Here is a 72,089-nt window from a genome sequence, read left to right on the forward strand (position 1 = left end):
CTTGAATAGGGAAGATTCACCGTATCCATTATCGTCATCGAAATCGTCATCAAAATCAAACCAAAATGACGAACCAAAGCTCCCAATGGCCAAACTACTCGATCGAGTAGAATCTTCATTCGATCGAGCAATTTCCTCTTAATTTCCACTCGATCGAGTAGAATGTTCACTCGATCGAGCACTTTCTCCTGGAACATCACTCGATCGAGTGATTCCTCCTGTACAGCGCTGAAATCCTCGTGTGGGGTAGTGAAATGTGATAGAAACTCATCGTCGGAGTCATAGAGGTGGTCCTCAGCATTGGGCAACGCGGTTTCCTCAAGGGAAAAACCGCTCTCAGCAAGGTATACCTCTTCTTCTTGCATCAAATTTTGTTAGAATGAGCGATGCGTGACTCCACTCGGGATTCGAGCGTCCATATATCTATCACTCTCTTGCATTTGGGATACAAGCGTCCCCATTAAACATGTCACTCGCGATTTCTTCGATCTCTATCTCGGTGCTAAGCGAGCAACTACAGACTCGAGCTTATCAACACGCGAGACATATTCTTGTGCTTGGAATGCAAGTGTTTCCATCAAGGATTTCAGCTCCGCAATCTCTTCTTCTTGTATATCAGGAGGATCTTGTTGCGGCGGCCATTGATGGGGTGGATGTGATGGCACAACAATGCCATTTGCATTGTGCTCGTGAGAACCACATCTCCGTAGTGAGATCACCCATTGTTCCATATAATGGGACATCGGTGATGGGTCAAAGGTACTCAAGCCTTCCCTTTGATTGTCTTTCACCTAGAACTGTCTAGGTAGTACCCGTAAGGCCTATCAAAACAGCACTCAAGGAAAAAAGATCAGAACTGCCTCAAGGGAAAAATCCCCTGAGGCTAAAAACAGATAAAATTAAACAAATAAATAAATAGATTGCCTCCCCGGCAACGGCGCCAAAATTTGATACTGTCGTTTTGTACCAAAAATAAATACCTAAGTACAACTAACAGAAGTCAGCGGTAAGTAGGGTCGATCTCCACAAGGAGGCGGTGTACTATCTATTTGTCTATTTATCTGTCTAAATGTCACAATTGGGGGTTTTGATTGATTTAACTAAACTAGAGATTAAGGCGAGGGAAATGAATAAGAGAATTAACAGTAAGAGAAAGGAAGTATGCTAGGAGTCGGTCTACCGTGGCAGCTATCAGATCTTATACTATCGGGAATACTAAAGCGATTAGACTATTGATAAGAAGAGATATGGTCGTCACCTTTCGGTCCTTAAACCGCCCTAGAGCGTAAACAGCTTAACTTTCGCCCTCACTGCAATACCCTATTGTAATTAAGCAAGCCTTCCCTTCCAATCTTTCGATCTAGGTCGGGGTTAACTAAATTTATGGTCTCCTGCATGCATTCATTCGACCGGATAACAATTAAATTGCCTAATACAATTCCTATCGCAAGACTAATCTATATAAGTCAATTAAAACATCGCTACCACGGCTTCCCTAATCCTAACATACTAGGGGAATTAGCTATGCATAATTAAGGGAGAACAAGAAATAAAGAAAAAACAAATAATAAACATTAAATTAAATTAAAGAGAGAAAAGGGAAGAGAGGATTACTGAAATAAATGATCCGGAAATGAAAGAACAAAAGTAACAGTAGCAATGACCAAAGAAAAAGTAATTAGAGAGGTGAAGAGGGAGTGCCCTCACGTCCTCCTCTTAGATTTTATTTTATAGCCTCAAAACATAAACCTAATCTAAGCTTAACGTAAATTGAGGCCCAATAGCTTGTAATTGCCCGATCGAACAGTTAAGTCACTCGATCTGACAGTTCCTGCGTCTGTTTACTCGATCGACCAAAAGATAAGGCTCGATCGAACAGTTGGCCACTCGATCGAACAGTTCCTTCGTCTGTTTACTCGATCGACCAAAAGAGACTGCTCGATCGAGTGGTCCCTGGTTCCAGCTCGTGTTGGTCTTGTAATTTGGTCTTTGACTTGGCCTTTTAGCTCCCGAAATAGCTTCACGCATCCCAAGACAGCAATATTTCCCGCTCCAAATTATCTCTTCCTCCAAATGCATGCAAAACGGACGGTAAAGGGCATGAATCTACTACTTTATGGTTCATTCCTGCAATTAAGACAAAATACACGAAAGTAGCATATCCGGGGCATTTCGTAGCATAAAACCACGATAAAAGCATAGAAATACGTGCATAAAATAGGCTAAAAAGACTATATAAAATGCACGTATCAATGGCGAGAAAAGAGCGATTTCGGAGCTCTGAAAACTCGAAAATCCCCTTAAGGCTTGTCGTCACTTGACGCGGCCTAAATTCACTTTAATTTTGCAGGTGACGAAACTTCTAAATCTGGGAGGGATCCCATGGACGTGGACACCGCTCTTAACCCTTCTAAGATGCTTGAGGAGGTGTTGGAGGAGGCCTTCACCGCTACGGTGACGGCTGCTGAGGTTGCTGAGGACGAGGTCCTCGAGGAGGAGGTTGCTGAGGAGGAGGAGGCCCCGAGACGGGCCAACGTTGGACAGAGTGGTGGCCAGCTGAGGGGAGCACCTGCGTGGGCTGAGACCTGGGACAGTAGGCACCTGCTTTGGGCTGCGGAGGGTCACCTGTCCTACAGGACGGTGAAGAGCTTGGTAACTCGAATTCATCACTCTTCACTCATCTTCTTTCATCTCCATTTGTCATTCCTTTTCATTCAAACTAAAGATAGCTTTTGTTTCAAACCAACATAGGAGGCCGGGAACATTAGATCGTTCTCGGGCTACACGACAGTGATGGGGTGCTACAAGAGGCTGTCGGCGGAGGAGCGAGCCATGATCGAGCGGGGAGCATTTGGCGCCCTGGTGCAGGCTTGGAGGGATATCACGAAGAGGAAGCTTCGGGCCAACCTTAGCCTGGTCCGAGCTTTCTTGGATCGAGTCTAGGATACGACGTCCACCTTTCACATGCCTTTTGGTGAGGTGGGGGTCACGTTGGAGGATTACGGCATGATTTCTGGTCTGCCGTGTGGGACTGAGGTGGTGCAGTGGCCGGAGACTGCCATGAGAGTAGACTCGGCCGAGGCGAGGAGGTTAATTAGCTGGAACTTGGCGCCGAAGGCTGCTGCGATACCTGGTTTGGTGCCTAGTTCTTACGTTAGGGACTACTCTGCGGGGAAGACCCCGACGTCCGTGGTGATCGAGGGGAGGGAGACGGCTCCTCCTCCCTGTATTGTAGAGCAGAGAGTCCGTTTGTGGCTCTGATGGTTTCTGTCTTCGAACTACCTCGGAGACAAGGGAGAGAGGCTTTCGACGAAGCTCCTTCCCTTTCTTTCTGACCTGAGCGACCTAGGCCGTTGGGACTGGGTCACTACTGGTTTTGCGGTCCTCATTCACTTTATGAGGGCCATGGTTCGTCCGGAGTTGATAGAGAAGGGGACTTCTCCTGCTGCTGTCGGCCCTGGGCTGTTGTTGGAGGTATGAACCTTCATTTCATTTTATGAAAGATCATTTCCTTTTCTTGTCAAATTACGAAAGATCGTTTTTGATTATCTTGCTTTACAGGCGTGGGTGTACTCCTACTTTCCGGGCCTCGCGCCCAAGAGGACGGAGCCGGTGGAGAAGGCATATCCCGTTGTGAGGGATTGGGTGATGTGTTGTATGAGGAGTCGGCGCTCCTTCCATAACTTCTGTCGATGGGAGGTGAACGCTCTTCAGTTGGACGGCGTGAGTACTTCACCTTTGTTCGTTTCTTCATTACCTTTTTCAGAACTGATCATAAGAATGACTTCTTGTTTGCTTTTCCTAGTGGTTGCCCAGGCCTTGGGTGGAGTACGCTCGCGCTCCTCCCTTTGTGGCTGAGGTCTATCGACCTAGGAGCTCGAGCCGGTTGCTGCTGAGGACGTCGATGGGTCCTGTGTGGTACTTGGGTGAGCGCTTGGCTCGTCAGTGCTCTCGGAATGTCTTGACGGTTCCGATTGATCCTCCGAGGACGATGTTCAGGGAGCCTTCCGAGGCTGAGAGGGAGGCTGACTTGGCAGGTGTTGGTGGTGACGCCCTCCTTCTTCCGGGTGAGGACTACTCGGCGTTCTTCTACGGGAGGTTGGCATACTGGCCGGTCGTGGTGAGTATTTACTCTCCTTTTGATTATTTTGAAAACACGATGAATGATCATCGGCTTAAATAGAAATCCTTTGACTTTTTAGGACGTCGAGGCGGCGGGCATCGAGCCCCCAGAGTACCCCGAGACCCTCGAGAACACTGACGCGACCTGGAGGGCGACGATCTCCGAGCTACGTGACTTTGACATGGCGGTGAGAGATGCTGGCTTGGACGAGTGGCAGCATCCGATTCAGAGGGTGAGTCTCCTAACTTGTATAATTTTGTGTAAGAACACATTTGCTTGAGTTTGTCCAATCGTTAAGAATCTCTTCTTTTGAAAAGTAGGTTGCGCCATCCCGGTTCGTGGCTTTGTGGAGGGTAGCCAAACGGCTGCGGGCTACTGCTGTCGAGGCACTTGCTGGCGGCCGAGGATGTCAGGTATGAACGTTCCGTTTACTTCACCAACTGGCTCTAACTAATATAGCTAGAGAAGTCGGGTCGATCTCCACAGGGAGGCAAAAATGAGATTTATCTGTTTTAAGTTAGTCTAAGAGTAACGGGGGTTTGAGTACGATTTCTAAACTAAGAGAGGAGACAAGAGAAATTGAGCGATAAAAATAAAGGGATTAACAATAGAGAGAGAACTAGGATTGTCGGGTCATCAATAAATGTCAGATAATTGTAGCTAAGGTCACAAATCGGTCGCTTTTATCGGTCTAAGGGGCAACGAATATCTCCTTCCGGTCTCAATTCGCCCTAAAAAACTATTAGCTTAGCTTCCTCCCTCACTAAAGCATCCTAATGTTTACTGTTGGTCTCACCCCTTCCAACCTTCCGGTCTAGGTCAAGGCTTACCAAGATTAATTGTCTAGTTGTGTCAACTCAAGTAGACAAGAACAATTATATGCAGTGATTAACAACAAAGACATGATTTAAGCAATAGATCTGCAAACCTAATTAGCAACTAACATCAATTCATTGAATCCCCTAAATCCTAGCAGAAGAATTAGCTAAACATAATAAAGCAAAAGAAAAGGAAGAAGGAAGAACAAACATAATGAAACAATAAGCAAAAGAGAATTAATATAAAAAAGAGAAGAAAGGTTACAGAAGTTTAGAATCCGGGAAAAGAACAAGGTAGCAGCAGTGATTAAGAGTAAAAACAGTGATTAAGAGTATATGAGATGTGATAAGTGCTGTTTATTAACCTAATGACGACTTCCTTATATAGGGAAGTGAAAATAAACAAAAGATAACCTAAACACGGATTTAAAATCCCGAGTATAATAGCTAAATACTCGATCGAGGACTTTTATATCACTCGATCGAGCAAATCCAAGGTAAAACCTCTCGATCGAGTACTTTAGGTACTCGATCGAACACTTATTAAATAGGCACTACTCGATCGAGTAGAAAAAGGAGTCGATCGAACACAATTGTACTCAATCGAGTACTTTCCAGCGCACAATTCCTGCTTCGCGCACTGAACTTCAAAAGGCTGCCATTTCTTCGTTACTTGGGCAAACAGGGTGTTTCCGGTGGTGTTAAAAAGCTAATAGGACAAGCTTTCATCTCCAATTGGAATAGTCTGAAAATCGGTTGTAGAACTCTATATATGGCTCCTCAAAATAGGCATTAGTAATTTGAAGTTCTTCCTTTGCTCGCCTAGCTATCTTACTTCTTTGCGCATCACAATTAGTAGTTTCCAAGCTCCGACTCAACTCATCTCCTAAATGCATGCATAGGGATGTGTTTTAGGCTTGATTATGGTCCTTTTCGGTTCATACCTGTAAATAATACAAGAGAAACCAAAGTAGACAATTCGGGGGACATTTGTAGGTAAACACTACACAAAATGCATAGAAATGCGTGCAAATGAAGTACAAAATACTTATATAAAATACACGCATCAAATCTCCCCAAACCAAACCTTTCCTTGTCCCCAAGCAAACTATATGCAAAACTAATGGAACAGAAAAGAAAACCCAGACCTAGCTACAAATTGTCCACTTAAACCAATTTAATGCAACAAACTAACACTTATAGAAAAATGTCCAATGCAAATGAGTTGTAGGATGTTTATAATAAAGCTGAACAATCGACCTTGCAAGACCATCAAAATCGGACTCTCGCGGGTCACTCTTCTCTCATGAAACAAAGGGTTAAAGTATATGTGTAAGAGAACAAGAGAAAAACAGTCACCCACCTAAACTGCGACCTACATAACATGCATGCAACAAAAATGATAGACGATTCAAGTACTATACATACATTCCAACCAACAATGTCTGTCACAGCTGAGGGCTTACAAATAATATGGGAAAGTGAGGTTACAGGTTAGAAAAGGCGAATCAAATTATGGATATGTGGAGGTAAAGCTTCAAGCTAGCACCTAAACAGGACCATATAAAACCATCCGAATCTCAACTGTCTAGAAAACAAAGCTCAAGTGCCCTTCATTGGCACTCATCTCAGTACCCAATACAAAAAGATATGAATAAAACAAAGGATTAAGACCGCCACAAGATAGAAATAAGCGCATACGATCTTCTATTTCTAAAACTAACTCAACATCTTTTTTTTCATTTTTTCATTTTTTTTCTTTTCTTTCCCCTGTTCACGTTTTCTTTTTTTTTTTCAATTTTTTTTCCTTTTTCACGTCTCTTCTTTTCCTCATTCTTTCTTTTTCTACCAACTCCGCACAATGAAAATGAGCCAAACTCACAACGATGAATAATATACCATATTAGTCACACTAAACTAGTTTGACTGGCAGGCTAAATTTTGGGTGTAGCAATGGGTCAAAAAGGCTATATTTGGCTAAAGTGGAGCTAAATGGGTGAAAATGAAAGAAAGGGAAATTGTAAGCACCTCCCTGCATGTGACACCGACCACAAACCCGAATGTATGCAATTGACAAGAAATCGAATTTCATAAATGTGCAAAAATGATAAACATGTTATGGAAAGAGTACTACTCTAAATTCCTATGTAATCTGGTCATGAATGTCACCAGTTTATACGGCTCTAAATCTTAGAAATTATAAGCAGCTTGCCAAAATTTTCAGGTCAAGTCTATTCGTTCAGCTTAATTTTAACATTAACTCGTAGATATGCAAAATGACAAAGCTAAAAAGATAATTAGTTTAATGCAAGGTTTAAGCAAAAAGACAATTGCAGTGCAATTTCATCATTGAAATCTACTGTTCCGACTCAACCTATATGCTAAAATAAACGTGAATTTTTTTTTATTTGTTTCGAATTTTTTTTTTTGTGAGATTTTTGAATTTTATGAAAATGAACAACAATGCATACAGAAATTAAACGTGATAACAGAAATGCAATAAAACCATAAATGCAGACACAGATATGGATGCATAACCTCCCCAAACCAAATCGTACAATGCCCTCATTGTACCCAAAAAAAAGGAAAGGAAATGCAAACTAAAAAGGTGAGAGTGGAGATGCGGAAAACTCACAAGAATACGCGAAGAAGGGACCTCCCCAAACCAGCCAGCAACATGGGAGGTCACAAACAGCTTCACAGTGGCGTCACATAAAGCGAATCAAAACGGAAGTACTCGATCGAAAGGGCACAATGATCGATCGAGTGAACTGGGCGTCTAAGCAGTTCGGTCGAGGAAATAGGGCTCTCGATCGAAAGACCTTCTTTTGCAGGCACTCGATCGAGGAGAAGGTATGTTCGATCGAGTGAAATCAGCAGCAAAAGGGTAGGATCGAGTATAAAAAACACTCGTTCGAGCCATCCACGTTAGATTCCTGCAAAGATGCAATAAACATCCGCGAAACTAACAAAACAAGCTAAATGTTCCAGTCTATGGTTTAAAAACCAATTATTACACACGCAATGTAAAACTTAAAAGCAAATCAACTAAAAATTAAACTCGGGTTGCCTCCGGACAGCGCTAGTTTAAGACAGTCCCAGCTCGACCTTCTTTTCTTTTCACTACTCCAATTGAGCCAGTCAAAAAACACTCAAAGCACGCAGAATCGATCAAATAGCTGCGCATGTGCTACACAAAAATGTAAGTAGCACCATAAAATAGCAATAGCATAGGAAATTAAAATGAAATAGCATTTAAGTCTAACAAATTTCCTATGACAGCTCCTAAAAACAACCACAAAATTATTCTTCCTTCCAGCTAAGGGCGGAATATAGAAGCTTAAATTAACCGCGAGTGGAAAATAAGAGAGCTCATGAGCATTTGACTCAAAAATAACGCGAGTATAATCCAGATGCACTGACGGGTTTATATTGTGAGGTGGAGGAATCTGGTCTTCTAAAGGAGAAGGTGGGTATTCATCCCAAATACAAGGGACAGTAAAGTCAATTGGGTCCTCAACAATAGGTTCATCTATAATATCGTCATAACTATCCCATTTAACCTCAAGATTGTCAAAAATTTTCTCCTCACTCTCCTTAGGGCCGGACTCGTCAGTAGGGAAGTTCTTAAAGAGACCTTCCCAGTCGTCTTCACTATCTGTGCAAGAATCATAGAGGGGTTCTAAATTATCCTTATAAAAGGGATTATCAACCACGCTAATGGTCTCCTCTATTTTTCCGTCAGTATTTCCTAAAACGGTTACTAAGGTCTCACCCCACCCCCTCATCAGACTCAACATGAAGAGAGAAATTGGGTTTAAGAGTTTCAGTAGCAAACTATTCAAAAAATTCTAATGCCTCTTTTACAGGGATTCCTTCAAAATCCCACTTACCATTAGCCTCGAGGTATGCTCGCGTAGGGGCATTAATTCCCCGGATAATAGACTGGCATATTTGGAGTCCCGAAAGCATTCCTCGTCTTGGTTCGAGCCACTCCTCCCACCTGTCTATATAAGAACCAAAACTTTCGTTCTCTCTCTGCGGAAAGTCAAGAACGAAAGACATGAGAACGGTATCAAGGAACCGATGTTCCTTGAGACAAGAAATAGACTAAATAAAAACAGATAAAACTACGCTGCCTCCCCCGCAACGGCGCCAAAATTTGACAGGGCAGTCGTATACCTATTAAAAATAACCAACTGGCTCTAACTAATATAGCTAGGGAAGTCGGGTCAATCTCCACAGGGAGGCAAAAATGAGATTTATCTGTTTTAAGTTAGTCTAAGAGTAACGGGGGTTTGAGTACGAATTCTAAACTAAGAGAGGAGACAAGAGAAATTAAGCGATAAAAATAAAGGGATTAACATTAGAGAGAGAGAACTAGGATTGTCGGGTCATCAATGAATGTCAGATAATTGCAGCTAAGGTCACAAATTCGGTCGCTTGTATCGGTCTAAGGGGCAACGAATATCTCCTTCCGGTCTCAATTCGCCCTAAAAAACTATTAGCTTAGCTTCCGCCCTCACTAAAGCATCCTAATGTTCACTGCTGGTCTCACCCCTTCCAACCTTCCGGTCTAGGTCAAGGCTTACCAAGATTAATTATCTAGTTGTGTCGACTCAAGTAGACAAGAACAATTATATGCAGTGATTAACAATAAAGACATGATTTAATCAACAGATCTGTAAACCTAATTAGCAACTAACATCAATTCATTGAATCCCCTAAATCCTAGCAGAAGAATTAGCAAAACATAATAATGAATAAAGCAAAAGAAAATGAAGAAGCAAGAACAAACATAATGAAGGTATAAGCAAAAGAGAATTAATATAAAAAAGAGGACAAAGGTTACAGAAGTTTAGAATCCGGCAAAAGAACAAGGTAGCAGCAGTGACTAAGAGTAAAAACAGTGATTTAGAGTATATGACATGTGATAAGTGATGTTTATTAACCTAATGACGACTTCCTTATATAGGGAAGTGAAAATAAACAAAAGATAACCTAAACACGGATAAAAAATCCCGAGTATAATAGCTAAATACTCGATCGAGAACTTTTATATCACTCGATCGAGCAAATCCAAGCTAAAACCTCTCGATCGAGTACTTTAGGTACTCGATTGAACACTTATTAAATAGGCAATACTCGATCGAGTAGAAAAAGGAGTCGATCGAACACAACTGTACTCGATCGAGTACTTTCCAGCGCACAATTCCTACTTCGCGCACTGACTTCAAACGGCTGCCATTTCTTCGTTACTTGGGCAAACAGGGCGTTTCCGGTGGCGTTGGAAAGCTAAGAGGACAAGATTTCATCTCCAATTGGAATCACCTGAAAATATGTTGTAAATAACGAGATATGGCTCTTTAAAATAGGCACTAGTAATTTGAAGTTCTTCCTTTGCTCGCCTAGCTATCTTATTTCTTTGCGCATCACAATTAGTAGTTTCCAAGCTCCGACTCAACTCATCTCCTAAATGCATGCATAGGGACGTGTTTTAGGCTTGATTATGGTCCTTTCCGGTCATACCTGTAAATAATACAAGAGAATCAAAAGTAGACAATTCGGGGGACATTTGTAGCTAAACACTACACAAAATATATAGAAATGCGTGCAAATGAAGTACAAAATACTTATATAAAATACACGCATCACATACATTTGTACACATGGCTTAAATTAGCGCAAAGCAAAAATTTGCTGGAAAAATGACCGGACGGTAGAGAGGGTTACCCCCTATAAAAGAAAAAAAAAGAAAAGAAACCTATAAGTTTGAAATGTAATGTGGAACGGGAGTGAAATGATTCCCCAAAAAAGAAAAATAAAATAAAATAAATAATAAAAAAAATAAATGTATAAGTTTGAAAATGAATAAATTAAATTGGTGAAATGATTCCCCAAAAGAAAAAAAAATAAAAAGAAATGTATAAGTGTGCTTAAATGACGAAAATGTCGATATCGCCTCGAAATGCGTGCCCACGAAATATGGCAACTTGACGTATTTACCAAAATAATAACCCGTATGAATAGGAAATTATTCGTTGAGGAATGTAGGAAAGATCCAACGCCGAAAATCACAGAAAGAAGGTTGAGGAAGAAGCGCAGCAAGAGCTGCGTCCCTTCGAAGAGGCGCAGCAGGTGCAGCGCCTGTTCCCCAGTGTATCCGTCCTGACGGATTTTAGGAAACAGCTTTTTAGTATAAATACAGACGTCGAGGGAGGTTTTATTCATATAATTCTTCCTTCTTTTCTTCGTCTTATTACATAAAGCTCTCAAAATAAGCATACATCATGAATACTCTCGAAATTGGTCTAAAAGAATGGACAAATGAGTTCTCTAATGTGGAGAAACACGACATGGGTGCCTATAACTTTGGATCACTTTTGAGTTTGAAGTTGATCAAGGTGGTCAAACCGTTCCTAGATGCTTGTCTTGATTACTGGGACCCGAATTATCACGTATTTGCCTTCCCCGGAGGTGACATTTGCCCATTTCCCGAGGAAATTGCTGCGATTGGTGGTTGGGACCCGGAACATTTGCCTGCTATTCCCATTACTTCTCAAGGGTATAATAACAAGTTTAGGGACTTGCTTGGGTTGGCAAGAGCTGATGTGGACCGTCTTCTGACTTCTAAAGGAGTGCGAATGTTGGATTTCATCGACGGATTCATCAATAGGGCAGATCCCAATATCTCTTATGTTGCGAGGCGAAGGGCATTCGGGTTTTGCCTATTACATGTATATGTCCTTCAAGGGCATGTTGATGAGGATTTGAGAGGCGACCCTCGTTATTTGAGCTTGATTGAGCAAATGGAACTGCGCAGGAGCCTAGCTTGCCTGTGCTTAGGAGAGATCTTGTTGGGGTTAGATAACAGAAAAGCCAACCGCGACCTTCCTTATTTGGGAAGTCCCATTATTTTGCAGGTAAAAAAACTCTTCTCTTTTTTTTTGTCTCTTTTTTTTTTCTTTTTTTTCTTTTCTTGCGTTTTTTTTTCGTTTTTTTTTTGTTTCTAATACCCGCTTTTGTTAGGTCTGGCTTATGGAGCTTCTTCGATTGATCGAGCCCCCAGTTAATGTTCCTGCTTATCATGTTCGCTCAATTGCAATGAGGACCAGGCTCTACATGGTGGACTTCACTCGAGTCTGCAACTACTGGGAAAACAAATTGAAGAGTGAAGATGGCCCTTTAAATAGATGGATCGTACCATGGTGGCATCTTAAATCTGTCACTGGAGTATCATCCTTGGATCCTACCCGGTCCGTTCGCATTCCCGGCTTGGAGTTTATGATATGCATCTTCCCGGAGAGGTTGATGAGGCAGGTTGGGTTCAAGCAGATGATTTCGAAGCTTGACACGATCCCGCAGACCGCTGTGGCGCTTACTACTGAGAGTCGAAGAGAATGGGCCATGAAATGGGCTCAAAGAAACGTGTGGTTCTTGAATTCTTCTGTTAGTGCTCTATGGGTGTCGGATTCCTATCTGTGGTGGAGGAAAGCTACTACTCCGGAGGAGCGCGAGAGATTGCAGAGCGCGAGCCTGTTGACTTCAAGGTTCGCGAGGTGGAAAAGAAGAAAGAGAAGCATCTGACAGAGGGAGAGGAAGAAGCCGGATTCCGAGTTGTTCATCCTTCGAAGAAACCGAAGACTTCTCCTACCGTCGAGAGGGTGGTTGACAAGAATGGCAAAGCAAGACCACGAGAGAGACCGTTGGTGATTAGGTCTGAATTGGCGCAAGAGCGTCTGGCTCGAGGTCGGGACAAGAAATTTGACAAAAATGACAAAGGCAAAGGGAAAATGGAAGAGTAGCCTAAGTCTTTATTATTATTTATTTTTATTTTTATTATTATTGTAAGAAGAAGTTGGGGTTTTTAGAATCCTAGCCTTTTTTTTAGCATTATTTTTATTATGTAACGTACTACTATTATTATTATTAGAAATGAAATAAAAAAGGTTAATTGGTTATGAAACCGTTATGATTTTCTATGATTATTCTTGTCGAATTCCAAATGCATTCGCAAATGTCCTTCTATTTACATTTAAAATAATTAATGGGTTGTATCCCGTGAAAGATTGCCTACGTATTCATTTAAAAAATGAAATCAAACCCTTGCACGTAGTTCGAGTAAATGTGAAAGAATAATTGTTCTAAGCAGGAGCTTGTAATGAACTTAGAAAATAAGCATGAGCTTTACATACTCCTAAAATGCATTTCAGTTTATTTGATGATATGAGGATGACAAATCGTCAAAATGCAAGAGCAAGATGACATTAGCTTAATTCAGCTTGGCCAGGGGCCGTTTATTTCGTGCCACAAGAGCGACACGTGAGGTTAAGCGAGGCGCATTTTTTTTTTGCTCCTACTCTAGGCATAGTAACGTTTCAGTTGGTCGAGGTTTGTCGGGTTGGAAAATTCGTTCCCATCTAGGTCTGTGACTCTAACCGTACCCCCTGGAAGTATGGACTTGACTAGAAATAGCCCGGCCCAATTGGATTTGAATTTTCCTCGTGGATCGACAGGTAAAAGAGCTCTAATTGATTTGAGGACCAAGTCTCCTTCTTTTATATTCCTTGGCTTAACCCTTTTGTTGAAGGCTCGTTTGATACGTGCTTGGTATGTTTGCACATTATGTAATGCACGTAACCTTCGTTCATCCAGGAGGATGAGTTTTTCATATCTATCCCTCTTCCACTCGGCTTCTGGGATTTGACTTTCGAGTAAAATACGCAAGGATGGTACTTCTAGCTCGACTGGTTGTACAGCTTCCATGCCGTAGGTCAAATAGAAAGGGGTGGCCCCAGCGGGCGTCCAAACAGATGTACGGTATCCCCATAAAGTAAAGGGTATCTCGCTTGACCAATCTCTATAGTTGTCAATCATTTTCTTGAGAATCGTGACAACGTTCTTGTTTGCCACCTCTACCGCACCATTGGTTTGTGGTCTATATGGCGAGGAGTGGTGATGCTTGATTTTGTACTTGGCTAGCAATTGCTCAGTCTCAGCTTGGAAATGTGATCCATTGTCACTGTTGATCTCATGTGGGCAACCATATCGACAGATAATGTTGGTTTGTATGAACTTTGCCACGTTCTTGGCTGTAAGACTGGTGTAGGAAGCCGCTTTTATCCACTGGGTAAAATAATCGATTGCTACTAAGATGAAACAGTGACCTCCTGTTCCGGCTGGAGTGATCTTGCCTATGATGTCAATTCCCCAAGCAGAAAATGGCCAGGGAGATGTCATGGTGTAAAGCAATGAAGGAGGGACATGTTGTACATTCCCGATGATTTGGCAATTATGGCAATGTCTTACATATTTGATGCAATCGGATTCCATCGTGGTCCAATAATACCCCGAACACGTGATTTTATTTGCCATCATGGGTCCACTCATGTGAGGGCCACATTCTCCATCATGGACTTGTTAGAAATATTAATCTCATTAATTTAACATATTCATATATGTGACATATTAATTTAGTCATAAAATTAAAACTAGATCTTATGCATGCAAACTTGAACAAGAGTAGAGAAGAAATCGTCACTTCCTACTATTGTAGTTTCGGATTTTGGGCACAAATGAGTTCTCCTTCTCACTTGTTGTTGAGCTTCCTTATAATGGATGAACAAAGGATCCAAAATAGAATCCCTCCCAAAAGTGAATACCCAAGGTAATCTCTTAAAAGGCTAATATTATTAGATCTAGAACAATATTAATCTTACTAAAAATGACCCAAAATATTTATTTTGGTCTCTTGTTTATTCGGCCAAGAGAAGGGAAGAAATGGAGTATTTTCTATCTCTAAGTTCTAGTAAATGTTAGAGAGTAGAATAATATGTATTACACACAAATTATGTAGTGTAAAAATAGAATAATTATAGAAGAAAAACCTCTTGCTTCTTCTAGGTGGAAACCGAATGGGGGAAAGAAAAGGAGCCAATGCATGGTCAAGATGCTCTTCACAAAAGCAATTAGGCATGCATGGCTAGAAGTAGTGTAATCATATGTGCTTTTCTTATTTAAATTTAAACCACAACAAAACCCTAAACACCCCCATAATTTCGGTACAATGTAAGATAAAATGGGTTCCATTTTATCTTTGTCAATTTTGCCACAATGTCACATGTAACATGTTACATGTTTATGTCTCATATTTATGTATTTTTAACTCATTAAAAATCAACATACTAATAAAAATATGTCATATACAAAATCGACTAGTAATTCGTAATTACTTGTACCAAAACTGTTTATTGAATTATAAATCACAACGTCTTGTATTTATAATAAATTATTCATTCAATTTCAATTGTTTCGTAAACAATAATTTAATCTCAGTAATAAAACAATTTTATTACTTAGACCGTATCTTATTTAATCGAATTACAATAAGACACGTCAATTATACTCACAAAATCATCCGTCAATTTTAAGCAATTTAATTAACCCGCATCGACATACGATCAATTAAATAATCAATTAAGTGTGTCACCCTTTAAGTATGACCTAAGGGGATCAACTGATCACCACCGTCGCACGACAGTAATGTCAAACTCTAGTTTGCCAATCATTACCGATATGTGTGGACCAGTTGACTGTAAAATATTACATGCCATATGTATTTTTAAAACGAGATTTAAACATGTGATCATCATGATCGACAGTTGTGATCGCATAATTGTCGGAGGACACTTATTCCAATAATCTCCCACTTGTCCTCGACAAGTGTGCGTCACCAATTCTCTTGTCCTATTAATATCTCCCACTCAATGCAAGGTGTCTCTCAGGTCGTACTTTCAAGTGATCATATCGAGAGTGGTTTCCTCGATCTGGAGAATAACTGATTGACCGGAGTTATCCACCATGGATAGCTTCCGAGCGTGGCCACGCATTTCCAGTTTATTACTCCTCGAGTGGCCCTGAGATATTGTTATAACCCTGACAAGGGGTGGAAAATTCCTATCGCACGTATTCCCTTCGACTAGCCACAACCATCATAACCCAAAATATGCCCATTTGACCCCATTTACGAAGGTCGTAGTAACATAAATCAAAGTTAATCTGAAACTGTGCCACCTAAGGCGAACAGTCTTGAGTCAAAAGAATCGACTCATTAGAATACTATAGTAGCTCTCGCCACGACCAGGCTATATAAATTTGCCAGAACTCTAAAAGCGGTCATTAGCCCGACAAAGTGTTCCTAACAATCTGCCTATGTGATTGACTAGTCATCTCACATGACTCCATGGCACTTGAACTTGCCATCAATCACATCACACTCTAGTCACTTCGAGACATCACCTCATTTAAGTGACTATGGGCAAATACAATGCTAATCCGTGTTCACTTTAACGGGGTTCAATTGTCTCTACAACTCGTTTGGATGTAACAAAGTATAAGGTGAGTTAATAGTAACTCAAACGACAAATGTCGACATCACATTCGGGTAGTCAATACCATATTACCACCTTGTGATGTATATTGTAAGTGTGTAAACACTAGTTTTTTGCAACATGAATTTAACAAACCATGTGTCCATGTGTTCAAACTCTTGAATTGCATTTTCCTTTATTTTCATGTTTGTCTCACATAGCATGAATCTTACAAAGTACATATCTATTTTCCCAAACTAGTTTTAGGTTCTTTACTTTGAAAGAACTTTCTTGTTGTTTATCGCATAACAACTTTATTATGGCGGACGACATAACTCACACTATTCAAGTGTTCTTCCAACTCATAATGTACTAGGTATATGTTTTGTAGGATCTTGCAACAATTGTCAAGACGATTAGCCTAGCACTTCTCATAAGTCCTAGCAAATTTTTTAAATATTAGTTTTGAGTAACTTCTTACTATAACCAAGTATCTTTCCAAACTTCTTATTTCTCCTTTTAGCTTAAATAGCTTAGGATTTTCATAAATCCTTACGCGTTTTCGAACTTCAATATGTGCAACTTCTTGTCACATAAGCGAGTGTTCTGTCAAACACTAGAATAGCTCATTAGTTCTTCTTGAGAATTCATGATGATTCTTCTATGGCTTACCAATGACTCATCATGCTCTTAAGCTCATGATTCATTATTGGGCATGTGCATGATTATTCTAATGGCGGAAACATTAGTAATTTTAATCATGTAATCAACCATTCTTAGGTTCAATGAATGACCATGACTGCTTATGGTAATTCCATTTTCATCGATATGAGTAACCTACGTTTCTTGTTGATTTGATGTGCATGTCTCAATGCCTATCCAACATCCCATGATGTGATTGGATTCATCTTAGTCCATTTTCATCCAGAATTGAAAACTCAAATACGTCTTTGTGAAAGAAAGTACTAGCTCGTCATTCTCAATGAGTAATGAGTTATAAATTTTTCAAGATGATAGCTCCCACTAAATTTCATGTCTTCACATGATAATTTCAAACTCCCACTCAATTCCACATGTTTCGTAATTGAGTACTCAATTGAAACATTTCAAGAATTGAAATACATTTTGCTTTGCCAAGTTATTAAGATAAAACCATATATGTTCCCAACATATCTTTTCAAAATACCTATTTTGAAAAGGTTTCAATCTTAAACTTATGGAAAAAGATTTTAATCTCTAACTCATTCATTTTTATAATGATGCGTAGCAATGTCATTATTTAAATGTGAAATTCCATTTAATATACGTCCTTCTCAAAATACCCTTTTCGAAAGGATGTTTAACCATTTCGATTCCATAATGAGGTTAAGTAATGACACTAGCGTGGTTAACAATTAACTTAGCTCTTGTAGACATCGGCATATCTTTCTTTGCAACTTTTAATCATAAATCTCATTTATTTTCAAGGATGCAACTTTGTTTCATTTAGGCTCTTAAGTAAATATCAATATAGAAACTCTATTTATATCTAGGTCATAAACTAGCAAAATCTCTTTTTGAGACTTTTCTTTAGTCATTTTCTTTCAAAACTTTCTTTTGGTCTCCTCGTGTAGTTATCTTAAGAACATATTCTTTTGATTACTTCCCTTGGTCTCTTTTGTCATGTAGATCTCATCTACTCAAGACCATAGATCTCATCTATTTATGTACACTATCTATTTTGGTATACAAATCATTCTTTCTTTTGTAGATCTTTGTGTCTTCATTTTTCTCCCACTCTATCTTTAGAATAAATATACTAGATATTTAAAGATAGCTTATGAGACACAAATAATGATTTTGAAGTGAAAGGAGGACTATCTCATAGATTGACTAATAGATTTTAGATTTAATGAGTGTATTTGGTAATTGACATTCCTTTTAGAAGAGTTCATCAACTCAACATCACTTTATAATTGATCATACACAAGCCTTAAGCTTGTCGACATATAATGAATCCCATCATTATAGTTGTCTATTGGATCACTTTAAGTAGATGATCATATGTTTCTATGTGCAAGCATATAAAGATGAATTTTTAGAACAAACAAATACGATAAAAGGGGTGACTTGGGTTGCAAGCCAAGTCACCATAATCCAAAATACAACCATTGTTTAGAAAGGATCAACTATTTCCATGTCGAACACGGAAATCAAAACAGTTCTAAAATTCATAACATTAAAATAAAGACAATAATAAAAGCCAAACTTCATTGGTAGCTACTCCTAGCTCCTTCATGATTTCTCAAGCTTGCTTCTCTTTTCCTTTGTCTTTGCTTGGAGGAGGCCCTATTTACAATAAAAAAGGGATACATTATCACAACTTTGTATCAAATACCATAGTTGAATTTGAAACATAAAAGAAAGGATAGACATTTACCTACTGGAGTGATCTTTTCAGCCTTGATGTCACCAAGATGCTTGGAACAATTCCTCTTCCAATGTCCAACACCATTACAATAATGACATTTATCAAGAGGACCCTTCTTGGTTTTGGAAGTGCTAGCTTCAAAAGTCTTAGCCTTGGTGGACATGGGAGCTTTCCTCTTACCCTTTTTCCCATTCTTCTTGAACTTCCCCTTGCTCTTAGTGCTTATATTAAGCACGTCCTTAGGTGGGTTAACATTTAGCCCCATGTCTCTTTCGGCTTGCACAAGTAACTTGTGCAACTCTTCAAGAGACACGGCCTTGTCTTGCATATTGAAATTCACCCAGAATTGTACATATGATTTGACTTTGTATAAGGAGTGAAGAATCCTATCAATAATGAGTTCCTTGGGGATTTCAACCTTTTGAAGTTTCAATGTCTCGACTAGCTCCAACAATTTGAGCACGTGAGGGCTAACCTTTTGGCCCTCCTTAAAATCGAGATCAAAGAATGCCGAGGCCGCCTCATATTGGACGATCCTCAGTGTTTGTGAGAACATAGTCACAAGTTTGGAATATATTTCATTAGCGGTGCCCATTTTAAAGGCTCTCCTTTGGAGATCCGCCTCCATAACAAAAACCAACAAATTTTTCATAGCGGCGGACTCTTTGTGGTAAGCCTCATATGCTTCCCTAGTGGCGGTACTCGACCTAGCATTAGGTTCGGGTGGAGAGGCCTCGGTGAGGTAACGAAGCTTGTCGTCACCTTGGGCGGCTAGTTTGAGTTGGGCATCCCAATCAGAGAAATTTGACCCATTGTTTTCAAGTTTACAACGATCCATGAAGGATCGGAGCCATGAAACATTAGTGAGAGGTGCGGCGTTGGTGTTTGGTGCGGCCATTTGTTATGAGAAATAAAAATGGTCTACAAAACAAAAATAGAAGGAATAAAACACTTGTCGTTTTCAAAATAATAATAATAAAACTCGTAAATTTTAATTTAAACAAGTTTTATTGCATTTATCTAGTGTCCTCTACCCAACTTGATAAATGATTCCAAGATCCAAATTCAGATTAACTTGGGCACGGTAGGGCCGATTCATCCCTTATCAATATAACTCGGTGGATTAACGCTTTAATCGATTCTACTTTTAGAACTCTTGGTCGATAAAATTACATTAATATTTATCTTTAGCCCAAAACACATCCGGCAAAGGTCGAGAATACTTTGTTGAGTTCAACCCAAATTTCGAATAAATGTGTCCATGATCCAAATCCACATCAACTTGGGCACGGTAGGGCCGATTCATCCCTTATCAATATGAATTCGATGGATAGATATTTATCACCCACTTCCCCTACGTAACAATGTTTGTACCCCGGTAGGGCCGAGTGCACTCCCTCATGAAATAGGTTTTCATTGTTTCCACTTTTTGGTAAGGCTAAGTCTCAATTGTTTATTTTAGCGAGAGTTCATATAAATTTATTATCTATCACGTTTTAAGTGAACTAAAGCGGTGAACTACGATAATTGTAATTGACACGGTCGATAAACTCGATTTAAAATGCATGTTTAGTTATGGCGATTTAGCGATGCATGCAACATATAAATAAAAATGCAAAGCATAAAAATAACATCGTAGTATGGCCTTCCTAAAATAGTAAATCTAATAAACTACTACAAATTCAGAAACCAACTCCTTTGGTCCCTTGAGATTCGGTCTTGGCACGCATTTCAAGGCAACACTTTCTTTGATGGATCGACTTCTCGAATGGTACCGTCTTCAAGGAACTCCGGAATAATTAAATTACATAATAAATTACATAATTTCCTATTATACATTTGTAATTAAAAATAAAAAAAATATATTAAATTACAAAACGGTGATACGAGATCACAATAATTACAACCGAATCGATATTTCCATACATTTCGGGTAATACCAATTAAAACTAAGGCCATACTAAGTAAAATTACATAATTCAAAAATTACATAAAATTAAGATATGACAATCATAAATAAAATGCAGCATTATAAAATGTATGAACATGCTCGATTTTATGCTAAATCGCCTTTAAAGAACCAATATCGTATATTAATCGGTTTTTACGGATTTGCGTGATTTAACTTATTAAAATCACAATAATTACATAAATTCATATTTATGTACAAGTTAATTACCCTAACCTTCTTAGCACTAATAATTAGTCTCCACTAACATTTTGACAATAATTAAACTTGTTTTCTTAATATTGTTCATAAATGGACCTAAAATACAAAATTATGCTATAAACTTCAAATTAAATTATAAAAATTTCAAATAAATTCGAAATTTGAAATTTAAATTCATGAACATTCTGGAAAAATACCATGACACTCATAATGTTCAAAACTTAGGTTAAAAATTTCGAAAATTTATCGTGAAAAACAATGTGGCGGTTTATCGATTTTAACAATTATGACCATAAAAATATGAGAAAAATTATTTTTATCAACTTTTCACTTTTAGATCTGAAATATAGATAAAATGCAATATGTGACATTTTTCCTTTAGTCATGAAGTATGTCTTAGCATTATTACTAATTATAGTCACTATTTATGTGATTTTTCATAAAAAATTCATAAATCATGCATAAAGACTTCATTATAGCCAAATATTTTACACACATCTTGTAAAGTTTCATGTGACAACATACTAAATTTCCATGACCAGATTCGAAATATAACTCATATTAACCTATTTACCCATTTAAATACGATTTTAACTTGAAAAATCCATATTTCGAGCAAAACAACTCATTTTAGCATGACAATTTACAGGCCATTATTAGATAATATATGTGAAAACATATCCAAAAACCACTGAAAAATTCGAAGTTTAGCTATTTTTCGTCCAAAAATGACATTTTTATCATAAAAATCACATTTTAATGCCAATAATCTATAAAATGAACAATAAAATCCATAAATAAACCAAAATGTCCTAAAAATCACTTAGGACCAGAAACTTTTAACATGCAAGGTTATTTTAAGGTTTATCTTCATAAATCTAAATTAATTAGTTTTGTATGTTAATCATATAACTCGGAAAAACTATAAACCGATTTGCATGCAAACAACCTAAGGCTCTGATACTACTTGTTAGAAATATTAATCTCATTAATTTAACATATTCATATCTGTGACATATTAATTTAGTCATAAAATTAAAACTAAATCTTATGCATGCAAACTTGAACAAGAGTAGAGAAGAAATCGTCACTTCTTACTATTGTAGTTTTGGATTTTGGGCACAAATGAGTTCTCCTTCTCACTTGTTCTTGAGCTTCCTTATAATGGATGAACAAAGGATCCAAAATAGAATCCCTCCCAAAAGTGAATACCCAAGGTAACCTCTTAAAAGACTAATATTATTAGATCTAGAACAATATTAATCTTACTAAAAATGACCCAAAATATTTATTTTGGTCTCTTGTTTATTCGGCCAAGAGAAGGGAAGAAATGGAGTATTTTTTATCTCTAAGTTCTAGTAAATGTTAGAGAGTAGAATAATATGTATTACACACAAATTATGTAGTGTAAAAATAGAATAATTATAGAAGAAAAAACTCTTGCTTCTTCTAGGTGGAAACCGAATGGGGGAAAGAAAAGGAGCCAATGTATGGCCAAGATGCTCTTCACAAAAGCAATTAGGCATGCATGGCTAGAAGTAGTGTAATCATATGTGCTTTTCTTATTTAAATTTAAAACACAACAAAACCCTAAACACCCCCATAATTTCGGTACAATGTAAGATAAAATGGGTTCCATTTTATCTTTGTCAATTTGTCAATTTTGTCACAATGTCACATGTAACATGTTACATGTTTATGTCTCATATTTATGTATTTTTAACTCATTAAAAATCAACATACTAATAAAAATATGTCATATACAAAATCGACTAGTAATTTGTAATTACTTGTACCAAAACGGTTTATTGAATTATAAATCACAACGTCTTGTATTTATAATAAATTATTCATTCAATTTCAATTGTTTCGTAAACAATAATTTAATCTCAGTAATAAAACAATTTTATTACTTAGACCGTATCTTATTTAATCGAATTACAATAAGACACATCAATTATACTCACAAAATCGTCCGTCAATTTTAAGCAATTTAATTAACCCGCATCGACATACGATCAATTAAATAATCAATTAAGAGTGTCACCCTTTAGGTATGACCTAAGGGGATCAACTGATCACCACCGTCGCACGACAGTAATGTCAAACTCTAGTCAGCCAATCATTACCGATATTTGTGGACCAGTTTACTGTAAAATATTACATCCCACATGTATTCTAAAAACGAGATTTAAACATGTGATCATCATGATCGACAGTTGTGATCGCATTATTGTTGGAGGACACTTATTCCAACAGGACTTCTTTCATCACTTTCCGTGCCTGTGAATGATCAAGACAACGTAGGATTACACCAAGAGGTGTTCTTTTGTATAATTCTCCTTGCATGAGAACGTATTAGGAAGCTAGTAAGCGGATAGCGCGTTGTCCCCTTTTTTCCATTTCTGGTGGATAGGTGCCATTAAGCTTGAAGTTTAGGATCGCTTGGAACCAAGGTTCCTCTGTGATTTCCTCTTCATCGGTGACTTGGTCCACATAAGCTGGCTCTGATCGTCGTTCGATGCATAAAGGCATTTCTACCATGCTGTCTGACATGTTAATCAAAGATGCAAGTTTTGCAAGAGCATCTGCAAATTGATTTTCCTCTCGAGGTAGGTGTAGGTAGGTTGGGCAACTTGGTCTATTCTGGCTTGATAAGGTGCTAATCTTTCACTTCGGATTTTCCAAGATCCCGTAATTTGGTTGATGATCAAAGATGAATCCCCGTGGACTCGAAGATTCTTGATGCCTAAACCTACTGCCACTTGCAATCCACTGAGACAAGCCTCGTATTCTGCAGCGCTATTTGTCACCGTGAGATATAAACCAAGAGGTTGATCTCGTTGAGGTGGCATGAGCACTGGTGGTTTGGCTAGTATTTCCTTGATTCGGTCGAAAGCCTTCTGACAGTCATCATCCCACATGGTGTGATCTGTTTTCTTTAACTTCTTGAAGATAGGTTCGCAGATCATGGTGAGTTTCGATATGAATCGACTTATGTACTGCACCTTGCCTAGGAATCCTCTAACTTCTTTCTCCGTTTGAGGTTGCGGCATTTCGATTAGAGCTTTGATCTTAGAAGGGTCTATTTCTATTCCTCGTTGGCTAACGACGTATCCCAGGAGTTTGCCAGATGTTACTCCGAATGCGCATTTCTGAGGATTGAGTCTCATGTTGTACTTTCGTAGCCTTGAGAAGAACTTGTGAAGGTTCGCGTTATGCCCCTCTCTTTCGTTGGACTTGACAATCATGTCATCTACGTATACTTCAACTTCTTTATGCATCATGTCATGTAAGAGCGTAGTTGCGGTGAGTTGGTATGTAGCTCCGGCGTTGATTAACCCAAACGGCATAACCGTGTAGCAATAGGTTCCCCATTGAGTGACGAAGGCGGTCTTATGCATATCTTCTATGGCCATCTTGATCTGGTTATATCCTGCGTATCCATCCATGAAGGATAGTAATGCGTGATCTGCTGTATTATCCACCAATATGTCGATATGTGGTAGAGGAAAGTCATCCTTAGGACTTGCTTTGTTTAAGTCTCTAAAGTCAACACAAACACGGATTCTCCCATCCTTTTTGGGTACAGGTACTATGTTAGCTGCCAGTCTGAGTACTCGGAAACTTTGATGAACCTGGCTTTGAATTTTTTATCGACTTCTTCTTTGATCTTGAGAGCCCATTCTGTCCTTATTCGACGAAGCTTCTGTTTCACGGGTTTGAAACCTGGTTTGATTGGGATTCTATGTTCTGCGATGTCCATGTCGATCCCTGGCATATCTTTGTAGGACCAAGCAAAAACGTCTTTGAACTCGTGCATGAGGTCTATGAAATTGGCCCTTTCAGTAGGGTTCAAGGCTGTCCCTATCCTAAGTTCTTGGGGTTCTAGTTCAGTTCCTACGTTGATGGGTTCAGTATTTTCTATCACTGGTCCCCCTTCCCCTCTTGTATTATTTCTTTGGCTATGTAGGGAGGTATTTCGATTGAGTCTGGGTCTGGGTCATCCTCATTATCATCGTAAACATAATTGCATTCAAGATAACACGAAGAGTAAGCAGAACATGATTTATTCATATTAAAATTTGAGAAAAGTTGAAACAAAGAAGCCATCTGATTTGTAGTCAGTGGCGGTAAAGGGACAGCCGTTGGGACATTTCCCGAACTACTGTTACTACTTGACACTAAGCTAGGAGAAACAAGGGAAGTCGGAATGACGACAGGAGGAGACTCTCTAGGAGCCTCTCTAGACTCTGATTCTGACTCGAATTCATCGTCTTCTGGTTCTCCTTTGAACATCTCTCCTTCTCCAGTGGTGAGCTTGAAGAGTCTTCCTTGATTGTTTGTCCACTTGATCGATTTTCTCCATCCTTTCTGCTTATTGGTGTTAGTTTCTGTGATTAACGCGGTCGGGTTGAAGTGATCGTCTTGAAGTATCATGGTAATGATCTCATCCTGCGCGGCTCTAACAAATCGATCTTCTCCAAATAATAGACTCACAGCTTGTTCGTCTAAGCAAGGTGCTTGACGAGTCTTGACGGGAGGAACCGTTTCTAGAGGAATGATGTAGCAATCATGAAAGATCTCGATTCCGGCTAGCTTCCTTTCGAGATAGTGCCAAGGCTCGGGAAATCCGTGAAAGATATCTTGACTTCCTTCCCTAACGAAGTATCCATTTAGGGTAGGGAGGTAGGGTCGCATTTGGATTCCCACGTTTTTACGGTTTTGAACTTGAGCGAGCATCTCGAGAACTTCCTCTTTAGTGGGTTTGTATCCTAGTCCAAGGGGTATTCTTTGTGAGTTACCCTCTTTGTAGGGTGCAAAGGTGTTTCTTTGGATAGGATTCAAAGGCATTCCCGGGAAGTATCCCTGGGATTTGAGTATGTGGTTGACCACTAAGTTAGAGTAGGGATTGAAGTACAAAGGTGCCAACTCGCTTTCTATGACGCATATGCTATGGAAGCCCCCAAGTTCATGTACTGGATCCGCAAGGACTTGATTACTTGACTTCTTTTCGATTACTGCCTTGATGGGTGACGAAGTGTTCGTCACCACCTTACCATTTAGTGGGATTTTAATTTTCTAGTAGAGGGTGGATGTTACCGCTTTGGAAACGTGAATCCAGGGTCTTCCCAGAAGTATGTTAAAGGATGCCTCAATGTCCACTATTTGGAAGTTAACCTTTCGCTCAATCGGCCCTGTGGCTATGGTTAGGTTAACAAGGCCTACTACCTTTCGTCGTGTACCATCATATGCGCGAACACCGGGATTGGTAGGGGTCCAATCCGACTCTTTCATGCCCAATTTGTATGCCGTTTTCAGGGGTATGACATTGACTGCGGAGCCATCATCTACCAAAGTCATTGGCATAATATTCTTTAGGCAAATGACAGTGACATAAAGAGCCAAGTTATGACTAGCACCAAAGGGTGGCAAATCTTCATCTGAGAAAGTAATAGGATTACTTAGCTTTGGTGATTCTTGGAAGACCAAGTTGACCACGTCGTCGGGTGTGTAGTTATGTGCCACATTTAGTTTGGCCAAGGCTTGCAGGAAAGCTTGGCGATGTGGGAGTGAGCTTGCCACTAGTTGCCAGACTGAAAGATCAGCCTTTGTTCTGTAGTTGCTTTAGCAAATGGCCAGTATAGCCATCTTCATTATCATTTCGTGTGACCACATTGGTCAGACTGTTTGCTATGGGGTCGTTTTGAGAAGGGTTTTGATATGGGCGTCCCGAACGAGTAAGGTTGTCTACATCTTGGTCTTCACAATTTTGGACTATTTGCTCACTGATTTTGACTAGGTAGTGTTCAGTGAGATACTCATCTTCATCATCATCGGCCTATATTCTATTGATGGCAGCAAGTTCCCTCATTCTTATGATTTCGGCCTCTAATTGGATAATTTGGTTTACTAGTTCATCGACCATGGCTATTAATTCTTGCATTATAGTGTTTTGAGAGAAGACTAGTGGTGCACGTTCTTTAGGTGTGGCGTTGGGATCACGTAGGGTTGCTACTGCATTCTCTAGTTCCATGACTTGCCTATTCACACTTTTTGCCAATGCAATGAAATCGGTGATGGTTGGAGAAATGGTAGAGTAGTTCCCTTCATTCTCTATTGCATGAATTTCATATTTGACTGGAGAAATGAGGTGTGAACAATCTATGGTAGATTCTTCACTTGTAATCACTAGAATTCCAAGAGGATTCTGAGTGTTGTTAGGCTTACCTCTAGGCGGTATTGGTAGGCGACCGTCTTCAATCATATCTTGAAGTATATTTTTCAGTTTGTAGCATTTTTCTGTATCATGTCCCTTGCCTATATGGTATTCGCATTACGAATTCTCATCCCAGAACTTGGATTTCTTTTGTGGTTCGGGTGTAGGGCCTATGGGTTGAAGTTTACCCAGCTTCATCAACCTTTTTAGAGCGTTGGAATACGTGTCCCTTAGATTTGTGAATTTCCTTGGTGGGGTACTCTTCTTAGATGGCCCGAGAAGGTTAACCTCATTGGTTTTGCTAGTAGAGCCGTAAGAACGACTTGTTGAGCCTTGATATCCACGACCAACCGTTTTGGACAAGAGCCCTTTACGGATGTCATCTTCGATCCTTGTCCCTAGTACGGTTAAGTCTTTGAAGGTCTTAATGTTTTGATACCTCAAATGATTTGCATAGATGGGCTTTAGGTTGTCCACGAAATTCTCCACGAGGGTAGCTTCGTCTGGACGTTCAACAAGTTGAGTACTAGTCTTCCTCCACCTACTTAGGAAGTCGGTGAAACCTTCTTTGTCATTTTGGGTAAGAACCTCTAAAGTGCGCATGTTGACTTGGATTTCAGCATTATCCGCATATTGTTTAGCAAACTCGATTGCGGCATCGTCCCAGGTAGCGATTTTCTTATGCTCTAGAGAATAGAACCATTGTTTTGGGATGGTGTCAAGAGATGAAGGAAAGATCCTTAAGAACATCTCGGGTTTAATGCCTTTGATAGACATGTAATCCTTGAAAGCACGGATATGGTTCAAAGGGTTTTCATGCCCCTTGAATTTAGGGATATCTGTCATGTTGAAGTTGGTTGGCAACTTGGAACTCACGGCTTCATATTTGTGATTATTTTCCCTATAAATGTCATCCCCTTTGAGATACATCAATTGTTCTTGCAAGTATTGGAGTTGTTTCTCAGCTGTAGTCATACCTATGGGAGGGTTTTCGTCCCCGAAGTTCTTCACAAAGTCATCAGACACTTCACTTTCTCGAGGAGGCATCCTCGTTTCCACGGCATATATCCGGCCCTCGATTGTGTCAAGGCGATCGTATACTTGGTCTTGAGTGACTTGGAGACGAGCTAGCGCAGCTAGGATTTGATCATTACCATTCTAGAGTTGGTTGAAGTTCACGTCGCTTGTTTCAGGCATCTTGGAAACTGGATAAGAGATCGACGACGAATCAAAACAGGATCGACCATTCTAGCACACTTACTTGAAAAGAAATGTTTCGACTTGTGAAGTGGGAGTGTGCCACTTGCGTCAATTGATTTTTGCGAAAATGACGAAGTTTGAAAATGTTGGTCCTAGTCAACTTTACTGTAGTTGTAGAAGTTGACTCGAAGTGAGGTTTTGAAATGGGTTTTAAGGCCCGAATTTTGACTCGACACTTGGACAGAATTTCGAGTGGTCTTGCGCTAATGTTAGGCCTAAGTTCGAAATCTTTACATTTAAAAAAAGGATTTTGATTTTTACAAGAAATCGTCATGGTTTTGTTTAGAAATGGTGATCACATATGGTACAAACGTTATACAAGCATTATAACAGGATGCTGAGTGCATTTAGAAGGGTTTTGGTTTAAAGGGTGGGTTGCCATACCGAATAATCAAACCCGAGGTCTGTGGAGAGGCTCATACCAAACAAGAGTAAGGCCGATTCCAAGTCCATTTCCTCAAGTAGTGACAGTCCTTGATACAAACAAGAGTAAGTACCATGGTATAGATGACATCAATCGCTATCCATCCTTAGGCCCAAATAAGAATTAGGACCGTTTAGACGGGACGAGTGGTCGAATGGGTTGGGTTGGGCCTAAGAAGGCCGAATGAAACAATCTAGGAAGACCGAGTTATGAAAACCGACAATTGTCTTGTACAAACTATTCCCTAACCTTGTTCAAGATTCACCCTTTTGGCTAAACGTAAGTGTATTATCCCCAGCGGAGTCGCCAAACTGTGGACGCGGGCCCACGGGGGCGAAAAGCGAAGCAAGCTTTTCACTCTTTGGTTTATTTGCATTTGTGGAGTCGCCACCAATTTATTATGGAAAATTGGAAACCATTCGAATACCTCGTGCCATGTCAAGACACAAAGTAGTGACATGAACACCAAGAACTCGTTACCCTTAGCATTCTATGTCTAGAATGACTCTCGTGGATGCCAATGAACACGGATGTTCACAGAGATCTGGAGTAAGGGGTGAGGGTACGTATTAGGAAGCTCTTTTGATCGAACACCTAATCCCGCCCGCCTCGATAGCGGCCTCTACTAATGATTAGGGAAATTGTCTATACTCGATGTATTGTCAATTTATATGCATGCAATGCAACATCCAACGTTTTACTCCTAACATGTGAGAATTAAACTAAGTCGGTTAACACGTAATTTATCATACAAGTGGGTCGAAGTAGAGATTTAAATCGATTACATATGAGAGCATACAAGCAATAATAAAAGAAATACAATAATGAAAATACAATAAAGAAAATTACAATATTTACATCGGATTAATGATTTATGTCGAAAATACTTTTAAAACGGATAATTTGAGAAAGAATAAATAAATAAATTAACGAACAGGAATTAGGGTGATAATACGAATAATAGTAAATTAATACGTAATTAATAACCAAGGTCAAGGCAAAACGGGAGTTCAGGGACAGAAATCAACCGGGAATAGGCGCAGCAGAGCTGCGTCCCTTGGAAGAGGCGCAGCAGTTGCTGCGTCCATTCCTTGGCTCAGTTCTGGCTGTGAAGCCGGAACTACAAATTGTTAATATTCGTTGGTAATTTTAATGATCGATTATGAATAATTGACTCGGATGAAAGTGATTAACAGATTATTTACATGTGAATTGGGGTGACAAAGCATGAACATGGATGGAATTAAACAATATGAGTTAATTACAAGATTAAAAGGATAATTTATGAATTAATTAGGTTAAGCAAGTTGTTAATGATGAATTAATGATGGATATGATAAATAACAGATGGGAATATATCAAAGATCGAATTCCAAAGACTCAATATTAATGAATCGAATCTCTAAAACCCAGATTGACTTTAATGACGAAAACCCGCAAATATTGGTTATAAGGGATTTAAGTCGGGATTTAATGACGAATTCAATACTAATGATGATGAATAATATGTTAAATTACTATGTTTAAATCGTTATATCAAAGAATCGAAGAACAAACGAAAGAAAATAAAAGAAACGAATTGACAAAAGACAAAGGAAGAAGAAAGGAAGCAGGAACTGCGGCAGCCTCACGAAGTGGCGCAGCAGGGGCTGCGTCCCTTTGAAGAGGCGCAGCAGTTGCTGCGTCCTTTCTCGACGTTTGTCTTCTGATAATTCGTAAAAAAAAAGTTTTTAAAACATGGTTTTACAAATCGGTTTTAAGAATACTTTCGACATAAACCTTACATTATGATTACAATAAATAAAGAACAATAAATAAAATAGAATTTACACCCTCTGACTTACATGTTTGACGAAACGAGATGAACTAAGTTAGCGTTTAGTGATGCTCGACTCGAATGTAGACGAAAGTGCCCTCTAAGAGGAAAACGAACAAGATTTATTAAAGTTGAGTAGTGTGGAGTTGGTCAAAATGGTCGGTCATGCAAAACGAGGCTGGTACTCAGAAGGATTTGAGCTTACGTGGTCGAAAGTTCATGCACGTAGACGCCAAAAAGTAAGAACGTGGTCTTAGAATGCAAAGGGAGAAGAGAAGGGCGGACACTCGCGTGAGAAATATGTGAGACCGAAGGTCTCTATTTATACTAAACACACGACGAAAGTAGGGTTTTTCGGAGAAACTTTGGAAGTGAATCTCGAAAAGATATGAAAAAATACGAAAAATACGCAGAAAAGGACTTGGGAAGAGGCGCAGCAGGCACTGCGTCTCTTAGAAGAGGCGCAACACTTGTTGCGTCCTTTCCCAAGTGGTTTCCTCGTGCGGAAGAAAGATTTCCATGTTTTGATTATGGAGTAACGGATTAATCTTGTTTTCCTTAATATTTTGTGTGAATATTACGGGAAATTCTTTACCAAAGATTAAAAGATTGCAAAATATGGAATAGAAATATCCGGAACATTCCAGAACATTCTGACTCGGTTTTAGAAAATGAAGACGGTTTTTTGACCCGGACTCCAAATGTACTCTAATTACTGCCAAAATGATCGTATCGGCGCGAAGATGTCAGTTAAGAGGTAGACACAAATGTTTGAGCGATCACTTGATGATAAACTTACGAACTGTCACAAATCGTTCCGCGTACCAAACATGCGGCCCAATCATCACCGGGTGGTTTGCGGGAGGTGCAGAAATGAGGTATCTACACCATCACCCCTTACTCAAGATCTCTATAAACATCCATGTTCATTGGCATCCACGAGAGTCATTCTAGACATAGAATCCTAAGGGTAACGAGTTCTGAGTGTTCATGTCACTACTTTTTGTCTTGCCATGGCACGAAGTATTCGAACGGTTCAAATTTTCCATAAAAATTGGTGGCGACTCCACAAATGCAGGCTTATTCAACCTTTCACCGGTTTCAATGCCTCACAAATCGGTAACGGCCCATGACGTTCTTTGGCAATCCAAGGTTTCGTGGGAGAATTGTCGCCGCCTTAAATATCACAACGCGCAGGTGCGCGCAGCGCGAGTGTCCCATGTCCACAGATTAGCAACTCTGCTGGGGATGATACACTTACGTGTTACCCAGGGTGAAACTTGAACAAGGTTAGGGAATAGTTTATACGAGACAGTTGTCGATTTTCATTAATCGACCTTCTTAGGTCCTTTTATTCGGCCTTCCTAGGCTTAACCCAACCCATTGGACCAATCGTCCCGTGTGGACGATCCAAATTCTTATGTGGGCCTAAGGATAGATAGCGATTGACATCAACCATATCGTGGTACATACTCTTGTTTGTATCAAGGGCTTTCACTACTCGAGGAAATGGACTAAGAACCGTCCTTACTCATGTTTGGTATGGACCTCTCCACAAACCAGGGTTTGATTGCTTGGTATGGCTGTTGGAATATGTGTCCTCCGACAATAATGCGATCACAATTGTCGATCATATTGATCACATGTTTAAATCTCATTTTAAGAATACATAAGGGATGATTCATTTTATAGTCAACTGATCAACATTAATCGGTAACGATTGGCTTGCTAGAGTTTGACGTTACTGTCGTGGGACGGTGGTGGTTAGTTGATCCCTTAAGGTCACACCTAAAGGATGATGCCCTTATCTGTAAAGTTGATTAATTGTATGACGATGCAAGTTGATCAATTCCTTAAAATTGAACAATACATTTGTGAGAGAGAATATTGATATCTTATTGTAATGGGATTAAATAAGATTTATTTTAGTAATTGAAATATTTTATTACTAAAACTGTTTATTGTTTGTGAAACAATAGAGATGATGAGGAATGGTTAATTATAATTACAAGATGTTGTGAATTATAATTAAATGACCCATTTTATTTATGTGATCAAGTATCACTAGTCAATTTGTTAAATGTGACTTAATTAATTTATAAAATGATATTTATCTGATAAATGTGCATTAAAATTAATTGATAACATGTAGCATACTACATGTGACATATTGTGTGACAAATGACAAATTGACAAAATAAAATGGTAGTCCATTTTATGGTACATGGACCGAAATATTGGAGGTAGTATGGGTGAGTGGGTGTTTTGTTTAATGGATAAATAAAACACTATGATTACCTATAATGTAGGGTAGCCTTACACCTACTTTTCGTAATAAGAACAAAAGTAAAAGAAAAGACCATGCAATGGTCTTAATATACTCCTCCACCGGTTTTGTAAGAATGAGAGAGATTTATATTCTCTTATTTTTACTTGTATTCATACACATGCAAAAATATCATCTTCTCTCACATGTTCATCCTTTTCTACATCAAAACATGAGATTTTTGATTCAAATTGTTCATGAAAGATTACTAAAATTATTAATTTAATATATGAGTGTTAGTAATTAATTTTAAGGTAAACTACTAAACTAATATCTAGCTAATATTATTTAGTGGGGATAAGGGATAATCTTGGGTGCAATCAAGAGGAGAATCTCTACTATGGGATTTTTGGAGGATCACCCTTATATTCATTATAGCTCAAGAACTAACAAGTAGGAGATCTTGTTGGTGCCCATAAATGACCGAAATTTAGATGGTGAGAAATCAATTTTCTTATCTCTTCTTATTTATGTTTGCATGAATAAGATCTAGCTTTTATTTTATGACTAAATAAACTAATACATATATGAATATGTAATTTAATGATATATAGATTTCTAACAATGGCAACCCACCTTTTAAGCCAAAACCCTTTAAATGCACTCAGCATACCGTTATAAACCATGTATGAATGTTTGTATCATATACGTGATCACCATTTTTTAAACAGAACCATGACGTAATTTTGTAAAATAAAATCCTTTTCAAAATGTAAATGTTTCAAAGTGGCCTAAAATAGCGCAAAATGAGTCAAAACTCTGTCCAAATGTCCAGTCAAAATCCGGGCCTCAAAACCCCATTTTAAGACCTCACTTCGAGTCAGCACTCCTACAACTACACTACAGGTTGCCTAGGACAAACATTTCAAATTTTGTCATTTTCAAACCTCACTTGACACAGTGGCACATGCCCACTTCACGAGTCAAGTCTCCTTTTTTGAGTAAGTGTGCTAAAATGGTCGATTATGTTTTGATTCGTCGTCGATCTCTTATCCCCAGTTTCCAAGATGCCTGGTAATAGTCACGCAAGCGTTAATGGACAACCCGGAAATGGTAATGATCTAATCCTAGCTGCGCTCGTCCGTCTCCAAACAAGTCAAGACCAAGCTTATGCTCGCCTCAATGCTATCGAAGGCAGAATTGTTGCTATAGAAACTAGACTTCCTCCTGCAGAGAATGATGTTCCCGATATGAGAGTGCATGATAAACTTCCACCCTTTGTTAGACAACCAGAAGTCAACCCCCCACTAGGTCCTACTAAAGCTAAAAAGCGACTCCAATACTTGGAGGAGCAACTAATGTACCTTAAGGGAGATGACATCTACAAGGAGAATAATCGCAAGTATGAGGCGGTAAATGCTCAACTACCAACTAACTTCAACATGACTGGCATCCCAAAGTTCAAGGGGCATGAAAACCCTTTGAACCATAGTCCTACCTTCAAAGATTATATGTCTATCAAAGGCATCTAACCCGAGATATTCCTAAGGATCTTTCTTCATCTCTCAACACTATTACTAAGCAATGGTTTTACTCTATAAAGCACAAGAAAATTGCCACTTGGGAAGATGCCGTAATTGAGTTCACTAAACAATACGCGGATAATGCTGAAATCCAAGTCAATATGCGCACTTTAGAGGTTCTTACCCAAAATGAGAAAGAAGGCTTCACTGACTTCCTAAGTAGGTGGTGTAAGACTAGTACACAACTTGTTGAACGTCAAGATGAAGCCACTCTTGTGGAAAGTTCGTGGATAATTTGAGACCCATTTATGCAAACCATTTGAGGTACCAAAACATAAAGTCTTTCAAAGACTTGACTTTGCTAGGAACGAGAATTGAAGACGACATCCATAAAGGACTCTTGTCTAAAACGATAGGTCGCGGATATCAGGGTTCAACGAGTCGTTCTTATGGCTCCACTAGCAAAACCGATGAGGTTAACCTTGCCGAATCATCTGCTAAGAAGAATAACCCACGGAGAAAATTTACCTATATTGGTGAATCATATTCCACTGCTCTGAAAAGGTTGATGAAACAAGGTAAGCTCCAACCTATATGACCTACACCTGACCCAGAGAAGATGTCTAAATTCTGGGATGAGTGCATACTGCGAATATCATAGAGGCAAGGGACACGATACGGAGAAATGTTTTAAATTGAAACATGTCATCTAGAATATGATTGAAGATGGTCGTCTACCCATACCTCCCGCAAGCAAGCCTAACAATACTCAGAATCCTCTTGGAGTCACTACTACACATACCTTGCATTGGTGACGCTTTTTCAGGCGTTTTTCGACGCTTTAAAGCGTCAATTTTGTTTTTATCGACGCTTTATAAAAGCGTCAAATTTTGGGCCGTCACTATTTTTTTACGCTTTTTTTAGTCAATAATTATGACATTTTTTAGCGTCTTTATGGCCTATTGACGCTTTTAATTGTCAACAAAATTGACGCTTTTAAGCGTCTTTGGTGGCTATTGACGCTTTTAATTGTCAATAAATGTGACGCTTTTAAACGTCTTCATGGACTATTAACGCTTTTAATTGTTAACAAAATTGACGCTTTTAAGCGTCTTTGGTGGCTATTGACGCTTTTAATTGTCAACAAAATTGACGCTTTTAAGCGTCTTTGGTGGCTATTGACGCTTTTAATTGTCAATAAATGTGACGCTTTTAAGCGTCTTCTGCGACTATTGATGGTTTTATGTGTCAGTCGATGAGACGGAATTAGGCGTCAACTATTAATATATTGACGCTTCTTATTGTCAGAGTATAATTTCGGCTTTTAGATTTTTAAGAATTTGATTTCCTGATAAAATCGTAAAGAATAAATAGACATATAATGTAGTAGTACTACACTACTACTAGCTATTACTAAATCATAAACCAACATAATGCAATTTATATATATAATGAAGTAGTACCCACGTACTTTTATAAATAATCACAAGTCTGATACATATATCGTCTCCGTCACAAATACTAGCATCGACAATTTACCTAATATAAACTAGTACTTTATAGTACGACAAAATCAAAAATAGCAATAAGGATCCGGATGAAAGTAAAATCCAACATAAAGTTGTCAAAAAGTCGTAAATAATGCTATGAAACTAGCTAGACAAGGACACCTAGTAGTTTGAACGTCGTAGGGGCTTCAATGATGTAGGCGCAATGTTAAAGGGGCTTCAATCAACATATGAAGGCGCATCTTGACCATCTGACGAATCTGAAACCTACAACGGGCATACAAAATATATTTTATATGAATATATTTGATTAGTACACACTGAAGGCAGGAATAACATAAAGCAATAATTTACATGAATATATTTGATTAGCTCCAAAATTTTACCTTCACATGGAAATCAAAATTCCAGCAGAAAAAGAACCTAACTCCGATGGAAGCAACACCAAATGTTTATGGATTTTGGGCTTATGATGCTACTACTGCTCTAGTTAGAGCTGTCGAATGAGTTGGTAATATTAATTTCACCTATCGGAAAGCTGACATGGAAGCTAACTTATCTACTGATATTGCTACAATGGTAGTCTCACAGGTTGGCCCCCTAAGTTGCTGAAAAAACTGTTACACTTGAGATTTAAAGGTTTGAGTTGTAATTTCTCTTTTCGATGGGGAGATTCAAGGCTTGACTTTTCAGTTCATAAAACATTAGGAATTGTGGGAAGCATGTAATCGGGTATTGGACACCATCCAGCGGACTAGTTAAGCCATCTGACAGTGGAAAACATGCTACTTCAGTTGTTAGCCTTGCCACCATTAGATGGCCTAGTGATTCAACATCGATTCCTAGAGGTTGGGTGAGTTCAGCAAACGGATAGAATAGCTAATATTGCAAGTACCAACTCCTTAAAGAGAGCCAATGAAACAATACTTATAGTTACTAACGGAAATGAACTACTCTGTTTATGTTAGTCAGTAGTTTACCTTTGTTCAAATTTGATCCATATCATATCTTCGACCTACATCAAAGACCAACAAAAAATGGGAACAAATTAAATGTTACAATAGGACACAAAAACTGGAATATTAATGAACATGTATACTAGTCATCGCTAATATTACAAGTACCAACCGCCTAAAGAGAGCCAATGAAACAATACTTGTAGTTACTAAGGGAATTGAACTACTTTGTTTATGCTAGTCATTAATTTACCTTTGTTCAAAATTTCTCACAAAAGTGGTAAAGGTAAACAATTGACTAAGAAAGAGAGAGTATAAACTAACCATAAACTATACACAACCTTCATACTTGCAATAGTATCGGTTCCCCTATCTTGATTCTAGCCAAACCATTTGCCTATCATAAATTCAGTGGCAAAAACAAAGATCAGCTTGTACCCTAGTTCGATAAAAACTCGAATCCTACACAAAACAAGAAGTCCATTCTACTGACAAGTTCAATTGAGATTTCTTCATTACAGTACCCCAACAAATCATCAACATTACTACTGACAAGTTCAATTGAGATTTTAAGTTCAAATTACCGATTATTTTCCCCTAGCTTATCTTGTTCCAATAGTAAACATTGTTCCGCCAGTGTCCCGGTACTACTAATAATTTCAATTTAGAGCATCAAAGCCAAGCAAATCTCGTTAAATACACAAGCAGGGTCAACTACATTGATTAAGAAAGACAAATAAGAAGACCTATATTAATTTATACCCAATTGAGTATACAAAAGAACAAAGCATGGAACCTTAAATTTTACTCCCTCAGTCGGTCATTTGTTTACCTTTTTTTTTTCTTTGTGGCGGGTATTTTAGTTGAAGGTAAACAAATGATTTGAGACGAAGGGAAGGAGTAGTATTGTACCTGAAAAAAGTTGTTAATTGGTCGCGGGTAGTCAGTTGGCCGCTAACTTGTGTTGTGGTTTTATTTTGGAGGGAAGGCTGCTAAACCTGGGTTCGAATACGTATCTCCCACTCTTGGACGTAGGAAATCTACATCCACATTAAGGTTGAGATGTGTATTTAAATGTGGGAGATCTACAAGATATACATACGTAGACACGGCCCATTTTTACCTTGAACACAAAAAGTTGAACGATTGACATTTACTTTATGATTGTCTCAAGTTCAAGGCATCTCATTCCATCTTACAATAACATAAACCAACAGATTAGTTCGATAATCATTACCCTCCCGAGTCCCGACCAGTCGTCGATGTTCCAAAAGGGTTCAACATGTAGATGAAAATGTAAGAATTGCTGCTATACAATCTACTTCCCCAGTTCTTCATAATTAAAATGTAACATTCAGAAATGCAATAAACCGACTACAACCGTCATTGTTAAAACAATAGTATCTGAAAATCTGAACAGAATGATCCATGACTAAGCAAATATTAATATTCATCAACATCACAACATTTATTTTCTCTCTGATATCAAAGATTAATATTTATCAACATCCATGATCGCAAAAACTAACTCGTAACCGTCTAGAAGAATACGTTGTCTAGAATATTTCCTTCATAGGTGATAGGTCTAATGACATTGGACACTTCAATATCATCAATAACTCAAAATGTATCCAAAGGGTGTTAAACTGTTTATGTTTCACCGTTATGGCCTGCGAAGCTTGACTAGAGTCGAGTATCGTTTGAGTCGAACAGGGGTCACATGCAGGACCTGAATTAACTTAATGTTGTTCCAAATTTTTCCTTTAATAACAAATAAACAATTCACAATTATAACTATAGACGATCTGTTCTAACAATATTTGCTATCAAAACAAAAACAATAAAAAAAACTATACACAGCACACAAATCATGGATTAATTAATCTACACTTTGCTATCAAAGAATTTCAACAACCGTTTGCATAAACAATTAAAAGAAATCATATTAGCCCAAAATAAAAAAAAAAAACATAACTTTGTGACTTATGAGTAATAACTTACGAATTATTGAAATTATCAAGCAATACTTAATCATGTTGCTGATGATCGAAATTATCAACCACACCCACAATTCGATTAAATCAATTAAAATTTACAATAACTTCCGAGTAGATGAAAAAGAGTGAAGAGTAGAACCGTACCTATGATAGGTAATAGGCAGATTGTATCTTTGTGAGTTGAAGAATTAGAATTGATTGGCAGATTAGCAGATTTTTTTTAATTGCCCTTGATCTGATGATGATCGAACGAGAATTTGAAAGGTTAGGGTTTTTTTTCTTTGAAGAATGACAAAATAACGTAGTGAGTGTGATGATAATGGATGGATGGATGGGTATTAGTGGGCTTTTTAGGTGAAATTTGAAATTTGCGCTTCTTTCACTTAGTATATGGCGGTTTTCCCAAATATCAAATTCGAGAGTTAATAATGAGGTCGACGGTTTATACAAGCGTCAATGCGAAAGCGTAATCAATGTAAGGGATTTGTAGTAGTGAGTTCTGATGCATAGATGAAGAATCCACATTGGATTGTTCACACCTCATTTCTCCAGTCGAGGATGAGATTCATGCTCTAGAAGATGAGGGGAGTTATTCCATCATTTCTCCTACCATTGTCGATTTTATCGCATGGGCAAAGATTGTAAGTAGGCAAGTTACGGATCTGAAAGTGATGTGACCATTATTTGAGCATATTTAGTCCCCAAATTAGCCTCGTTCCTATGCTTTTTAGTGCATATTTGGGTCATTTACTATCTTTAGTCCTTTGTTTTGCATATTCTTTGAGGTTTTGTTTCCTTGGTAGGAGAGAAGTGCAAACCTTGCATTTTCATGGCAAAATAGAGCTAAATTGATCGAATCTAATGACCAAGCATCAAAGAGAAGACAAGACTAGAAGGCCTTTGTACATATTATAGTATATGGGCAATGATGAAGAAATCCTTGCATCCCCGACTAAATCCCGGAGGATTATTGGAAGAAGAGAGGAAGAAAAGAAGAAAAGGAAGGCTGGGACGAGATCCGCTCGTCCAACCATAAAGACGCCCGTCCAAGACTGAAAGAATCCGAGCGTCTTTGCCATAGGGACGCTCGTCCAGAAGCCTCCCAGGACGCTCGTCCAAGCCAGCTGACCGCCCGACCAGCCACCCCAGAATCCGCTCGTCCCGACCCTTGGACGCCCGGATTGTGTTACAGACACACACGTCCTCTTCTTGCTTCATGAGAGATGCCAATATTTTTGAAAGACCGACAAAAAGGAGACCCGCATCTTTTTCTGAGAGGAGCGATTCCTCACGGACTTAATCGTCATTTAAGCCCTTAGTAAACCCTATTTTGTGTACCTAATCCCCACTATAAATACCCCACTAGTCTAATTAGAGTAATCATGTTCTTCTTATCAATCTTTAGTGTAGTTTATATCATTCTAATCTCTTCTTAATCTTGTAATCAACTTCTAATCAAATATTAATACAAATCTCATTTCCTTAATTTCTCTTTTGTTCATCTTTTATTTTGGGTAATTGAAGATTATTTGGGTTACTGTTGGGAGATTGACAACCTTCCAATCATTCATCAAGTACTTCTATTATTCTTTGCTTTATTTTGGAATCATTATTAGGTATAATTCTCTTAATCCCTTTTTAATTGTTGTTAATCATCTTCATTTATTCATCATGTTTTGCTTTGTTAATATGATTGACAACCTTGTTAACATGTTAAACTTGATAATGAGTGAGTAGTTTCCTTAAGTAGGGTTAATGGGTAATTAGGGGAAACCAACATGGGGGATGATTCATGCCTAATTTAATATGTTTTCATAATTTATTTGCGTTCTTGTTGTGATCTTAAGTTATGCACATGTTATGTTTGATGAAATGCGAGCCTATGAATCCTTACATTTTTTATCCATCACTTACCTTTTCAATGAGACTTGTAAGACATAAACCAACTCGAGTCTCATTAGACCATGCATATAGTTGAGTAGGGAGTATTAAGTCGACTTGTAGGTGTTGTACAATCTAATCGATTCGGCTCCGGGACCCAAACCTTCATAGGATTGTAAGATATAAACCAACTCGATCTATCACAACAATAATTGCTTGCTTATAATTTGAGAATATGTTTGTATGATCAATTCCCATGAATCCCCTATGACCCCATGACACCCTAGTGCCTTTAATCAATTGTTTACATCTCATTTTAATCATCTTGATTGTTTACTTTTATTGCTATTTAGTTTAGTGATCTTCTTATCTCAACCCAAATCGTGACACCCCTAGACACCGCTACTTGCAATCGAAAATCCTACATCAATACCCGTCCCTTGGGATCCGACCTTTACTTGCCTCTTTACTAATAGTAGAGTTGTTTGTGAAGTTATAAATATTGTTTTGGTCTAGGTGCTCCTAACGACAAGTAACCGAAAATTAAGCTCCAAGTGAGTCCGACAAAAAATGGCGCCATTGTCGGGGACGGTGTTAACTTGATTTGATTTTCTTAGATTGTTATTAGTTATGTCTTTCTTTGCCTTGGGGAAGTAAAACTCCTCAAGGATTGTTCTAATTGTTTTCAAGTTGTTTGATATTTTGCATGTCTAGAAGATCACAAGGTAACTTGTTACCCATTGATCACGTGATTGAAAGGACTTTGACAACCAATAGAAGGCTTGCTAGAAACACTTTGAGAGGAATTGGTGAGGTTGTAGATATTCAACCAAATACTATTGAGTTCATCATCCCTTTTGCAAAAGAAGGTGAGGAGAACCCATCACAAAATCAACCACCAAATCAATCACAAAATCAACCCACAATGCCTAAATTTTCATCACATTCCGTACCAACCGAGGAGAAACTACCCAATGGTACTCCCACACCACAACACTTAACCGGAAATTTTATTGCAAAATCCGCATTTATCCAATTAGTCGAAAGAAGCCAATTTGGGGGAATGCCTAGTGAAGACCCTCATTATCATATGGAGACTTTTTGTGACTATTGTGATGCGATTTCACAAACCGGTGTGACTCAAGACCAAATTCGATGGATCTTATTTCTTTTTTCTCTAATTGGCACCGCAAAACAATGGTTGAAGAGCTTTGATAAGGCTACTCTTGGAATTGACTCTTGGAAGAAGTTGTCTCTAGCTTTCTACAAAAAATTCTACGCTCCGGAAAAGACTAACATGCTAAGAGCTCAAATTACGGGTTTTAAGCAAAGGGATGAAGAATCTTTGTATGAAGCTTGGGAGCAGTTCAAAGGAATTTGTCGCTCATGTCCTCATCATGGACTTAGCGAGTGGTTCTTGGTACAACAATTTTGGAATGGTCTTTATGAAGACTCAAGAAACATTCTCAACATGGGATCAAATGGTATGTTCACCGAAGTTGGCGATAATCAAACTTGGAACAAGATTGAGGAAATGGCGGTCCATAATTCACAAAATAGTAGACCTCACAAGGCTACTAGAGGAGGAAAGCATGAAGTGGACTCTATTACTCAATTGGGAGCTCAACTTAGTGCTCATATTGATACCATCAACTTGAAGTTTGAAAAGGCTATGGCTAAACTTGAAGAAGCCTCAAAATCACCAAAGCATCATGTTAATGCCATGGTAGCATCTTCATCAATCCCAAGTGGGATATGTGAGAATTGTGGAACTTTGGGACATGACCAAAGTGAATGTAGGGGAACAAATGAACAAGTGAATGCTTTTCAAGCATACAAGAGTGGTACCCCTTATTCCAATTATTACAATGAAAACACCAAATTCAACCCAAATCTCTCATACAAAAGCCAAAATGTTCAAAACCCTCAACAAACATACACTCCACCTCCCATGAGAAACCAAAATCAAAGACCCTTTTTCAACCAAAACCAAGGTTACCAAAATCAAACTCCATACAATCAACAAAGTGACCAAGGTTTTGATGTTCAAAAAGCGGTCCTCCAAATGCAAAAGAATCAACAAGAATTTTTCTCTCAAATGAAAAAAGATAGCCAAGCAAACGACATCACCATCAACAACATCCTAGCCCACACAAAAATGTTCGAAACTCAATTGACCCAACTAGCATCTTCAAAGTCTCAAAGACAAAAGGGGCAATTACCACCTCAAAGTAACCCCCCAAGATATGAAACGGTTAGTGCCATTCACTTGAGGAGTGGTACGAGATATGAAGGACCAAAGAAGCAAGTTGAGGATGAAGTTGTGGAGGCTAGTGACAAAGAAGAAGTTGTGCAAAACTCTAAGGAAGATGAACCAAGAAAAGAAGAAGTTTCAAGAAAAAGTCAAGAAAAGGCCAAGGAGAAGGAGCCCATTATGATTAAACTTCCATTCCCAAGTCGTCAAGCTAAGCCTAAATTTGATGACCAACTTGGAAAATTCATGGAAACTGTGAAGAATTTGGAAGTCTCGATTCCTTTTACGGAATTAATCAATCACGTGCCGGCCTATGCAAAGTACATGAAGGACATCCTTACGAAAAAGAAGTCGATCCGGAAGCTTGAAACTATCGCCTTCGCTAAGGTGAGTAGTGCAATCCTTCAAGGGAGTTCACCTCCAAAACTTAAAGACCCGGGAAGCTTCTCAATACCGTGTACCATTGGCGACACCACGATAAACAAGGCTTTGTGTGATCTAGGAGCAAGCGTGAGTGTTATGCCGTATTCGGTTAGTAAAAGGCTAGGGATGGGAGAGCTTAAATGTACCAACATCACACTCCAAATGGCCGATAGATCGACGAAGACATCGTTAGGGATATGGGAAGATGTTCCCGTGAGAATCAGCAAATTCTTCATCCCGGTGGACTTTGTCATTGTTGACATGGAAGAAGACTCCAATATTCCGATCATCCTAGGTAGACCTTTCTTGCACACCGCGGGTGCGGTGATAAATGTGAAGCACGGAGAGCTTACTCTAGAAGTGGGAGACGAGACCATAACTTTCAATCTTGACAAGACCATGAGAACTCCCCGATTGCATGAATCATGCTTTATGGTTGATCACTATAGCCGGAAGGATGATAGGAAGAAGTCGGAATTCCAATGGAAAAAGGAAGTTGATGATGCTCCATCAAAAGAGCAAGGAAATAGCAACAGTGAGAGCTTGAAAAGCTCACCCATGACAAGTGAAGAGGATGGCCTCATTGGCCAAAACAAGAAAGAAGGAGAGTTATCTATATCAACTCAAGAAATTTTTAATGATCAAGTAGACGAAGTTTGAGGTCTTTGGGATGATGAGTTCGAAGGGATATTCAATCCCTACATTGGTAATGCTATGAACCAAGACCATCATGGACAACAACAAGTGCAAGGATCCATTGAGGATCTTTATCATGACAATGAACAAGCTTTCGACAACTTCTTCAAGATGTTGAGCAACATCAACAACACCTTGAACATGCCCCCTCGACATCTCACATTGGATGAGAGTTTGGTGGAGTCCTCCCTAAACCACTATTTGTAAATATTCTAACTCCCTAACTTGCATTTTAATTTTTACATTGCATTCTTTGTCAATTTATATTTTTGTGCCTTGATCAAGATATTCATCATTTTGAGAGAAGTGAGGGAGGGACTTATGATTTCATTAATGTGTAGTGCTTTGACTTAGTGTGGGGATAGCAATTGCCTAGGCTATTCATGCCTTTGTAGTGCCCCCACAATGAAGAACACGAGGATTGAAGAATGAAAATGTTTACGGGTTATGCAGTACCCACGGATAGACCTGAATCCGTGTGGACGAGGAAGAATCCGAGCGGCCAAAAGGGAATCCGCTCGTCGTCAAGGAATCCGAGCGTCTAAGATGCAATCCGCTCGTCTGGCAGAGCTGCAGAGTTCAAAAATATTGTCTTTCTGCTGTTGATTTTTAAATTTTCTCCCTTTAACAGAATCCGAGCGTCCGTCCAGGAAGTCGCTCGTCCCAAATTGAAAAATCCGCTCGTCTTTGCTGAAAGACGCTCGTCATGTGGCGTCATTTCCTGAGGCAAAACACGAACAATCTAAGCGTCCAGATCCTTGGTTCGCTCGTCCCCTGCTGCTATTTCAAATATAACGGGTCTATTAAACCCTCTTCCCTCATTCATTTTCATTTCTTCTACATTCAAACACTATCCAAAACCCAAAAACCCCAAAAACCCTCATACTCTACATCAACAAAACCAAATTTCCTCAACCAAATTCAACAAAATCAAATCCAAACTTCCTCACAACAAAAATTAATCACTCCTTTTACCACAACAATTGATTCAAACACCAAAATCTTCAACTTTTGAGTCGAATTTTAAGATACAAAGCAACATTCTTTCATCTTAAATCAATTTGGGCATAACTAAAAATTGGAGATTTCAATTTTGCTTTGGTGTAATCAAGAATGGCAAGAACTAAAGGAGGTAACAAGGCACCCCCAAAGAAGACACTTTCAAAAAGGCAACAAGCTCTTCAAGCAAAACAATTGTCAAAGGCATTGGTAGTCCATGAGGCAAGATTGGAGGTTCAACAAGGTCCCCCTATGGAAGCTACAACATCAACAACTCCGGTCATTGAGCAATTATCCAATTATCTGGAGGTAATTTTCACTTCCGACTCTCATAGGGATAAATTTGTTCGCTTTGCTAAGAAAACCATTATGCCTACAAAATTTATTTGTGAAGATGCTTTGACAAAGTTGGGTGTTCTTGAAAAAACCAAAACCTTCTTTGAGGCTATGGGATTGGGTAAATTATTTACCATGAAAGAATTGACATACCCCTCCCTCACCTTGGAATTTTTGAGTTCCTTGAAAGTCACAAGGGTGGAGACTAGAACCCACATCGAGTTTCGTCTTTCAAATGTTGGTAGATGCATCACTTATGGCGAGTTGAGTAAGATTTTAGGCCTTAGCGATACCCCGAAATATACAAAGATCCCCGACAAGTATGACCCCGCTCCTCTTTGGGAGGCAATTTCCAGAAAGAAATTTGCGCGCTTTCATGATTGCCATTCTCTATTACTCCACCATCCGGGCATTAGAGTGTGGCATAAGGTCATTGGGAATACTTTGATAGCAAGAAATGGCACTAATCATCTTACCAAGCTCGATTGTGTTCTTCTTGAGTCGGCCTTGAACATAGGAAGGGAATATACTAAGCCATATAATGCTCTAAGACTTTTGGTTGAGCGATGGCTTAATGTCGATTGTGGTAAAGAGGGAACCGCTTTCATTGTGAATGGAGGACTAGTTACCCATTTGGCCAAGCACTTTAACCCAAAATTCAAAAAAGACAACACTTATGTGGCGGTTAAAGGAGGCCATCTCATTGATATGGACACCATGATTCACAAGTTTAAGTGGGTCAAGCATGATTCTCTTGACACCAAATATGGGTGGTTAACCAATGAAGCTAGATCCTTCATCTTGCCTTCAAAGATTTGCCGATTGAGTGTTCACCGACCGAACTACCTTCTTCCACTCTCCGAGGAGACGGAGTACATTATTGAACAACAAAGAGGCGAGATTGACGAGCCCTCCTCCTCCATTATCACACCACTCTACCCATTTGAGTATCACGAGTTCAAACCCAAGGATGTCGAGGTAGGAAATGATTACATGACTCTACTCATGAGGGAAATGTACAAGCAAGCTTACAATGATAGAATGGATGCTTACAAGGCCCAATATCCGCCCCTCCTACATCTAGCTAGGCAAGGACTTCTTGATCCATCATGTCCTTTGCCTAGTTGGGCGGATAGGGAAGTTTTCTTTCCTAGCACTTCTAGTGGTGGAAGATTGGGTGGAGAGGAGAATGTTGATGATGAGGGTGTTGATGAAGAAGGTGAAGAACAAGAGGTTCAAGAAAGTGTTCAAGAAGAAGAAGCTCAAGAAGAGGAAGAAGAAAGTGAGGAAGAGCAAGGAAGTGAAAGTGGGAGTGGAGATGATTCCACATCTATGGAGGAAGATGATGATAATGATGATATAATGGAGGATTAGCAAACCTTGGAGGCTCCTACACTCTTTCACCCCCCTTATGGTTTGTCTACTTTTGTTTTCTTTATTTTATTTTGATCATTTGTTTGAGGAGTCCTAGCAACATGGAGGACTAACACCTTGGCTTCATTAAGGTGTTCTTTTCATTGTTCCCACTTGTAAAATCTAAAATGACAATTTGTAGTTTCATGCATTGCATTCCATGTGCATAAACTACGCCAAAATTCAAGACGTTAGAATTAATGTCTATTTTGGTTTGGGGAAGTCCATGCATATGCATCGGGAGCTAATTTAAATTATGCTCTCCGCCATAACAAAAACACATGCATCATGTAGTGTAGCTTAGTATAGTTTGCGTTTAGTTTAGAAATCATGCATCATGCTTGCATAATTTCTTATCGTATTGGCCATTGAGGACAATGCCCGTACTAGTGTGGGGATGGGAAATTCTAACTTGACTTTTATTCAAAATCCAAAAAAATCAAGAATTTCGAAAAATCCAAAACAATTGAAAAATTGAAAAAAAAATCAAAAACATGTTCATTTCCTTTTTAGTGTAGTCTTGTATATATTGTTATATATATTATGTTTGTTCATCCTTGTTCACATTAATCGACTACGCCACATCCGAGACATGAGGGTATTGAATACCGCATGGTATGATCTTTCCAATCTCCTTTTTCCTCTTTATGTTAATGACTATGTGGCTTTATTTTGATTGATGTGGTAAAAACAATGTGAATTTAGGATTGCATTTAGATTATTTGGCATATTAGTTGGTAGAAGCACATGCATTAGGATGTATAAATGTTAGTTGCATCATGACATGTAGTTTGCATGTTAGAAAAATTTTGTGAAACCGTCTACTTGGGAAGCTTGACAAGTGTATATAGGCCCTAGTAGATGCTTTTTCTTCTTAAGACTTTGCTTGTTAGAATACTTGTAAAACACCCTAGGATGTGTCATGCTAGTATCCTTTGACCCATGGATTAAGGCCAAGTCAAGAGTACCTTGTGGTGTGATAACTCATTGGCTACCGTTTATTCCAAGGTGATCCTTGAAACCATGCAACCATCATTCATCCATGTTCTACCATACATTTTGTCATCAAAGGGAATGGGCACAAAAAGAAATTGTTCAAAAATTTGAGTTCAAGAAATGAAAATAAAAGAAAAGAGAATTTTGCAAAATGCATCAAAAGAAAAGAGGAGTAACAAAAATGAAAACTCCTATGCTTCAAATATAAGGCACCCTCGTTACTAATTGGGGTGACTTTGAAAATGTTCAAAAGAAAATACAAAAAGTTGAAAAGTTGTCAAGTATTGAAATGCCAAACATCAAAAGAAATGGCAAAAAGAAAGTGTTCTCAAATGTTATATGCCACAAGAAATTGGGGGGAAAAACAAACAACAAAAGCAAACTCCCAAATGAAACTCAAAATACTATCGATCCCTTTATCCATCGTATCCACTTTTGTGCATGGTAGAGAGGGGACGACCCTATTTCTTGTCTAGGCAAGAGGGAGAATTCCGCGATCCTCCAGTGTTTCTAACACCATAGGGAGTCTAATCTTGACAAAAGCATTTAACGATTGAGGACAAAGGTACCCTAGCTTGACACAACTTGGAGGTGATTTATTGGTATCCTTCTAGGCTTAGTAGTTTGAAGAAATTGCATCTATGAAGGAGTGTGTACCCTTGAATTGCTTCCCCTTTAGATAATTTCCGCCACTTAGATGAGGAAAGTGGCTATTCTTTTATAGATGCATCCATTACTTGATTTTGTGTGCTTTAATGATTGGATGTGTCGCCATTTTGGCAAGACCCACCTTGCCTTGCAAGAAGGCATCCTACCTCATGGTTGTCTTGTTGTGAGTTCAAGGGGCGGAGTGAGACCCGCTAATTGTCTCATGTCGGCTATATTAGTAGGATAGTTTAAATAAGGGTCCTAGCTTTGTCACCTCTTTACTCGGGACGAGCAAAGGTTCGGTTTGGGGATATTTGATGTGACCATTGTTTGAGCATATTTAGTCCCCAAATTAGCCTCGTTCCTATGCTTTTTAGTGCATATTTGGGTCATTTACTATCTTAGTCCTTTGTTTTGCATATTCTTTGAGGTTTTGTTTCCTTGGTAGGACAGGAGTGCAAACCTTGTATTTTCATGGCAAAATAGAGCTAAATTGATCGAATCTAATGACCAAGCATCAAAGAGAAGACAAGACTAGAAGGCCTTTGTACATATTATAGTAGATGGGCAATGATGAAGAAATCCATGCATCCCCGACTAAATCCCGGAGGATTATTGGAAGAAGAGAGGAAGAAAAGAAGAAAAGGAAGGCTGGGACGAGATCCGCCCGTCCAACCATAAAGATGCCCGTCCAATACTAAAAGGATATGAATGTCTTTGCCATAGGGACGCTCGTCCAGAAGCCTCCCAGGACGCTCGTCCAAGCCAGTTGGCCGCCTGTCCAGCCACCCCAGAATCCGCTCGTCCCGACCCTTGGACGTCCGGATTGTGTTACAGACCCACACGTCCTCTTCTTGCTCCATGAGAGATGCGCATATTTTTGAAAGACCGGCAAAAAGGAGACCCGCATCTTTTTCTGAGAGTAGCGATTCCTCAAGGACTTAATCGTCATTTAAGTCCTTAGTAAACCCTATTTTGTGTACCTAATCCCCACTATAAATACTCCACTAGTCTAATTAGATTAATCATGTTCTTCTTATCTATCTTTAGTGTAGTTTATATCATTCTAATGTCTTCTTAATCTTGTAATAAACTTCTAATCAAATATTAATATAAATCTCATTTCCTTAATTTCTCTTTTGTTCATCTTTTGTTTTGGGTAATTGAAGATTATTTGGGTTATTGTTGGGAGATTGACAACCTTCCAATCATTCATCAAGTACTTCTATTATTCTTTGCTTTATTTTGGAATCATTATTAGATATAATTCTTTTAATCCCTTTTTAATTATTGTTAATCATCTTCATTTATTCATCATGTTTTGCTTTGTTAATATGACTGACAACCTTGTTAACATGTTAAACTTGATAATGACTGAGTAGTTTCCTTAACTAGGGTTAATGGGTAATTAGGGGAAACCAACATGGGGGATGATTCATGCTTAATTTAATATGTTTTCATAATTTATTTGCTTGCTTGTTGTGATCTCAACTTATGCACATGTTATGTTTGATGAAATGCGAGCCTATGAATCCTTGCATGTCATCACTTACCTTTTCAATGAGACTTGTAAGACATAAACCAACTCGAGTCTCATTAGACCATGCATATAGTTGAGTAGGGAGTATTAAGTCGACTTGTAGATGTTGTACAATCTAATCGATTCGACTCCGGGACCCAAACCTTCCTAGGATTGTAAGATATAAACCAACTCGATCTATCACAACAATAATTGCTTGCTTATAATTTGAGAATATGTTTGTATGATCAATTCCCATGAATCCCCTATGACCCCATGACACCCTAGTGCCTTTAATCAATTGTTTACATCTCATTTTAATCATCTTGCTTGTTTACTTTTATTGCTATTTAGTTTAGTGATCTTCTTATCTCAACCCAAATCGTGACACCTCTAGACATCGCTACTTGCAATCGAAAATCCTACATCAATACCCGTCCCTTGGGATTCGACCTTTACTTGCCTCTTTACTAATAGTAGAGTTGTTTGTGAAGTTATAAATATTGTTTTGGTCTAGGTGCTCCTAACGACAAGTAACCGAAAATTAAGCTCCAAGTGAGTCCGACCAGGAAGCTGTAGTGGCATCCCTATGCAATCCAAACACTACACCTAAGTGAAACACATCACTGACTCCAATTATATCTCAAGAGTCTACGATGCAAGAGGTAATCGCAGTGGTTGACAATCTGGTCGAGCAAATACCTAGTCTGGAAGATGAAGTCATCAGGTTGAGAGAGCTTAGTATCGACAACGGGGTATGGGGAGACGATGATGAAGACGAATATCTCACAGAACACTATCTAGTCAAAGTTAGTGAGGATATAGTCAAGCCTAGCGAAGATCAAGATATAGACCACCTTACTCGCTCAGGACTTCCATACCAAAATGTCTCTTAAAACGGTCCTACTATTAATGGTCCAGTTACTAACACCAAAGTCACCACACCAAATGATGGCGAAGAGACATCTACTGACCATTTATTAAAACAACTGCAGAGGACCAAGGTCGATCTTTCAGTCTGGCAACTAGTTGCGAGTGCATTTCCCTATGGTCAAGCTTTACTACAAGAATTTGCTAAACTGAACGTAGCGCGCGATTCTACGCCTAATGATGTAGTCAACCTAGTCTTCCAAGACTCAGTTAAACTAAGTAACCCAGTTACTTTTTCAGATGCGGATTTGCCTCCTTTCGGCCCCGGTCATAACCTCCCTCTATATATTACTTTGGTGGATGATGGCACCGCAATCAACGTCATACCACTAAAGACAGTATACAAGTTGGGCATGTAAGAATCAGATTGGACTACTACCAACCAAGGTGATCGAGCATATGATGGAACATGAAGTAAAGTAGTAGGGCTTGTAATACCCCGTATTTTGGTATTAATTTATGTAATTTAATAATTAATTAAAGGCATTTCTAATAATAATTAAAAATAATACGTTAATTAAACAATAAAGGAAGTAAGCAAGTTGGGAATTGGGTTTAGCTAATAAGTGGACCTTGGGCCGTGTGCCATATTTTGTGGACCGAATTTATTTGAGCTAGTATAAGTATGCTCGGGATTTGTATCGAGATTTAATAATAATAATAATAATAATAATAATAATAATAATAATAATAATAATAATAATAATAATAATGATGATGATGATGATGATGATGATGATGATGATGATGATGATGATGATGATGATGATGATGATGATGATGATGATGATGATGATGATGATGATGATGATGATGATGATGATGATGATGATGATGATGATGATGATGATGATGATGATAATAATAATAATAATAATAATAATAATTACTATAATACTAATAATATAATCGTATTTGTATAATAGAAATAATATGGTAACTATATACTTTCCTAATTGCGTCCTTATACCGTGACCTACCTATATAAATAGACTTTATTGATCATAAAACACAAATAATTCACATAAGAGAAAAGAGAAGGAACAACTAGCTAGGAGATCGTCACATGATAATTTTCTAATCGTCTCATAACATACTCGTCTTAAGACTAATATAACTCGTTAAATAGACAACCGTTGACCGACCCGAGACTATGACATTGACCATGGGACACCAGGGATTGACCGGACCCGCTTTTAACCACCTTTCACCGGCGGGAAAGGTTTGTTTTCTGTGTGTTTTCGAGGGTGGTTTAAAGGGGTTATAATATGGTTTTACACGGGTTTAAACCCTTATTCGTGACTAGTCTTGACTCAGACCTGGGTTGGTTGGTCATGGGGGGAGGCGTTGACCACCGTGGTGGTGTCGTGGTGGTCGGGGATGGTGGTTTGTGGTGGTATTTGTCGGAAAAACGCGAAACAAGGGAGGGTAGTTGTCGTGGTTGCTGCCGGTGTAGAGTTTGTTGCTGGGGTGTTGTTAATGGTCGGATTTGTGCTGGTGTTTCGTGGCATGTCAGGTGTGTGATGGGTGGCTGTCGTGGTGGCTGTTGGTGGTGGAATTGGCGGGTTATGTGAGTTGTTGTTTGTGTCATTTGTTGTTGGTCGTGGGTATTAGGGCGCGAGGTTGTAGCGGATTCGGGTGGTTGTAGCTGGTGTTTGCGGTGTGTCTTGTTTGTCGGCAGTGGGTGCTCTGGTGGTGAGCTTGGTGGTGTCGGGTTTTGGTATTTTAAACAGGTTCTAGGTGTGAGTGTTTGTGACGGGTTTACACGGGCTAAAGGGGGGGTTGTACGTGGGTTTTGGGGTTTTGTTTTATGGGTTTGGTTTTATTTATTTTAGTCGGATTTATTTGGGTGTTGACTCGGGTTTTGGGAAGCCGGGTTTTAAATATAATGACTTCATATTAGTTTTATAATTAATTTATGATTAATAAAATAATTAGTTGGGTGATTGTAACTCGGGTTATAATTAATTAAATCGGGTTTTTAATATTGTAACCTTAATAATGTCAATAAATAATTAATTTGAATAAATAATATACTCCCTCCCAGTCGTTATAATGTTCCCCTTTGATATGGGCACGATACTTAAGGAAAAGTATTAAAATATTAGTAAAAGAGTTGTGTGGGGTTGGTGATAGGAGAGAGGGATGAATTATTAATAGTTAAATAAAGAATAGTGGGGCCAAAACATAAAGGAAAGTAATAAAATAGGAGTAAAAGAGTTGTGTGGGGTTTGGTGATAAGAGAGAGAAATGAATAAAATAAGAGTAAAAGTTTCTAAAAATAGAAAGGGGAACATTACTTGAATAATCCGTTTTGGGAAAGAGGGAACATTATAGTGACTGGGAGGGAGTAATAAATTGAATAAACAAATAAATATTTGAATTATTTATGATTAGGTGACGGTATTGTTGAGAAGCTTATTTGGAGTTCTACTAATTGGATTGCGTAAATTGGAGTGCTTGCTTTCGAGGTAGGATAACTACTCAACTAGCTGTGTTATTGTTATATTTTCACATGAGTGTGTTGGCTGAAGTATGTTAGTTATATTGTGGTGGAGTATTGTTGTAATATTAACAGATTTATTCTGGCATACATTACTTCTAGAAATGTGGAGTGGTTGAACAGATTTAATCTGGCAGACGATATTTATCGTGTTTACTCGAGGCAGGCCCCAGATTGGTTTGTAGGCCATCTGGTGGATATTACTCAACTATGAGTTGAAGCAGACATTACCTTTTGGTAATGTAGTGTGTGTTTACTCACCTACGGGTTGAGGCTGCCCCGGCCAGGGGTTGGCGGGATGATTAGTGTAATGAGTAGAGCTCGGCTGAAGTGTGCTAATAAGTCATATATTGTGGAGTTATATTGTCGTTGTTATTTACTGTTGTTAGTTATTCTACTGAACCTCGTGGTTGACAGTGTATTCGTGAACACTTGTGATGAACCGTTTTATGGGGAGCAGATTTGACAGATACTAAAGATTAGCTGACTTGGGAGCTTATGGGAATGCGTGAGGATTTGGCCAGTCTACCTAGAAGTCTAGACCGCATAGATTATTTAATCATTTTATTTATTTCCGCTGCGATTGTAATTATTTTATATTAAGTTTTAGTTGGTTAATTTGTAATAAACATGTAATCGCTAAAGTTTCAATTAAAGTACCTTGGTTTGTTGTACTTTGTTATTCACTGCCTCGGGAAATCGAGATGGTAACAGTCCAATTTATTTAAGAATGTCTAGCTAAAGGCTCCTGAATAAATGGGGGTGTTACAAAGTGGTATCAGAGCGAAACGATCCTCAGGCCTAACCAATAAATAATAATGAACTTAGGATGTGTCTAAATAAAATGAACCCCGGGTAGAAACTGTTAGGAGCCCCTCTTAGTGCGGTTAAGAAGGCGCCCTTAATTCGTACCATGGCCCTCTCAGTTTTGAACCGAAAACCCTGAGAGAATAATTGAGAGTGTGGGGTAATTTAAAATTAATATTGTTTATTTTGCCTTGGAAGTTTTGTTTGCCTAGTTTGAATATTGTTTTCATTGATGACTGTGGTTACGGGGACGTAACTTTGCTTCTAAGGAGAGGGGATGTGATATGATTTTAAGCATTGGTATATGCGTATGGTTATGGAAATGTGTGATGGTATGTTTTTTGGGAGGCATAGTTGTGATTAATATGTGAAGCATGATGGATATAAGTGAAATTGTGAAGAATGTGATTTTGGTTGATTTCTCGATATTTTATCCTTGATTGTTTTGGCTACCATTTACTACGTGTTTAAAATCCTTGTACGAAATATTTATGTGTGATATTCTTGTGAGTCACTTTAATATGCCATTGGTTTCATGTTCAAATAAAATACGGTTTAGGAGAAATAAATATTTTAGTGGATAGTGGTCAGAATATTCCTGTACAGTGATGTTTTCGAGCCATGTTTTTGTAAAATTTGCCATTTAAAAAATATTTACAGATTAGGTGTTATTCTAACTTTTCTCTTTAAAAGATTCGTATATGTTTCTAAATTGATAAACCACGTTTCATGGAAATATTTTGACAATTTATAGTGATTTTTACAAGTTTACCTAAGATTTTGACAAGTTGCTGTGAAATTTCTGTTTCGATCAAGTAGTTTGTAAAATGCATTATAAATTGACCTTATGAGTTTTTGACTTGATTCTTTTTCACATGGTTTAACAACTCTCTGAATTTTCTAAAAAGTATAAGTTCTCAAGAACTAATTATGTTATTATTTATCTATGAGTTTTAGAAGTTATAACTTGTTTTCCTAGCCTTGAAAAGTATAAGTTTTGTTTCTTATCTTTTGAGCATTGATATTTTGATGTTGTAAATTATGTGAAGTAGGATGTCATGTCTAGTGATATGCGGAATGTGTTTCCCTAAGCCTATATATGTGTACACATTAAATGCATCCATGTCTAAGTTAGATATCATTATGAAGAAAAGATTAAACTAAACAATTATGCGTATTTGGTTATAGATTATTATTTAGTCTGACAATGTATTCGTCGATAGCTAAAGTAATAAGTTGATGTTTAAATAAAGATTAGTTCGAATATCTTATATGACTAGTTTTTCTATTTAGAATTTAAATCAAAGATTTGTTATTCATTTAATCATTACTTGGAGTTGTGTCAGAAATAAAAGTTGTCTTGTGTTACAGTGTGTGTTCTTTATTTTATGGCATTACAACAATGATTTGATTGTCCCTATTGTTTGGTATTCCGAACTTCGAGTATGAAGTTTATTTTTAGGGGGAAGGAATGTAATACTACGAATGTTTTGAGTTATGGTTGTGATACCTTGTGATAAGATTGACATGGTTGATAATTGTAAAATGCAATTGTGTTGGATGGTGCTTAGTTATGAGGATGTTTATAAGGGTTTTGGTAGTAATTGTGGGCGAACTTCAGGACGAAGTTCATTTTAAGGGGGGAAGACTCTAATACCCCGTATTTTGGTATTAATTTATGAGAATAATTTATGTAATTTAATAATTAATTAAAGGCATTTCTAATAATAATTACAAATAAGACGTTAATTAAATAATAAAGGAAGTAAGCAAGTTGGGAATTGGGTTTAGCTAATAAGTGGACCTTGGGTTGTGTGCCCTATTTTGTGGACTAAATTTATTTGAGCTAGTATGAGTATGCTCGGGATTTGTATCGGGATTTAATAATAATAATAATAATAATAATAATAATAATAATAATAATAATAATAATAATAATAATAATAATAATAATAATAATAATAATAATAATAATAATAATAATAATAATAATAATAATAATAATAATACTAATACTAATAATAGTAATAATAGTAATAATAATAATAATAATAATAATAATAATAATAATAATAATAATAATAATAATAATAACAATAATAATAACAATAATAACAATAATAATAACAATAATAACAATAATAACAATAATAACAATAACAATAACAACAACAACAATAATAATAATAATAATAATAATAATAATAATAATAATAATAATAATAATAATAATATAATCGTATTTTTATAATAGAAATAATATGGTAATTATATAGTTTCCTAATTGCTTCCTTATACCTATGACCTACCTATATAAATAGACTTTATTGATCTTAAAACGCAAATAATTTACATAAGAGAAAAGAGAAGGAACAACAAGCTAGGAGATCGTCACAAGGTAATTTTCTAATCGTCTCATAACATACTCGTCATAAGACTAATATAACTCGTTAAATAGACAATCGTTGACCGACCCGAGACAATGACATTGACCATGGGACACCAGGGATTGACCGGACCCACTTTTGACCACCTTTGAGCGGCGGGAATGGGTTGTTTTCTGGGTGTTTTCGAGGTTGGTTTAAAGGGGTTGTAATATGGGTTTACACGGGTTTAAACCCTTATTCGTGACTAGTCTTGACTTAGACCTGGGTTGGTTGGTCATGGGGGGAGGTGTCGACCAACGTGGTGGTGTCGTGGTGGGGGATGGTGATTTGTGGTGGTAGTAGTCGGAAAAACGCGAAATAGGGGAGGGTAGTTGTCGTGGTTGCTGTCGGTGTAGAGTTTGTTGTTGGGGTGTTGTTAATGGTCGGATTTGTGCTGGTGTTTCGTGGTATGTGAGGTGCGTGATGGGTGGCTGTTAGTTGTGGAATTGGCGGGTTATGTGAGTTGTTGTTTGTTTTGTTTGTTGTTGGTCGTGGGTATTAGGGCGCGAGGTTGTGGCGGATTGGGGCGATTGTAGCTGGTGGTTGGGGTGTGTCTGGGTTGTCAGGAGTAGATGATCTCGGTGGGGCCTGGTGGTGAGCTTGGCGATGTCGGGTTTTGGTATTTTAAACGGGTTCTAGGTGTGAGTGTTTGTGACGGGTTTACACGGGCTAAAGGGGGGTTGTACATGGGTTTTGGGGTTTTGTTTTATGGGTTTGGGTTTATTTATTTGAGTCGGATTTATTTGGGTGTTGACTCGGGTTTTGGGAAGTCGGGTTTTTAATATTATAACTTCATATTAGTTTCATAATTAATTTATGATTAATAAAATAATTAGTTGGGTGATTGTAACTCGGGTTTTAATTAATTAAATCGGGTTTTTAATATTGTAACCTTAATAATGTCAATAAATAGTTAAATTGAATAAATAATATGATAAATGGAATAAACAAATAAATATTTGAATTATTTATGATTCGGTGACGGTATTGTTGAGAAGCTTATTTGGAGTTCTTGTAACACCCCCATACTCCAAGTGCCTTACCAGGACCACTCAGGTATGAAGACATTACCATCTCGGTTACCCGAGGCAATGATAATCAAACAACAATAAAGAAACAACATTTATTATAAATAGTTTAACGAATAGTTACAATCCATGAAACCAACTAAAAGTGCGATACATTATTCTCAAACGATTTGTCTAATCGAAAAGTAAATAAACTAAAGGCTACAGCGGAAGACTCCTATCATCATGTCGTGGCATCCGCCTATCCCAGACTCATCTCAATACCGCTCAATATCCGCTCACCACCCCGAATGGATCACCGCAGTTTACAAAACAACACCGGGTGACAAATCACACAATCAATATAGATAACAACAACAAGATAAAAAACAAACCTGAACTGTCACACACACACACACACACCACCAACCAATTCCCATCACCTCAATATCGATCGTCCTTTGGACCACCTTCGCCACCGGGGACCGCAGCCTGTTCCCACCTAAGCCCCGCTCATCATACCGAGCGATAACCCTGTCCCATTAATGTGCACATCCCCTTCCGTGGCGGGTTCCACGAAGGGCGAAACTAGGGCGTGAAGCCACTCCCGCAAGTGACCCCACTCAGCCGAGAACGCATCTCGAGAACCATCAACAGCAATCACAACCACAAACACAGCACAATCATTATATCAAACAACCAAATACAACACATCACCAATATCCCATTATGGGACTAATACTGAGTAGGAAATCCTACCTGGAAAGCACAACAGTACAGACGGTATCAACAGCTGTCTCAAAAAGCCTCTACTACGAAGCCTCCTCCTATCATATAACACATAAAGGCTACACATCACATACTACCCATAAAAACCCCCAATCTCTAAATTAGGGTTTAACCAAACTCGACAAAACACTATAAAAATTATATTAAAAGCTTACCCTCGATGCAAAGAATTCAACGACACGAATAACGACAAGAACCGACCGTCTGAACTCCGGGAATTGCTAAGGATGCGATTAGGAGGATGAACTGGTTGCTTTCTCTCTTAAACAGGGTTTTAGGTTTTGTAAAAGTGATTTAAAACAATGACGATTATGTTTAAATACCTTAATCGCATAATTAACAAAACCCGAGAAAACTCCCCGTAAAACCGGACACTCGATCGAGTACCCAAGGTACTCGATCGAGTACCCCCTTACTCGATCGAGTACCCCAGCTACTCGATCGAGTACCCAACAGGTCAGAAACTATTTTATTTCAAAACTTACCCTTACTCGACAGAGTAAGGGCTACTCGATAGAGTACCCCAAGACTTATAAATACGGAGTATTACAGTCTTCCTTCCTTAAAAGGAACTTCGTCCCCGAAGTTCAAACCACTACTAAACAAAGGTACTCCCACAACATTCCCGACTCAAAAGCCACACAAAAACAACATAAGACATGATACTAACCCAACTCATTCCGACAAACATACCGACACTACGTATAAAAGGTGTATAAAAACTCTTAAAACTACTCGCGATCATCTCCTACCCCCCTAAAAGAAACAAGGTTACGTCCCCGTAACCATACATACCTGATCAAAAAGAAAAGGGTAACGCTCTTTCATGATATCCTCTGCCTCCCATGTAGCTTCCTCAGTCTCGTGGTTAGACCAAAGGATCTTAAGCAAAACTGTCTCACCACTCCTAGTCTTTCTAACCTTTCGGTCTAGAATCTGCTTAGGCACCTCCAGATATGATAAAGACTCATCTATCTCTAAGCTCTCTGCCTCCAACACATCTGACGGGTCACTCACATACTTCCGCAGCTGCGATACATGAAACACATTATGCACTCTCTCCAACGCAGCTGGTAAAGCCAAACGATAAGCAACTTCCCCAACTCGCTCTAAGATCTCATAAGGCCCTATAAACTTCTGACTTAGCTTGCCTTTCTTCCCAAATCTCATAACTCCACGCATCGGAGACACTTTCAGAAGAACCTTGTCCCCAACTTGAAACTCTATGTCCCGACGATGTAGATCTGCATAACTCTTTTGTCGATCCTGGGCTGCTCTCATCCGTTCCCGATCATCTTAACTGTTCCACCATCTCATGCACCATCTCTGGTCCTAAAACCATGCCTCAAAGACTGTCGTCCCAACAGATTGGACTCCTACATCTCCTCCCATACAAAGCCTCAAACGGTGCCATACCAATACTGGTGTGATAGCTGTTGTTGTAAGAAAACTCTATCAAGTCCAACCTCTGCTCCCAGCTACCACCAAAATCCATCACACAAGCTCGCAACATATCCTCAAGAGTCTTGATTGTTCTCTCAGTTTGCCCGTCTGTTGCAGGATGAAATGCTGTACTCATCTTCAAAGTTGTTCCCAATGATTCCTGCAACTCTTTCCAAAACCTCGATATAAACCTCGCATCTCTGTCAGACACTATGTCCTTAGGGACTCCATGTAACTTAAGCACGTTCTTTCGATAGGCCATAGCCAATTGTGCCTTAGTCCATGTATCTTTCATTGGAACAAAGTGAGCTGACTTGGTCAGACGATCCACTATCACCCAAATCATGTTGTTACCTTGTTGACTCTTAGGCAAACCCACAATGAAATCCATGGAAATGGATTCCCACTTCCACTCAGGCACCTCTAAAGACTGAATCTTACCTTGTGGTCTTCTCTGTTCCCCTTTAACTCTCTGGCATGTCAAACAACGGGACACAAACTCAGCTGTCTCTTTCTTCATCCCAGGCCACCAAAACGTTTTCTTCAGATCCTTGTATAGCTTGTCTCCACCTGGATGAACTGAATATGGTGTGCAATGCACCTCTGTCACGATCGTCTTTTTCAACTCCTCATCATTAGGAACACACCACCTACCATCAAACCTCAAACTACCATCTGTATGAATAGAAAACCGGGATACTGTCCCTTTCTCTACTCCAGCTCTCCACTCAACTATCTTAGGATCCAAAGCCTGCTTATCCCGAATATCATCATAAAACCGGATGTCTTTGTCATATCACCCATGGCATCTTTTTTCTGCATCATATGTATCCCAAAGCTCGCTACCTCATCCCTCAGCCTCATCAAAGATAGAGCTGTACACAAGGAATGTACACTCTTCCTACTCAAAGCATCAGCAACAACATTGACCTTCCCTTCATGGTAGATGATTTCCATGTCGTAGTCGCCAATCAACTCCATCCACCTCCTCTGTCTCATGTTCAACTCCTTCTGCGTGAAGATGTACTTAAGACTCTTGTGATCAGAAAATACCTTAAAGATTGCTCCATAAAGGTAATGTCTCCAAATCTTGAGAGCAAACACCACTGCACCCAACTCCAGATCATGGGTAGGGTAGTTCTCCTCATAAGGCTTCAATTGCCTAGAAGCATAGGCAATCACCTTGCCATTCTGCATCTACACACATCCCAGCCCATTCTTCGAGGCATCTGTATAAACCTCAAAATTCTCGCTCCCTTCAGGCAATGCGAGGACAGGAGCTGTGGTCAAACGCTCCTTTAATGTTTGGAACGCCGTCTCACAACTCTCATCCCAACGAAACCTGTTCTCTTTCCTCATCAACGCTGTCATCGGTCTAGCTATCTTGGAGAAATCTTTCACGAACCGTCTGTAGTATCCAGCTAAACCCAAGAAACTCCTAACCTCCGAAACATTCTTTGGTGCTTCCCACTTTGTCACTGCCTCAATCTTCGCCGGATCCACAGCTACCCCATCCTTAGAGATCACATGCCCCAGAAAAGCAACTTTCTCTAACCGTAACTCACACTTGACTTGGACAGCTTAGCATACAACTCATGATCCTCAAAGTCTGCAACACGATCCTCAGATGCTCCTCATGCTCCTCCTTAGTCTTAGAGTAGACTAAGATATCATCGATAAACACCACTACAAACTGGTCCAAGAACTGTCTGAAGATTCTGTTCATCAAATCCATAAACACTGCCGGCGCATTAGACAAACTAAACGGCATCACCACATACTCATAATGGCCATACCTCGACGTGAAAGCTGTCTTTGGTATGTCCACCTCCCTAATCTTCACCTGATGGTACCCCAACCTCAAATCAATCTTGGAAAAGATCACGCAATTTGGTCAACGGTCAAACAGTCATCTATCCTTGGCAAAGGATACTTGTTCTTTATCGTCATACGGTTGGCTCCCCGTAATCTATGCACAACCTCAAGCTCCCATCTTTCTTCTTCACAAAAAGAATTGGTGCTCCCCACGGCGATACACTTGGTCTAATGTATCCCTTCTCTATCAAATCATCCAACTGCGTCCTAAGCTCCTCCATCTCCTTAGGACCCATACGGTACGGTGCCTTAGAGATTGGCCCCGTCCCCGGGCTTCAACTCAACGGTGAAATCTATCTCCCTCTTCGTGGTAACCAGGAATCTCCTCGAAAACATCCGCAAACTCCCCACCACCGGTATCTCATCAATCGTCGGAATCTCTATCCGGTCATCTCGTCACATGGCACAGGATCAAAGGACATCCCTTCCTCGATAAGACTTCAAGGTAACAACTGCAATCAACTTAACTTTGGGTTTGACTAGAAACCACAGAAGACACACTAACACCCTTTGCACCTCTTAAGGACACTTTCTTTTGATGACAGTCTATCTTAGCTTTATACTTTCCTAACCAATCCATCCCAACTATCATCTCAAAACCGTTAAAAGGAAACTCTAGCAAGTCTACAGGGAAATCAACTTGCCCAACTATCAAAGATACATCTCTAAACAACCTCCCACACGATACAGACTCACCCGAAGGTATGAAAACTTGCTCACTAACAGATTCATATACTCTCAAACCCAACTGTTTTACATGACTCGAAGACACAAACGACTGAGAAGCCCCCGAATCAAACAAAACAAAGGTAGGAACACCATTAACAAGAAATGTACCGGTGATAATATGCGCATCTTCCTCAGCTGCTTTCTTCTCCATCATGAATAACTTGCCATCGGGGTCTTCGCCCACCTCCGTGGACAAGATCGGGGCCGATGCGGTCGGCTTAGCACCCGACCCTTGATTGTTGTTGTTGTTCGTCGGTGTTTTATGATAAGAATTACCGCCGTTGCGGTTGCCTCCACTCGTAACTCGACTTCCCCGGTTTGGCCATGATCCACCCGGTCATGTTGCTCGCGAAGCTCGTGCGGTGTCTCTCGAAAAGATCCCGGTGTACTCGTGCACTCATATCTCTTGTGGCCTACACCACCACAACCAAAGCAGTCACTCCCCGCCTATTACTCACACTCCCACGGCCACGCCCAAAGGAAGCCCTTAATCGAACCTTGACCCAGAAGAAAACCCCTTAGACTGATTGTGGTTGCCTTTCTTGTAATTAGATTGGCCACCACCCTCGCTCTCAGACTTCCTCTTCTCACCACCAGACCTCTCCTGAGCCATCTCCACCAACCTCTCCGCTCTCCCAGCCCTCTCATAAGCTTCCTTAACATCAGTAAGGATCCCCACGGGTAACTTATCCATAATCGTGGTAGTCAACCCTCTTTCAAACCTCAATGCCAGGTTCTCCTCACTCAAACCCATATCCTCGGCATACCTAGACTTCTCATTGAACTGTCTGTAGTACGACTACCGACATCTCAAATGGTCATCTTAAACTTATCAAACTCTTCCCTCAACTTACTCCTTACATGCTCCGGTACGAACTCCTTCCTCACAGCCCTACGAAACTCCTCCCAAGGTATAGCAGGTAAGCCTTGGTTGGTGTATATCTCCTTAGCACTCACCTTCACTGAATCCCACCACTTGCCGCCTCCCTCGTATAGAACGCACTGCTCCACTCTCATCTCATCGGGACAATGAACCAAGTCTAAGATGTTCTCCATCTCTCTCACCAAATATCAGCAGATTAGGCTCCCCAACTACCTTGTACTCTTTCGGGTTAAACCTCGCAATATAGAGGTTGATTTTAGAATGATCAACCTCCTTTTCCTTACCCTTATCCTTATCCTCATTCACTCTCTTTAGGGTCTCAGTAAGAGCATCCTGGTGCTCCAACATCTTAACGATGTCATCCACGGTCATAAGCTCAGCTCTCGCGTACAAAGCAGTTCTCTTGGGCGGCATCTTGAAGCTATATAGAAAAGGGTAAACATAAACACACGTACTAAACCTCAAAACACGAAAACACGATGCCCAGAACCCACTCGATCGAGTTCCCAAACACACTCGATCGAGTAACGGTCTACTCGATCGAGTGCCCCACGTACTCGATCGAGTACCCAAACTCCAGAACCAAACAGACCTTCTGATCACTTACCTACTCGATCGAGTATCTAGGCTACTCGATCGAGTGACCCCCCACTGGATCGAGTACCACTAGTTACTCGATCGAGTGCCCCAAAACTCGATTCTGGACTCAAAATCGCCAAAAACCCACCCGATCGAGTCAGTCCCACTCGATCGAGTAACACTAATTCGTAAGGGCTACCCGCATGTTACGTCATATGCTATCATGCTAAACTTTATATATCACATATTATATCATAACAATCATGCTACACATCTTTTCTATATCTACGAGATCATCTCATCATGCTATTAATTGCCACGTTGTAAAACATTCAACATGTTATCATTTCATCAACAATTTCTATATATCATCACTTTTCTTTCACCTTCTCAACTTCCAACTTCGAACTTCCAACAATCAACATATTCCATCACATTTGTAAACAAGTTAACCAAACACACATACAACTCGACAAACACTTCCCCCATGTGACCGGTTCAAAGTTGTAGGGCGACCCCTGCGACTTTAGGACGTCTCCCAAGCCTTTGCACTAGCTCCTACAACTTTTACCCCGGGTTCATTTTAATTGACTCCCTATGTTCATTAAGTTCATTGGTTACAGGTTTCAGGATCGTCGCTCTGATACCATTTTGTAACACCCCCATACTCCAAGTGCCTTACCAGGACCACTCAGGTATGAAGACATTACCATCTCGGTTACCTGAGGCAATGATAATCAATCAACAATAAAGAAACAACATTTATTATAAATAGTTTAACGAATAGTTAAAATCCATGAAACCAACTAAAAGTGGGATACATTATTCTCAAACGACTGTCTAACTGAAAAGTAAATAAACTAAAGGCTACAGCGGAAGACTCCTATCATCATGTCGTGGCATCCCGGCCTATCCCAAGACTCATCTCAATACCGCTCAATATCCGCTCACCATCCCCGAATGGATCACCGCAGTTTACAAAAAACACCGGGGTCGATACTAATCACACAATCAATATAGATAACAACAACAAGATAAACAGACGAAATCACACACACACACACACCACCAACCAATTCCCATCACCTCAATCTGATCGTCCTTTGGACCAGCCCTGCCAGTGGGGGACCGCAGCCGTTCCCACCTAAGCCCCGCTCATCATACCGAGCGATAACCTTGTCCCATTAATGTGCACATCCCCTTCCGTGGCGGGTTCCACGAAGGGTGAAACTAGGGCGTGAAGCCACTCCCGCAAGTGACCCCACTCAGCCGAGAACGCATCTCGAGAACCATCAACAGCAATCACAACCACAAACACAGCACAATCATTATATCAAACAACCAAATACAACACATCACCAATATCCCATTATGGGACTAATACTGAGTAGGAAATCCTACCTGGAAAGCACAACAGTACAGACGGTATCAACAGCTGTCTCAAAAAGCCTCTTCTACGAAGCCTCCTCCTATCATATAACACATAAAGGCTACACATCACATACTACCCATAAAAACCCCCAATCTCTAAATTAGGGTTTAACCAAACTCGACAAAACATTATAAAAATTATATTAAAAGCTTACCCTCGACGCAAGGAATTCAACGACACGAATAACGACAAGAACCGACCGTCTGAACTCCGGGAATTGCTAAGGATGCGATTAGGAGGATGAACTGGTTGCTTTCTCTCTTAAACAGGGTTTTAGGTTTTGTAAAAGTGATTTAAAACAATGACGATTATGTTTAAATACCTTAATCGCATAATTAACAAAACCCGAGAAAACTCCCCGTAAAACCGGACACTCGATCGAGTACCCAAGGTACTCGATCGAGTACCCCCTTACTCGATCGAGTATTTTGACTACTCGATCGAGTACCCAACAGGTCAGAAACTATTTTATTTCGCAACTTACCCTTACTCGACAGAGTAAGGGCTAGTCGATAGAGTACCCCAAGACTTATAAATACGGAGTATTACAGTTCTACTAATTGGATTGCGTAAATTGGAGTGCTTGCTTTCAAGGTAGGATTACTACTCAACTGGATGTGTTATTGTTGTATTTTCACATGAGTGCGTGTGTTGGCTGAAGTATGTTAGTTATATTATGGTGGAGTATTGATGTAATATTAACAGATTTATTCTGGCGAACATTACTTATAGTAATGTGGAGTGGTTGAACAGATTTATTCTGGCAGACGATATTTATCGTGTTTACTCGAGGCAGGCCCCAAATTGGTCTGCAGGCCATCTGGTGGATATTACTCAACTATGAGTTGAGGCAGACATTACCTTTTGGTAATGTAGTGTGTGTTTACTCACCTTCGGGTTGAGGCTGCCCCGGCCAGGGATTGGCGGGATGATTAGTGTAATGAGTAGAGGTCGGCTGAAGTGTGCTAATAAGTCATATATTGTGGAGTTATATTGTCGTTGTTATTTACTGTTGTTAGTTATTCTACTCAACCTCGTGGTTGACAGTGTATGCATAAACACCTGTGATGAACCGTTTTATGGGGAGCAGATTTGACAGGTACTAAAGATTAGCTGACTTGGGAGCTTATGGAAATGCGCGAGGATTTGGCCAGTCTACCTAGAAGTCTAGACCACATAGATTATTTAATCATTTTATTTATTTCCGCTGCGATTGTAATTATTTTATATTAAGTTTTAGTTGGCTAATTTGTAATAAACATGTAATCGCTAAAGTTTTAATTAAAGTACGTTGGTTTGTTGTACTTTGTTATTCACTGCCTCGGGAAATCGAGATGGTAACAGTCCTATTTATTTAAGAATGTCTAGCTAAAGGCTCCTGAATAAATGGGGGTGTTACAGGGCTAATCAACCTTACTATAGCCATAATAGCCATAGGGCCAATCGAGTGAAAGGTCAATTTTCAGATAGTGGACATCGAGGCATCTTTCAATATACTTCTAGGTAGGCCCTGGATTCACGCTTCCAAAGTGATAACATCCACCTTGCATCAGAAGATCAAGATTCCTCTAGATGGCAAAGTTGTGACGATCACTTCGTCATCTATCAAGGCCGTAATAGAGAAAATGTCAAGCAACCATGTGTCCACAGACCCAGTATACGAGCTTGGGGGATTTCAGAGTATAAATCTTGTAGAGAGTGAACTGGAACCTCTATACTTCAACCCATACTCCAATTTAGTGGTCAACCACATACTCAAGTCTCAGGGATACTTCCGAGGAATGCCATTAAACCCTTCCAAGAAGAACACCTTCGCACCTTATAAGGAAGGAAATTCTCAAAGGATACCTGTAACACCCCGTATTTTATTAAGTTGGATAAAATTCTTTTAATTGCTATTTTGAATTTAATTACATCATTTAACGATTTATATATATATGCTTAGCTAATTAATTAATTTCATCATAATTCGATACGTTAATTTTAATAATCATTAATAAGTTTATTTAAAGTTAGTTCGAGTTTATTTATTTAATAATTTCCGTTTCTTTACGAGTCCTTATGAAAGTTGTTTTAAGTGAACCCGAGATGGATTTTGGGAACAAAACCGTCCAATTAGCTATTTTGAGCTTATTTCACTAAATTAGCAATTTTTATTAATATCCGTTAGTTTTGTAAAAATCGCTAATAATTCGATTCAAGCGATATTGTATTATTTACGTTAACTAGCTGAGTTTATTTTATTTTCACTCATTAAATTTATTTATTATTGATTCCGTTTTATTACTGAAACTTTTACTTAAATCGGTTAAATTTAACTCGAAACGGTTTTAATAACGATTGAAGTTTCTTAACGATGAAGAAACGTACGTATAATAAATAGCAAAGCAGTGCAAGTCGATCCCTCATTTCTCACGCAAGACATTCTTTCTTCTCCCTTCCTTTTTCTTCTTTTCGTTCTGTTTTGATTTTTTTTTGATTTTAAATTGATCCCGCCACTCCGTTTGTCATCCGTTATCAATGATTTTCGTTCCATATTCCGCTCCCATCGTTCTGTCAATCCGTTGTAAGTAAAATTCATTTTCGTTACGTATTTTTACAAACCCAATTTATATTTTCAGCTTTATTTGTTATAAGACGGTTGTAGGTGCTGAGATAGACGGTCTGGTAGAAGATTTGTTAGTCATAAATGATTAGTTCAATCGGAAAAAGGTAACTATGATAGGTTACTCAATATTACTTGTAAAATATGTTTATTTCGAATGTTGGTTAGTCTGTTTTATAATTGAGACGGTGTATAATTATATATAGGGATCCTTATGGATGTTAATTAGTCAGTTGTATAGTTGAGACGGTGTATACTGATATGTGGAGATAGTTGAGACGGTGTATACTGACCTCTAGGGATCATTTGGGATGCTAGTTAGTAAGTGGTATATTTAAGACGGTGTATGCTGACATGTATGGATTGTTTTGGGTGATAATTGGTGTGTTTTATAGTTGAGACGGTGTATACTGACATGTAGGGATTGTTTTGGACTAATTTGGACTCTGTGTTGGGGCGATTTTTGTAGTCTTTAGGGACTGTTTTTGAGTTGCTTTATACTTGTGGATTTCCGCTCTAAAACCGTTTTAAATGCTGACTTAGTTGGCTCAGCTAGGACTGTTTTTAGGCGCGAGAATGGAGTTTTAAGGGGACGATTGGTACTGTTTTGGGCGAGGGACGAGAGCCTGTCATCGTGGGTTTTCACTTTGCATTTGAGGACTGGAGTTGGGGTCGAACTTAGGCATCTTTTGGGTTCTGTTTTGGACTGATTTTTGGGTCAGATTATGAAGTAGGGTGAAGGGTGGCTATGGGTAGTCGGGTGGTGGTCGTGTCGGATTCCCTGTGGCCTAGCTGTGGCCTGGCCGTGGCCTAGCTAAGTCACGAGTTTGAGGTTGTCAAAATAATTTTAGAGCCGTGTCTATAATTTGTTTTGACGCTAGTTTGGTTTATTTAAAATATAATTAAATTAATTTCCATCTCATATTTTTATATAAAGATAATTCATTAATATCGTCCTTTCACATAATTATTTTAGGTGGCTCATATGTGGTTGAAGATGAAGAGTAATTTTGGGTTTTAGAAGCTTTCTCAAGTTATTACTTGTCTCTTTGCTAGCGTAAGGTAACTATTCCGAGTTACTCGACGAATTAATGTCACATTAGTAGTTAATGTTGTGCCTGTTGTTTGTTAAGTGTTTAGGTGATTGATAATGTGTTACTTTCGTTTTTCACATGATAGAAATTAGAAATAGCATGAGAATTATATAGTGATAAATTTTGTGATTTGGGCCAAAGTAGGCCAAGACTCTAAGCTGGGCCAGATTGACCGAACGAGTTTGGTCAAACTAGGTTTAAACCAGTCAGCCTCGATTTGACCGATGACCCGTCGCGGGACTCGGGTCGAGGGTTTTTCTTTGAGGTAAGATTGGTTGTTATTGGATATTTTATGTTATGTCTTGATATTTGTAATTATCATTTCACATGTTGGTTGTTGGATGAATTGGATGCCTTATACTTCAGTCTTGTTGCCTCTTGCCATTTTAGCTTGTTCTCATGAATTATGAAATTAACGGTTAGCTGGAATTTGGATTATTATTGATAATGGAGATATTGTTAGATTGTCAGCTGAATTGGGTATCCTACTTGTCTTGTGTGGTGTGGGCTAAAGTATTCAAGCTGGGACTAGCTGGGACTAGGTCCTAGGTGAGTATTTCGGCCTTCATCATAGATAGGTCATTATAGTCTTTGACGAGTGTATGTTCACTGCTTAATAGCCTCTGTGTTCCTGACTTGGTGGGTTTATATCCAAGTTGGGTCATGACCTCGTTACTTATTTTGAGAGTAAGTGGTCAGCTTAAGTACTAGCCAACCCCTTGGTGGACTCCTTAGGGTACTCACTTGGTTTTATACTAATAGTGGGTCTTGGGTGCGGTGGTGTGTATCTGCATGTCTAGGTCTGCGCAGATTTTAGGCTAGGGTTGTGTTGTGTCTTGGCCATGTTTTGATAGAACCTCTAAGCCAAGATACCGGTTCGATTACCTTCCCTACCTCGTGGTATAGACTCGAGTTACAGAGTGACTATTGACGGGACTAAGAACTTATGCCTGTCTTTGATATATTGCCCTTTCTTGTTTGATGATTCTATGAATCATAGAAGGTGAGATGCAAGCCGGCTATGGTTGATAGAATTTGGATTCCTGGATGTTATGTGATTCACATGATAGTGTAGTATGAGTCGGTCTAGTATTCACATGCTAGGACTATGTGTTGTTATATTGTTGTTCACATGATAAGCACGATTGTCTAGCATCTATATGCTAAGGCAGTGTGTGATTTGTATTCATATTCTTATGTTTACAAGTTATATTAATTATGACATTTCGTGGCTGGGAGAACTCGGAGTTACTCCCCACTGACTGTGGCTTTCGTATTTTTATAAAATGCGAATGACAGGTAGGTGATGCATATATGGGGTACATGGACGAGCTAGCGAGCAAAGTAACCTTGGAACCTAGATTGGTTTTATTTTATTGTGACCCTTAAACACTTTTTATATCACATACATTTTAGGGACATATGTCTCTCTCTTTATATTTGGTTGTATAATTTGTTATTCGCGACTTTAGCGATGGTTATGTTATGACTCTTCTAGTTAGACCTTGTATGTTTGACACCTTCCAATTTGGATATCTTTATAACAGGTTCAGGTTTTAAAAATTACAGGTTTTTACCCAATTGAACCTATTACAAACATATCCATGCAGTTTTATTCTAGAATTATGTGTTTACTTTTCCGCGATAAGTGAGGGTGTCACAGTTGCTATACCAACTGTGACACCCTCAATTATCGCGGAAAAGTAAACACGTAAGTCTAGAATAAAACTGCATGGATATGTTTGTAATAGGTTCAATTGGGTAAAAACCTGTAATTTTAAAACCTGAACCTGTTATAAAGATATCCAAATTGGAAGGTGTCAAACATACAAGGTCTAACTAGAAGTTTCATAACATAACCATCGCTAAAGTCGCGAATAGCAAATTATACAACCAAATGTAAAGAGGGAGACATATGTCCCTAAAATGTATGTGACATAAAAAGTGTTTAAGGGTCACAATAAAATAAAACCAATCTAGGTTCCAAGGTTACTTTGCTCGCTATCACGTCCATGTACCCCATATATGCATCACCTACCTGTCATTCGCATTTTATACAAATACGAAAGCCACAGTCAGTGGGAGTAACTCCGAGTTCTCCCAGCCACGAAATGTCATAATTAATATAACATGTAAACATAAGAATATGTATATGAATAACACATAGCCTTAGCATATAGATGCTAGACAATCGTGCTTATCATGTGAACAACAATATAACAACACATAGTCCTAGCATGTGAATACTAGACCGACTCATACTACACTATCATGTGAATCACATAACATCTAGGAATCCAAACTCTATCAACCATAGCCGACTTGCATCTCACCTTCTATGATTCATAGAATCATCAAACAAGAACGGACAATATATCAAAGACAGGCATAAGTTCTTAGTCCCGTCAATAGTCACTCTGTAACTCGAGTCTATACCACGAGGTAGGGAAGGTAATCGAACCGGTATCTTGGTCAGAGGTTCTATCAAAACATGGCCAAGACACAACACAACCCTAGCCTAAAATCACACAGAGACCTAGACATGCGGATACACACCACCGCACCCAAGACCCACAATTTTTCTAAAACAAAGTGAGTACCCTAAGGAGTCCACCAAAGGGTTGGCTAGTACTTAAGCTGACCACTTACTCTCAAAATAAGTAACGAGGTCATGCCCCAACTTGGATATAAACCCACCAAGTCGGAACACAGAGGCTATTAAGCAAAGTGAACATACACTCGCCAAAGACTATAATGACCTATCTATGATGAAGGCCGAAATACTCACCTAGGACCTAGTCCCATCTAGTCCCAGCTTGAATACTTTAGCCCACACCACACAAGACAAGTAGGATACCCAATTCAGCTGACAATCCAACAATATCTACATTATCAATAATAATCCAAATTCCAGCTAACCGTTAATTTCATAATTCATGAGAACAAGCTAAAATGGCAAAGA

The 72,089-nt window shown here is 39.0% G+C and overlaps 1 long non-coding RNA gene and 1 other non-coding gene across 6 annotated transcripts; both read right to left on the reverse strand.

Moving 5' to 3' along the window:
- Nucleotides 1–35,851: 35,851 nt before the first annotated feature.
- Nucleotides 35,852–39,281, reverse strand: LOC141638251 (uncharacterized). 5 transcript variants are annotated; one of them, XR_012542061.1, is made up of 6 exons: nucleotides 39,005–39,281; nucleotides 37,776–37,903; nucleotides 37,448–37,513; nucleotides 37,188–37,260; nucleotides 36,888–36,922; nucleotides 35,852–36,174 (listed from the first exon to the last, which is right to left on the reverse strand). It is a non-coding gene; the product is annotated as an uncharacterized LOC141638251 (long non-coding RNA). The 5 variants fall into 5 exon arrangements; XR_012542064.1 differs by lacking the exon at nucleotides 37,776–37,903 and having other exon boundaries at nucleotides 37,448–37,510; nucleotides 39,005–39,274; XR_012542060.1 differs by lacking the exon at nucleotides 37,776–37,903 and having other exon boundaries at nucleotides 39,005–39,273.
- A 2,757-nt stretch (nucleotides 39,282–42,038) lies between these two features.
- LOC141638581 (small nucleolar RNA R71) lies at nucleotides 42,039–42,145 on the reverse strand. Its single transcript, XR_012542128.1, has one exon. It is a non-coding gene; the product is annotated as a small nucleolar RNA R71 (small nucleolar RNA).
- Between the last annotated feature and the right edge of the window lie 29,944 nt (nucleotides 42,146–72,089).

This window comes from Silene latifolia, unplaced genomic scaffold, assembly GCF_048544455.1.
Source record: "Silene latifolia isolate original U9 population unplaced genomic scaffold, ASM4854445v1 scaffold_20.1, whole genome shotgun sequence".
NCBI lineage: Eukaryota > Viridiplantae > Streptophyta > Magnoliopsida > Caryophyllales > Caryophyllaceae > Silene > Silene latifolia.